At 42.6% G+C, this 62,529-nt stretch overlaps 1 protein-coding gene across 2 annotated transcripts; it reads right to left on the bottom strand.

The window, feature by feature from the left end:
- Nucleotides 1-3,352: 3,352 nt before the first annotated feature.
- On the bottom strand, nucleotides 3,353-60,559 carry lrrtm4l1 (leucine rich repeat transmembrane neuronal 4 like 1). Of its 2 annotated transcripts, none has more exons than XR_012927096.1 (3): nucleotides 60,328-60,559; nucleotides 36,871-38,569; nucleotides 3,353-4,862 (listed from the first exon to the last, which is right to left on the bottom strand). XR_012927096.1 is itself a non-coding variant. In XM_076029854.1 (3 exons), exons 1-3 carry the CDS (start codon nucleotides 60,329-60,331, stop codon nucleotides 4,797-4,799), a joined length of 1,701 nt encoding a protein of 566 aa, XP_075885969.1. In that variant the 5' UTR covers nucleotides 60,332-60,559; the 3' UTR covers nucleotides 3,353-4,796. The 2 variants fall into 2 exon arrangements, 1 of the variants encoding a protein (XP_075885969.1); XM_076029854.1 differs by having other exon boundaries at nucleotides 36,939-38,569.
- Between the last annotated feature and the right edge of the window lie 1,970 nt (nucleotides 60,560-62,529).

The following is a 62,529-nucleotide window of genomic DNA, read 5'->3' on the forward strand; positions in this document are numbered from 1 at the left end:
TATGAGATAATTCTCTTATCAAATGAATTTTGCTTGAATTGTAACTTTCCCTTCTAATCCATTGTCTTTGCTCGGCTTTGCATTCGCTTCAAAGGTTTTCACACGCATTAAGATAGGCCTACGCTATCCTATCACTTCATCTGGGATGGTAGATAAAGCCGACGTCTGAAAGTGAGGTTTACATGGTCATGCGAGTGGTTTGGCAACAAGGTTGTTCGAAAATGTACACGCTGGCTTCTTGGGGCTTTTTTTTTTTTTTTTTTCTCTCTTTTGCGTGGGAGTGCTGTGGACCGCCAACTGTTTGGTTTCAGGTCAACAGGGACAGTCAGCGCCATTAATTATTCATGGCGGCTGGCTGCCTGCATGCATACAGGTCTGACCCTCTGCCACTGCAAGTGCAACGCCACACACACATTATGGAGTTATGTAAATCAGATAAAAAAAAGAAAAAAGAGGAACATTTTCGAGCTAAAATACTTAATAAAAATAAATAAACACACTGAATATTGATAAAAATAATGTTTTCAATGACATAGTGTAACGGGGTAAGTAGTTTGTCAACCAAACTGTATTTATTTAAACATACTTAGTTTTCCTTTTCAATATAATGCTTTTTATATCATTTAAATTCCGCACTATTAGCAATGCAAAAGATGGAAAATATAAAATCTCATCAGGACAAATACAATAGCATTTATACATCAGTGCCTTTTCTTTGCCACTGACGGCTGCAGCTTTGTGTCCTTTCTGTCAATTGTCAGGTTGTCATAGAGTACAAATGATAAAAAAAAAAATGAATAGCAATAAACTATTTGGGGAGCGTAATTCTTCAGCGTCTTCTTCCAGTAAACACTGGCTCTGCACTGTCAGCACTGGTTCGGGGAACTACTTGTTTCCCGGCGCTTTCACCAACACAAACAGAATTTTATACACCCTCAGGGCAGGAGCTGAGATCATAACACATCGTTCGATGCCTTCTGCCAAAATCACCACAAACCAAAAAAAATGCAGCTGGCCCTGTTTATGCTGCCAGCCTCCGACGCGTCGTCCACCATATTTTCCATCAGCTGAGAGTTGACCTGAAATTTTCAGCATGGTTAGACCGCTGCAAGGGGAGTTGGACAAGAAATCTCTATGCTGCTCTTTAAAGGTCCATTGTGTAATATTTGCACGGAAGAGGATTAGAGCCATAAGAAGAGAAGAAAAAAAAGTTTCCATAATAAAGTTGAAATTTTGAGATTTAAGTCGAAAGGTTCTGCTCGACTACTTTAACTTCCATTTTCGCCAGTTTCCTGATTACTGTGGGTGAACCTTGTGGGATACACCTGTTTTCTACAGTTTACTTTAAACTGTGGGTAACTGGGTTAGTCCACGTTCTCATCCAATTCTCGAAATTTACACTTAATTCACAAAATTTACACTTTATTTGCGTCAACTTTATTCATGAAATTTCTACTTTATTTGCAAAATTTCGTCCTTTTTAATGCTGACATTATTCATGAAATTTGGACTTTATTCACAAAATGTCATCTTCTTTATGTTGACCTATTTCACGAAATTTCATGTTTTTCCACGAAATTGCTACTTTATTCACGAAATTTCAACTTATCACGAAATGAAAACTGAATAAAAATGTCCTTTTTATAATCTTTTTTTTTTTGTTCTTGTGTCCCTCTTTCATATATATTAGATTTATGAATTTTTGTGTTGGTAAATTCTTAATATTCTGGCATTAAATATATCAAAGGAAGTGTATGATTGCAGTACAATTATCGCAGTTATTTGGTTTCCCTACCCTTAGAATGGTATATGTGTGTATATATAAATATGTATACATATATATATATATATATATATATATATACATATATATATATACATATATATATATATATATATATATATACATATATAAATATATACATATATATATATATATATATATATATACATACATATATATATATATATATATGTGTGTGTGTGTGTGTGTGTGTGTGTGTACATTGTGTACATGCATACATATATACATATATGTGTGTGTGCAAAAATGAGTGCCGTTAAAAGGAGTTTGAGTTACTTCGACAGCCTTAATACACTGTATATATGCTCCCTCTGTTAGCTGCCAATCCTGCACTGCCATATATATTTTTAAAGGAAGCTGGTGTGGACAATCCAGGCCACCTGACAGCGCGTTTGGTAAATAGAACGACTGCTCGCGTCTTCAAATAAACCACTGAAGAAGAAGCTGGTGGACGAGGTATCCAGGATTGGGTGCGCAGCTCACCGTAGCTCACTGGTAACTCAGGAGGGGGAGGGAGAGTGAAAGATACTGCAATGTAACCACTTGATGTCGCTGTTTCATCTTCAAAATCTCCAGATATTACACACTTAACCTTAAAGCAAACTGGCTCTTTCAAAACTGCGAACGGGAAGCAGGGGCTGCTCTTCGTGGGAAGGGAGGGCAGCGAACAGCGAGATTAGTAGTGCACGGGGGTGGGGGGCGGGGGGTAGCTGTCACTCGCCGCGGGGAGCAACTAGGCAGATTGGCCATCTGGATGTGCGAGCTGACAGTTTGACGCGTTCGCAAAACCAGCGGACACGGCGCAAATTCCCTCTCGAGACACGCGGCACACAACCCAGGCGTGAGGAGAGGGCTCGCACCGGGCGGCCGGTGGACGGCGAGCGGTCGAACGGAGATCAATGTTCTCGCACTCCACATTAATGAGGCTAATGCGGGAGTGACAGCCTCGGTCGCCGCTGTGGGGACCGTGGGGACCGAGGCTCGTTCAAAACATCCGTCGAAGGGGTGAGAAAGGCGGGGAAAAGACGCAAACTCGTTACAGGATTATTTGCGCAGTCTCACACAGGGAGCCGGAACACAGGGAGCGATAGAGGAATATTTTAATTGGAACAAATGTGTGTCATGTTTTTTTTTTTCACTGTTAAAGTCATTGGGATTTTTTTTTTTTTTTTTTTTTGTCTGTTTGTTACTTCATTTTTAATTATAAAACATACCATTCAAAGTGAACAAAGAATACAGCTGCTTACTAAATATAAACAAATTCAAAGGGAAGGGAGGTGGTGGGGGGGGGGGGACAGGGGGGGATGAGGGAGAGGAGCAGAAATGTACAATAGAAAAAAATGAAATTGCCATTTTCCAGTGTAGAAAGATCAGGTTAGAGGGGTCGGAAATGTAGGCTTTACAACTTCAGCGTGTCTCAAACGGCGGGGAAACACAAGCACACGTGGAGCCACGAGCGGGCCAGTCGGTTGGTTTCAGGAAGGTAGAGTGCGTGTTGAAAAAGAAGCCATAAAAAGGTTTTTGTTTTTTTTTAAAAAAAAAAAAAAAAAAAAAGAAGAAGTAAAGAACGAAAAGAAAAGAAATAAGCCAGTGCTTGACTCGTCTCTCCAATGGCATCTTCCTATTAGGACAGTGGCCGCAACACTTGCTTGTTCACAAAGACGTGCACGTTACACATATTAAAAAAAAAAACTAAAGAAAACATAAACGTTAAGAGACAATGCACTTCTTGGACAACGTGGATTCGAGTTAAGATCATTTTTAAGTTTCACCTTTTTTTTATATATATGTATATATATAAATGATTTCATTTTCATTTCGAGGGACAAATCCTGGGTGTGTCCATCGTTGGGAGAGCCTGAAGCCAAGAAAAAAATGCTCTGTTTGGCTCTTTGGTATTTGGTGTTTAAAATAGCAGAAACACAGAGTCATTCAATACAACATTAACAACATTATAATTTCAGAAAATTACATTTTAACGTTGATAGGAGCCCCCGTCGTCCCCCACGTTTTCTGTCACTGCGATTAGCCTCGCTGTCCTCCAAATCAAAGCAGTTAGTTGAAGTTTGATTGCAATTAGACACAACTGGGGGATGGGGAAAGCCAACAAACAAACAAAAAAAAAACTTCATCGACAGAATCATCAGCTTTTTTTTCCATTTCTTCCATTTTTTTTTCTTTTTTTTTTTCTCTCTTTTTTTTGAAAGATCTCAAACAATTTTTCAGGTGCAGATTGGAGAAAAAAAAGAAAAAGAGTCAGACGAAAATCCCACAAAACTCTTCTTTGCTTGACAGGCACAGAAACTTAGTGACTCCTCCCACAATTTTCTGCTCCAGTGAGGCACATTTACAGCATCCTCGCCATTTAGATTAGTCTTTACAAATAAAAAAAAAAGAGAAACGGACAAACGAAACAGTCGTGAAAGTTGATGACGTGAGTAGAAACCTGGAAACCAACTTTACAATATACACAGCTGTGCGAGCTGAGTTTCAGGGCGTCTGTTCGTCTCGTGACTCGTCGCTCAGTGTTTAAAGCCGGTTTCTAACGTTGTGCGGAAGGGTCGCTCGCGTTTTCACCGCCGTCCTCGTGGAGACGGCAAACTATTATGGACTGTACAGTAAGCTTCTGTTGGTGGCAATGGCCGTCCGTTGGCGCTGATGAGCGTTTCTTCTATTTGCCATTGCATCATTGTCTCGTTGGCGGCGAAATCTGATGGAATGCAGCAAAGCAGAGGACCAGAGACGACAGGCCCCAGAAAAAAGACATTATAACACCCGGTGGAGGAAAAGAAAAAGATGTCATCCTGTCTTCTTCTTTCCCCGGTCGGCGGTGGCTGTCGTCGGCGTGGAGAATCCTTTATCCTTGACCGTAAACAAGAGACGCGAGATCCCGTCCGCAAACGTCCTTCTTCCTGGAGTGTCGCCGTCTCACGGCATCCGAGAGCAGTTCCTGATTGGGGGCGAGGAGTGGGGAGGGGGTTGTTGTTTTACTTTAGTGGATGGTGGGCAAATCTCCCAGCCAGGCACCAGGTAGGGGCCGCGGACACGTGTACTCGTTCTGCAAGGACAGGAGAAAAAAAATAAATAACAATAGAGTTTAGAGCCATTAAACAGCTGGCCGTGGCCATTAACAGGGGCAGCGCATACAATGTGAAGTTAATTACCAGTGGCCGGTGATTCGAGCAGTACAATGGGGGCTGTGACGGTGCCAGCAAAGCAAATTAGAGCTAGGCAATTAAGCAAATGATGAAATCTCCTGAGATTAGATAGCTTAAAAGGGCTGGAGTAACTTCCTCAGCACTGCAGAGATATTAAAATGAAGAGGTGAGCTATGATTTGCTATAATTACGCCCTTTAAAAAGACCAAGATTTGGCTGAATTTGTGTTTTTTTTCTCTCATTTGTCCCAATTGTCAAGGGTTGAGAGACAGCAAAAAAAACAAAAAACGTGTTAACTCTAACATTGCCACAGCGATGTGAGTTAATTGTGAGCCTGTTTTCATTAAATCTTTTAGTGCACATTAACAGTATGGTTTGATGCGACTTTCTTTCATTTGCAGTAAAGTTTGTTCTCTCACTTGAAGTGTTATTGTTGTTGTTGTTTTCGTTTTTTTTTTTATCACGCCAAAGCTAAAGCCCAAATTCCTGGGTGTCTCCATGACGAGGGTGGAAAACTTGTCATTTAGTAATTCCAGAAATCCCCTCTCCGTTCCACTGCTGGTTCTGTTCACCCCCACCTAGCTTGTTAACTCACATTCAGTCATTGACTGGAAAAGCAGCACTAACAATTTTTTCTTTGTCTTTTTTTTTTTTTTTTTTTTTAATATAATTAAAATATTCGTTTTTATTTATGGAAACACATTAAATGTGAAATATCGGCAAGAGAGAGATTGTTTGGAACAATTTCTTGCCAGGTATTGTGTGTTTGCACGTTTCTATTGTCCTCCAAAAGACAATTTGAGCAACATGGAGGCCCTGTCCACACGAGAACGTTGACGTTTTTTTTCTTTCCCGGGGTCGAAAAAAGTCGCGTCCACGCGCTGGCAGATGGAAACGGAACGGTGGGTGAAAACGACGTAATGCGTATGCCACACCCAAACGTGGCGCTGTTAACAACTCCGCTGGCCGCCGTCGTCGTTGTTTGTGCCGCTGCATGCCGTGTTTTTTCCGGTCACATGGGTCACACGGGACCGGAGTCTTTAGGTATAGTTAGGGTCACAACAGACATTGGCCCTCCACTTATTATTAAAGGGATGGTTCACCTTAAAGTGACAAGTGTTCCGCACATTCACCAAGCTTTGAAGCAATAATGTAAAAGTATGTAATGTTACAACTTAGGGCTGTCCCGATACTATGTTTTCACTTCCGACATGATACCGATATTTCAACCTTGGATATCGGCCGATACCGATATCAATCCGATATCAGTTTGTAAGTATGTTACAAATGAAACATACTTTCATTGTTCATTCTGCAGTGTGGAGTGTTAAAAAAGGCAGCATCAAGTGATATTACTCAAACAGAGAATAAGAGTTAAAAAAAACCAAAACTGCGGAATAGAAAAAATACATTAAAAAATAAATCAGGAGGCCGTGAACAATGACCCAAATAACTTATAGTGCAAACAATTCAAAACAAATTAACACGTTTACTGCTCGTACATTCTGAAAACAACTGAGAGCAGGAACAAAAAAAACAACAAAACAATATTGTCAGTTAACTAAACCCGTGATGACCCTGACTCCTCCATCTCCACTTTCTGCAATCCGAGCATGATGTGGAGATTTTTTTTTTCGCCGGAGAAGAATGGACTGCTTTCTATCGCAGTGTTAATATCGGAGACTTAAGATGACGTCCGATATTCCTTTTTTGGCTGACATTGGACTGATTTCCGATATCAATATCGGATCGGGACAGCCCCAGTTACGACACATGAAGCAAGGTCCACTGAGTACAATCTCATTCCTCAACGCTCATCAAAATCATGTAATGCTTCATCATCATATCAAAGGCCCAGTTTGCAAAATTTTGAATCATCCAATGCTCAGACAGCAGATTACAAACAATCTTAATATCAATCACTGTTTCCTCAAGTCCCACCTGATTCCAAATATTACTTCCAGCAGCTGTTTCACCAGCTGTCACGGTGAAAATAACAAAATCCCTTGAAACAATTGGGCCACCTTTTATGTAAATACAATTTTTCCTTTTTTTTTTTTTTTATAGCAAATTAAAGCACAGCTGGTAATTAGTTTTACACAGCTTATACTGACCACAGCCATAAATTTGCATTTTTTTCCATTCCGTCTCTTGCCAGTAGATCCACTTAAATACTACAGACTGGGGGCGGCGCAGTCGATCGTAAATGTAAATGTGTTGCACAAGTAAACACATTCATTCCTACGAATGTCGAAGTCGCGGCTGTGCGCTCGTTCACACTGCAGTTCGCTGTTTTTTCGTCTGTGCCCTGACACACTCCTCCTTCCCCTTTCCATAATTACAACCCAAGTTGTACTATTTAAAGTCGTGACGGGTGACATATTTTGGAACCTTTAAATGTCAGTCGGGCACTTCCCCACCGGTCAACTCAGGCTTGTTGAGACGTTGCAAATGAACACGAGACTTTGACATTTGCCTCTTGTTTCGCGCAATGGAATTGATCTCGCGGTGGAGAGAGCAGGCAGCATATCCAGGTTGTTTAGCTCCGGGAGCATTTGCGTGTGTGTGTGTGTGTGTGTGTGTGTGTGTTCGTGCGTGCGTGTGCGTGCGCGCGGAGAATAAATCCTACATCCCTTAACCTTTCAAAAGTGTCTATTTGTCAATTGCCTTCAGGTAAATCCACATCCACTTTATAAAGTAAATGCGAATTTTCGCCGGTGTAAGCACAATTTCCGTGGCGTTTCGATTCTGCTGCGGGGTGAGGGGAGGCGGGGGGTGGGAGTTAGGGGCGGGGGGGGCCGTATAAAATACATTGAATAATCCCGGCTCAACTTTTTGACGCTCAGGTCGAGGCTGTAGCTTGGCGCCAAGCGGATCTCCTTTAACGACGCGTGGCGCCCGGACTCAGACGACCTCCCTCCCTCGCGAGCTGCGAGCGCGGTTTAAGCTCAATCAAACGGAAGTGATAAGACACCGCTCGGTCCTTTTTCCCTCTCAGGTCGGGCGCGAGGGACGAGGAGGCAGCTGCGCAAATTGTGGCAACCTGAGACAATATCCGACAGTGGCGGCGGGGAAAGAAACAACGGGTAACGAATGCTCAGCGAGTGTTGTGAACATTGCGGCGGTGACGCGAAGCGAGGCAGGCATGCGGCACAAACACAGAAAAAAAGCTTGGGGAGCGCGCGCACACAGACAAACGTTTGCAAGCCTCAAAAAAAGAACCACTAAGCTGCGATACTGAAAAAAAAAAAAAATCTGTTGTTTTTTTTTGTCACTCTGGCTAAAAAACAATCAATAATTTTATGGCAACAAGAACCGTGTTTATCTGGAAGGACTTGTGTATTTTGATATCCATACCTTTTTGGAATATATGATGATATGTAGGATGAAAATATATCATTACACTGGCTTCCTGTGAGTCAAAGAATGGACTTTCTAAAATCTCCCTGCTGCTTGCTTTATAAAGCGCCGAATGGTCTTGGACCAAAATATATGCTTGATGCTATTGGTTCCTTAGGAAGCATCCAGACCCCTTAGACCATCTGGAACAGGTTTGTTGTGTTTACCAAGAACAAGCAGCGTACTTGTATTGTATTTTATTAGTGCTTTGCTGGTTTTAATGTCTTTTTAAAGCACTCTGAATTACCTCGTGTAAACTTGACCTGACTTGACTATGTTTGTTTGTCTATCTATCTATCTATCTATCTATCTATCTATCTATCCATCCATCCATCCATCTAAATAGGCCATGAAGAAATTCCACAGCATGTGAAACAGCCCACAGATGTGTTGACGTTTCGGGGACCTGTTAGACACACACACACACACACAAACATATAAATATGTCTGTGTGTGTGTGTATGTCTTTAATCTTTCATTTTCAGGAGGCTCTCCCTGCAGTGGCACGTCAGGAGTCGGGGGTAATTTGCAGTGACATCTCTCTGGGCTGCTCTTCACGTGTCTGACTGGGCGCTACGGGAGAGCACTGTCTGCTGCGATCGGGGGACAAGTGTTGATTGGCTCCATGTGTCTTACCTGATGCCAAAAACAGCGGCCCCAACAAACCAAAAGGAAGGCGTGCTGTTTTCAAAGGTCCTAAATGATGAATTGATTTCCTTTAATGCAGCGTCTCATTTATACAGGTCCTCGTTCAGTAGCTTTATCAACGTGCTCATCCCCTCGCCCCTCCTTTCTCGTTATTGTTTCGCATCATATCAATACTGGGGCTACTGCAGACTGCAATGAACCCGGATGTAGGCACTTTGTTTGTTCTCTGCTTTAAACAACCTCTTTGTTGCTGTTTGGGCAAAAAAAAAAAAAAAAAAAAACTGAAACGATGACTTGATCAAGCACAATCATCATGAAGACACAGGCAGCAAGATCCAAAGGGGCTATTCAATAGACAGTCAGTAGTCAGTACAAACAACAACAAAATAACACAAGACCCGAGTAAGACGCTGATCATACCGGGTGCCCTGATTTCTACTAGGTGTGGTTTTGCTTTAGAATTCAATTTGCCAACCAGATATTCATGTATATATATACTTCAGTCTCAAGATTTTAGACAATTGGTCGGAAGAAAATGTAAAAGTCGGGTCTGAAACGCATCATTGACGAATTTTGTTATTTTTGATAGTCAATGTTTATTTGTAAGGTGTTGTTCATTTTACAACCAAAAGCTTAATATCTAATTGGATAATTTCTCTATCCAAACTATTCAGGCCATGTCACCACACGGAAAAAGGTTCCTTTGGATCCTATTTGTTTAAAAAAAAAAGAAAGAGAAAATCTGAAAGCAGAAAGAATCGACTGAGGTTCCCCTTCATGTGAGAACATGGTTTCGCCCAGTGAAATCGTTGCTTCTGTCACACAAGGACACTAGTACAGGAATTTGATTGGCTCCACTTTTGTCCCTAAAATGCATGGTTTTGTCTTCTAAGAGAGACTGCAGAAACCCCCCCCCCCAAAAAAAAAAACAAAAACTTATGAATATACTTGCTTAGCTGAGTTTAAACTGACTCATCAGGTCATGAGAAGGAACTAAGCTGACCACTACACGGTTTTATCCCGAAATATCAGCGAATGAGTAATGAATAATCTACGTATGAGTAACAAGAAGACACCAAACTGGGACAGCTCGTGTTTGGAAATAATCATGAGTGGAAAAACTGTTGACAACAGGTGTCACCTGATGCTTTCACTCTCTTTATGGGAGGGTTTTGGTATACTGTCGCTGCTCCATGTTCATTTGGCAAAGAGGCAACAACCATTTGGTAGATCTGGGGAAATTTGAAGGACCCCGTGTTTTAGCTCTAGCAGCATCTAATGGCGCGACGCAAACAATCCAAATAGCTGTGCAACTTGGACTCACATCTTATGTGTATGTATGTACGTATGTTCTTTGAAAATCCAAAAACGTTTAGAAACTGCAGCCTTTTTTTTCAGTTTATGTTTCCTTAAACAGCGTCCTTGGAATCCTTATTTCTCCCTTTGCCAGAATGCACAGCTCACTTCAAAAACTATGACAGGAGCAAGGTGGACGAGTTGCCGCTGTCGCTGCTGTTTCTGAGCAGGAGAGGGAGGATTCCTCTCTCGCGTCGCCGCTGACATGCGTGCTTTCTGTCCGAACTCTCAGGGGAAGAGGAAGCTGCAGGTCGGGGAAGTCCTCTCCGTGTCCTCTCTGTGGCTATTGTTTTCCACGACCGTCTGGGCCCAAGCGGCGCCTTTGCGCTCCAAAGGTAGCGCTGGTCTGAAGGGGCACTTGTCCTCCACCACCTGCATGTGGCAACCTCGATCACAAAGGCGAACGTTGTTGCTCGTGGAGGGACGAGGGGGCGGGGGATTACAAAAATAAGAACATGACCTCTGGCTGTAGGCATCGCGAGACGACAATAGACGTGACTCACGCTTGGATATTCTCAGAGTCTGACGTATAAATACAGAGGAAATGAGATGTTTTGACCCCATGTCCTCCCTATTCATGGGTGTGTGTGTGTGTGTGTGTGTGTGCGTGCGGTGGAGGGATGGGGGGGGCCTGGCTCTGGCATGGGTGCATGGAGGTGTCACCATGGGCAACCTTTGTTCCTTGCTAACGCAGTCTCAAACTTGGCAAACGCTGCATCCAAAACGAGCCTGGAGACTGCGCTGTTTGCCGGGGTGACAAATCGCTGCTGCTTTGCGAACGACAGTCAGGATTGTACGTGTGTATACGTCATAAAAAAAATACATATGTTTGTACATAAACACACACACAATGCACCGTGTCTTGTCACATACTCTTCAGACGTTTCACCGCCCCGCCTAGAAATTCGTGTTTATAATCATGATGTTGATTGCAAGTGTCTTGTCCCTTAATTGCGGCTCATGGCGAGAAATAAATAAAAAAAATTTTTTTGTCACATTTGTCATAGTTTCTTTAATATCATCAACAAACTATTCTGCCATACCCATCACTTCAGGGGACATTTTCAATGGCTGCATATAAAAAAAAAAATCTTGCTGTTTCTCCACACCCGAAGCATCCCTTTATTTGTTTCAGATAATCATATTTACAGCGGCTGGCTTAACAGCACTTGATTTATTGTGCCCGCAATCTTTAAAAGAAATTCAGGAGGCTTGCTTTTAAGTTTTAATCACCGCCTGACTGCAATAATCTTGCAAACGTGCTCCGATTAATTTTCCTGATTTTATAGTTTTAATTTTTTTAATTTTTTTTTTTTTTGCAACACTTTGCCTGCACTCTTTAAAAGTGCCACTTTCTTTCCTCTTTAAAGCATAATGCAAAACATCGTGCCTTATGTAAGTTCCAAGGGGGGCTTCTGCTTAAGAGCAGGTTGCATTTAAGGCATAAGAACGGCAAAGTCGGCAGCGTCTGATTTGCATTTTGGTGCTGTGTGTTTGATACCGCCTTTGAGCCGGCAATCTCGGCTGGTTCATTCTCTAATTGAGCATGATTGGGGACAAGAAAAGAGAACGGGATGGAATTGTTTGTTCGTTTTGCATTGACAGGAAGAGCTGAAATAAATGGAAAGTTTCCCTTTTGTAGTGTAATTAATCACAAACTGGAGGAAAGTTGTTTTGTTTTTTGTTTTTTTCTGGAGAAGTCTGTGCACCCTGTATTCAATCAACTGGTGACTTTCGCTGCTTGATCACTCTGACTGCAAACTCCAAAGTACCCGTAGTTGGAAAATCCCGAGCTTCCTAATTACGAGCCTTGTAGGGACCCTGGCTGGTGGAAGTGGCCTTGACTCTTCTACATCACACGTTTACACGTCCAAAGCGATCCCAGCTCCCATCCGACCCCCTCCGACGCCCTTATGCGTTTTTAATTAGCCTACTAATTAGCGGGATGCAAACATAATGTAATTACTTTCTCACCCAGCCAGACAGCTGGGAGTCACATAGACATATGCCAGCCGCGCTCAACAGGAGATTCAAGATGCTTCCTCCACTCAGGGCTCCAATTACCTGCTTCCTTGTCCCCCTATCGTCCGTGCGAACGTGTTTTCCCCGCAGACCCACTAGAAAGAGCCACGCAAGAGGGTTGAATGCACTATCTGCATTCATCTATGCTATATGGACAACACAGGCTGCCTGGAATGCGGTTGGCTAGCCACAGGAAGGCCGACGAATCGAGCCCAGCTGCTTTTTTTTTTTTTTGTTGTTGTTCGCTCTCTGCAGATACTTGGACGGCGGGCGGATCGTTTGGATCATCACCTGGTCCGGTGGTCGGACGGAAAATCGACACTTTAAAGATTCAAACTTTGATTTGAAATGAGGTCAGAGCTGCCGCGCCTGGCAAATAATGATGCTCTGTGGGATCATTTAATCATTTCTTCTGATTGGGCTTCTTTCTTTTGGATAATCTGTCTCATGGCATCCATTCGTTACTCCTCAAAACATCTGGAGGGAAATCTCATTTGTTTTCACAAAAATCACCAAATTATTTATATATATATATATAAAAAAAAAAACCTTTGCCCTCAGCCAGAATCAGAGAGCATATTTTTGCCTTCCTTTTGGCTGATATTTCTGTCATTAATTGCCATTCTGACTGTGACTGAAAACAAAGTCAGCGTGCTCCGGATACAATATTTAACTGTATTTTTTATGTGTATTACAAATCTGTATATAACCTCAAATGAATGAAACAAGACTTCACCTCAAGCGTGGTACTCTCCCTCTGCACCAGCACATTTAAAGTGCCGCTTCAATGTTTAAATGCTGCACACACACACACACAAAAAAAAAAATCCTCAAAACGACACAGGCGTGACCTCCAGGCCATTGACACTGTTTCTCTCTGCCTCCATGCAACACCGACGGCGACAATCTATCAACAGAAAAAAAGCAACAAAGGGGAAAAGAGACCGAGGCACCTCTGTGTGTTGTTATGCGTTGGGCTGCCACAGGGCATAAACTATCCGGCCATTCATTTTCTGTTGCCGCTTCCTCCTGCACTTAGGGCCGCTGCAGGGGTGCTGGAACCTGTCCCAGCCTTCTCTGGGGCGAACGCAGGGTTACACCCCTGACAAGTTGGCAGTTTATCTCAGGGCCCCATGGAGAGACAAACAACCATTCCCACTCACACCTCTGGACAATTAAGCATTTCTCTGAGCGACTAGCTCAGCAGCTAGCTCGCGCTAACTTCCTCGGCTCCAGCTAGCCAATGCGTCAGCTCAGTTTTTACCAATATAGAACATCACTAACAGGGCTGTTACCATGGACGGCATGGATTCAGTTGTAAGTGAAGATGATGGAGGACTCCCTGTGGTGAAGACTGTTTAAAACATGATTCATGATGCGGGGAGGTTCATTATTTCAGACCCGATTATTTTTCCAGGAATTTCACTGGCAATCATGCATATATGATCATTACCTGATTACTTGTTACCTGCTTACTTACTTTTTATATATTATTAGACTTGACTGTATTTGTTCGTGTTTGTGTCGTTTAAATTGTAACCGTGTTCTGTATTTTGCTTCTGCCTATCTGGGTCAGGTCTCCCTTGAACAAGAGGTTATTAATCATAGTGGGATAAATGAAAAAAATGATCATAATTATGTTATTTTATACCTGGTTGTCATCAACATATACAGAATAGGGACTGGGGAGGCGGTTCATTTTGTACAGAACGCAGCAAGCGTGACGTATTCGCAATCGCAAGTGAAACACCCACAAGTTCAGTTTGTTTCAGCCTCGGGTGATGGTGCAATGAAGTGACAAAGGTCATGCCATTGCGAGAAACGCATCACCTGAGGTGACATCATGTTACACAGCAAGTAATTGCGCCTGTCCATTGACCACACTGTACACCGCAGCAGCAGTTTGGCAGCAAAACTAACTAAACTAAACTAAAACTGAATCTTTGCCAGGGGGTCTTTGACGAAGAAATGCGAAACAAAGTGATGCTATTTTCACGTCTGGAGACAGCGACCGAGCTGATGGAACTCATCGGTTTCTGGTGCTGTAACGGCTGGCGGCAAGGTGACAGCAGCTCCTGTCACCACGATTGCCCGCCACCAGATTTCCTTCATGGCCACCACTTGTTATCATGGGAAGCACACAGGGGAGGCGGCGTCCTGGTGCTCTTCACGGTGCCCCTTCCAGCCCGGCCTGACATGAAGTGATTTAATTATTTCTTGCTCCCGACGCTGCCTCCTCACGCCGGCGCCTGCTTTGTGAGCAAAGGGGTCCGCACGCTCGTTTCAGGGGTGATTACCTCCCTTGTTAACCTTACATCTGAACGGGCGGAGATGGACAAAGGGTCCGGGTGCACCACTCCCCCTCCAACTGCCCCCCACTTCTGATGCCTGTGCCTCCGGGGAGAAAGCCATTCTAAAGCACCATCATTTGAAGTTAAACAGAAAAGGATATTACGTGGGTGTGAGTGCATTTGGAGAGGGAGAGAGCGAGAGAGAGGGAGAGATAAAGAGAGAGAGAGGAGAGAGGAGAGAGACAGAGAGAGAGAGAGCGAGAGAGAGAGAGAGAGAAAAGCAAACCCCGGTCTAAAGGTAGAGCTCAGACTTCTCTCTGAGGAAATACGATCCACTCAATTGCAGCTCAAAGAGAGGTGAGCATCGGTGGCCCTGATGAAAAGTGTATACGTGCGTGAAAAATATATGTGTGTGTGTGTGCGTGCACATATGTCTGTGTATTATTTATGTATATGTATACATAAGATCATACACATAAATGCATGTTTGTCCAAGCTGGATGTAATGATTTATTGTGATTGTGATTCATGCGCATGATGGATGACCGCATTAGGAACAGTGTGTTCCCTCCCAAGGACTCCCTTTGTATATTTATGAATTGTATATAGAATATGATGCAACATTAATTCATGTTTTACATGTCTGGGGAAAGAAAAAAACAAAAAAAAACAATAAATGATGAATCATCCTCATTAAAGCACCTGTCCGTTAGTCATGTTATCGCTCTAATGTCTTGCAAAAATACCACGAATGGCTTGTCATTGTCATGAAACTTTCCTTTGTCAGGGTTTGTATTAGCTCAAAGGCCAAGCAGCACATATTTGAGTTTGTTCTTTTGTTGTGAGGATTTGAAAAAAAAAGAAGAAGAAAAAGAATCCTTTGCCTTTAGTATCCCTGCAGCTTGCGTTGCTAGGCAACATGTAGCCTAGCATTAAAAGGCTTGTTCCGGCATGACAAGTACAAGTCCGCAGATTTTTTTTCTCCGCCTCCTTTTTCTGTCAGTAATTGCATCTCTCACTGTGGTTTAATTGGACACAAATTCACTCACCTTCAGAAAAGTACGTTTGAACTTTGTAGATGGCGAAAGGCGATGTGTCTCAAACGCAAGTATCGAAGGCGAGCCTTTTTTTTCTGGTAAAATGCTCGTCTTCCCCCTCCTAACAAACATCTTAACCTCTTTTTTTTTTTATTGCCACGCCAACACCATCACAAGCTTGAGCTCCCGTTTCTGTTTTGAACAAATTAGCTTGTAGGTAACTCGCGCAGAAAAAAAAAAAAAAAAAAGTTTAAATCATTTTTAAGCTTCTATACTTTGTGACATGTTCCCGCATCCACCTGCAACGTTTTTTTTTTTTTTTTTAACAATTGCAGCATTATTTGTGTCATGCCGTTTATACAAAAGCAGACATTTATAGAATGTTTAACAGCACCTTAAAATCTATTAGAATCGTGTTTTTAGAAGAACGAAATATATGGAATTATCTACATGTAGCTACATTTTAATTGGTGCGGTTTGTGGGAAAACATGCCGTGGCAGAATTGCTGTGGTGGCTGTAGTATCAAGCTAGATCGCTGGTAATGGTGGCGGGGTTAAAGGTCAGAGACCTCGGACAGAGTGAAATTTGCCCTATTCACCCGTGGAAGCTCCTGCTGACTCTTCTCACTGTTTAATTACACATCCTGTCCGGAGTATAGTGCTTGCCTGTGTATTGCAGCGAATACATGCTGTATATTTAAGTTCAAGGTTAGCTGCAAGGCTGTTTACATTACTAAGTTACTACATTATTAAGTTTAATAAAGAGACTTTTACTACTGCTGAATTTTACTACTAGACAACCCCGAATCAATCTGTTTGTATTGAAAACCAGATTAGAGCACTTTCAAAATGAAATTACTTTTTTATTTTATCCTGTTGAATTGTATTTTTGGTTTTTAAGTTTCCTAAATAGGTCGGTGAGCATATGAGCTATTTTAACGCTGCACTCCCATCACCCAGACAGAGACCTTCACAATACCACATTCTGTTCAACCATGATCCTTTTGCAACTCCCACCAATGGTTACCGCGAAAAATAAAAAAATAGGATTTGTGTCCTAGGTGTAGATGGGATCTTCAGCCCCGTAGTGGACCACCTCATCTGCAGTCCTCATCAACAACTCACTGGCCACCGCAGGCACATTGCCACCACCTCAGAAACAAGAATATTCCTGCCTCCTTCCCGCATCGCAGAGGCAGCCTGTTAACCAGAGGAAAGAGGCTTTCAGAGCCGAGCCCAGAAGCTTCTATTCTCAGCGTGCACCAACTTAGCGCCGTGCCTCTTCGTTAGACGGCCTCTCGCACTGTCATTCCACGGACAACACGATCTCTACTCGTTTAAGACTTGTTTTCTTAGTCTCTCCCCACCGCCTCGAGTCCAGACACTGGATCACAGTGCACAGACGCAGGAAGTAACACTGAATCTTTGACAAAAGTAGAAACCCAAATATTATGCAAACGGTTTTATTTCTGATGGATAACAATGGGGCTGAAAAGCGGGATCCACTAAATAGGGTTGAAAGGGTTTTACCTTTTTTTTAAAAAAAGAAAAAGAAAGACAAAAAAACGCATATCCAATAAAACCTTCCAACCTATTAATGTTTTAAACCCTGCCTATAAAAGTTTAATAAAACCGTGCACAGCTGGAGTATCTGGCTTCATTAATGGGAAGGCTGCGGGAGAAACCCCCTGACTGTGTCTCATCGCCTTGCCTTCAATGCACTGCACAATAGGGCCACGTCTATATTCAAATCTAAACGTCTCTTCCCATCCCCTGCCACCTTCTGGGGTGGACCAGTTGGAAACATACTGACGCACCATTTCTACTATTTGACGCAACAGCTCCCGCTGGAAAAAGATCCTCATTGCACTGCGGGGCTTCCGCGGCGACTCTTCCCTGGAACCGACACTTTCGATTTTGATTGGACTGAAAATATATAGTGCACCATAAATAAATCAGTTGCGCAACCTTCAGGGTATCTCGGCTGAGATGATCAATCGACAATATTCTGTGATTAATGACTTCAATGGCTTCAAAGGTGGCACTGTTCTGAATGAACTTGAATTTTCTATGATGGACCTTTACGTTTGCGTGGAAAATTGAACTTCTGAAGAAGCCGACAGGCCCTGACGACTCGCTGTGCAGGAGAGCCTTAATGACTCATGGAGGAAAAGGAAAAAAGTGGCCTTGAATTAGGGTGCACGTGGCCCCTGCCATTAATCATCATTTCATAAGCATGAATTACTCATTAGCAAAGCTACCAACTAAAAATGACAGTCCAGTTTGTGCTGTTCTGTCCTCTTGATTTAAGGCCAGTCTTACACAATATTTTGAATGTCAGACGCCTTGCGTTTGGGTTTGTATTTTGCCTTTTGGAGAACTCTATTTGCATGGGTCTTTGCAAAGTCAGGAATGTAAAAAAAAAAAAAAAAAAAAAAAGCAGATTTGTTCACCACTTTTTCAGTGTCAGAAAATCTGATTAACAAGAAATAGTGCTTTGCACGAGTGAAAATGCCCGCTAAAGTACATGCGTTTTAAAAATTGAAAAAGAGTAAATGTTTTAAGTGTAGAGGGAGCGAGTTTGAGAGGTGTGAACCAGAGCAGCTGAGGGGTGGTCCATCGCGCACTAGCAAGATTGAGCTGATGGAAGAAGAAGAAGACCTAAGAGCGCGTGTAGGAATGAGGGCATGGCTGAGTTAGAGAGAGAGAGTGAGAGAGAGAGGTTGCCGAGGGTGTGGAGTTCCATTGATGACACAAAGCAGCACATTTCTGAACTACTTGCCGTTCATTGAGGATGGTTCATGCTCTACGGTTAATCTGAGCTTGGAATGGTTTGAACAAACCTCTCTGTGGACGTCAAACTGCTTGTTGACACTAGAAGTCATTATTAGTCAAAATGTAACGCAATGTAATTTAACATAGTTACCTATGACTTTTATTGTCAATAAGTGAGAATGGCTTTGATGAACGTGGACTAAATGTAGTGGTTGCAGAACAGAATACTTATTTACTGATATTTTAATTGTTGTGTTCAGAAATGTGTTTAATTGGATTGTTTGATACTGTTTGATTCTATTAAGCGATAACTCAAAATCAGTCAATTAAATTCCATGTTGGACAGTTATTTATCATTATGATTATGTATAATCTATCGCTGCAAGTTTCCTACTTACTTTGTTCGCAGTGTTCCCCCGAGAGTTGATTCCCATCATGCAAAGTGTTGGAATAACTTTTTGTATACGGCTTGTTGACAGCCGGGCAACATTTGGCCTTAGATAAATTGGCCAGATGCAGTGGAGGCTGCGTGGAATAATGGAATGATCAATAAAGGTAACAGTCGGCAGCCTTGAGTGAACTAATTATCATCCACCCTTCCGTCTGTAAGTGCCAGCTGTGGCATTATGGAGGACTGGTGGAAAACATTGTCAACAGAGAACAATACGACGCATCAGCGTCCAAAAGATGATTGGAACGGAACCGCAGTACATCAGTCAAGCCATTTCCCAGCTATGCATATTTCCGCTTGCTGTGGCTATTGGAAGTGTTTTCGCTGGCAAGTGTTTATTTATTTATCTTTTCATATTTTTTTTGGCAACGCTGTAGGTTAATTAAATAAATAAATTAGGAAAGAGATCAAATTTACTGACAGAGAGGGGAAGCAATACGCCATGGTAAAAATCAGAATCCATATCCAGGATTTTGTACCATTTTTTTTTTATTCATTTATCACAGGGGCACTTTTCAGTCCTCCGCCCCCGCCCCACCACTCATTTCATTCAAATGGATCTGTTTCAAAGTGACTTAGGATGTGTTACTGATTAGATGATTTGAATAACAAATATGTCAAGTTGTTTCCCGAAAACGAGTGCTGTGAAATGGGATGCAGGCTGCGGCCAAAGCTCTGATGACTCACTGAGCTGTGATTGAGACGATGCGTCTTACAGAAAAGCTTGCCGGGACATGACTTAATGTTAGTTACACCTTTTAAGATATTGCGTGTAGATACGCTGGGGGCTTATAATCAAAATGTTTTGGGTGAAGTTACACTACAGCATCGCAGAGCCTTTTCAGTGAGCAACATCTGGGCTCTTTTCAATTTAAAAATGGAGTTACCAGTGTTTTGAAAAATGTGTGCAATGATATCGATGTGTTCTTCTGTTCAGCTTTGAAATGGCCGAGGAATCACTGCGAGAGAGGCACATTTGTATTTGGCCGTGCTGCCTAAAAAAAGGCTTGGACGTCATTTGCAATAGAATATCACACAAAACTCACTGTAATGTGCATAACAAAATTGTGTCGCCAAATTTGAAAGAGCAACACAATAACAATAAACTGTAAAATAAACTGAGGCACAGTCTCAATTTGCAATTGACAAAGGGGGGCAGGGAAGTGTAGCACCCCTTCAAACGGGCTGAATGATGTTAATTGAGGCAAGAGGCTGAACTAAATTTCACTCAGTGCGGAAATTGGCATTCTCGCCGGGTGGGTTTCGACGATACAGAGGTTGTCGTTTGATGACAACAGCCGGCATAACAAACCCTAGAAATGACCGAACTGGCAGCGTGCGACAAACAAACGCCTCGAGGGCTCTGAAAACTCAAACTGATGCTCGACACATAGGTCACAGCCAAAACGGGAGGGTTTTGGAGCCGTGGACATTTTTATGAGCAAGAGTTATTATGGGACCGGAATAATGAAGGCTGGGAGGACACATATGTGCGATATGTACCAAATGACCCAGACTGTGTCCCCTTCCCCCTCCTCTTTTTTTTTGAAGAGAGCATTAAAGTTGTGTTTAAACATTTAACCCAGCCGGGTGCAAGCAAATGCAACATTATCTCATGTCTCTCATGTCTCTCTGGGTCAGCAGACTTCCAGCTGAGCACAGAAACACTGCCTGAATCACTGCACATTTGGTTACCACTGAGATGTTTTTTGTTTTTTTTCTTCTTCTTCTTTTTCACCAATGCAGATGAAAGGGAAATCAAATTTTCAGTCACAGAATAAAGTTGCGCACTGAGGGATCAACTTAACTGAGTTATCCGGAGTGTAATTGGCAGTGACAGTGCCATTATCTCATTGACAGTCTGTCTTAACAAACACATCAAAACATTAGCCTCTGTGAACGGTGCCTGGCATCCCACCAGGAGGCGTCTGCAGTGACGTGATCTGCGCCAACGTTGAGCTCATTCTTGAATTTTTCAGATTGAACGGCACAACAAAAATGTTCTGGTCATTACGAGACAGTTTAATAGCGATGTTGAGTCAACCGTACGACTGGTTTCGCCATTCCCCTCGGCCAGTTAGTCTGAATCTGTTCAGCTGAACCGACCAGTGTTCGCCCTGAGTGGAGTTCTCTGAGAACTGAGTAACACTCCCTGGCAATAACAAGAGCACAGCTTGCCAGTGTAGGTGATGCTTTTATCATGAAGTTCATCAGTAACATAGCTTTGATGATGCATTTCCTGGCACGCCCCAGGACAAAATGCTGTCCAGGCCCTCAGTGGGACTCATTTTCAGTTGGAAAAACAACAGAACATCAGCCCTCGTGTCAGCAAACATCAGACGGTCATCACAGCAGTAGCGGCATACGTGATCATCCAAGTGCCATGAATGGCCCGGCACTGTCCCACGCATTGTCCCATGCGATTCCTAACCTATAGCTATGCAAACCAAAGCATGGAAGTATGAAGGACGTTGAAAAGGACACAGATGGTTTGTCTTGGTTGTTGAACAAGGTGTCAGAGAGTGAGAGGCCATCTGAGGAATAGAGTAGGGAGGCATGCAGAGCTGTGGCAAATACAGCGGAATAATGAATATACAATGAAGCTATTGGAAAGAGTAGTGGAAGGTGAAAGAGCGGCAGAAATAAGCATTTGTGAGCAACACTGTTGGTCCATGTCAAGTAAGAACACTGGAGATGCAGCATTTGGTTTGGGGATGTTGAGAGAGAAGTACAGAGAAGGTGAGGGGGAGCTGTGTCCTTGTAGATCTGAAGAAAGCAAATGACAGGGCGCCGAGGGAGGAGGACAGATTCAGATGAGAGCGGCCGGAGGGAAAAGAAACACCACTGATTCAGTGAACAGTCGAACGAGCATAAAGGCTTCAAAATGATATCAAATATCAATTGAAATGTTTAAAGATGACCACGTGAATAATGACTGCAACTATGAATGTACAGATGTGTAGATTCAAATCAAGAGCAACTGTGTTGTGAGTGTCGCTATGTTAGTTTTAGGGGGGAAACGCTGGCACGTATGGCAAACAACTGTGGCTGATAGAAGCACGCTGAGTGTTTTGTATGACATGCAAATTGGCAAAACATCAGCAGACATTTAAAACTAAATATCTGCAAATTGGCATTCCACATGTAGAAACACGACGGGGTTCAAGCAGACAAAAATACACTTAGTAGACGCAAATTAGCAAAGGACAATCCAGCACCAACAAGACAGAAGAGAAACTGTTCACGTCCACTCCACTGGAACTCCAAGCTGCGTCAACACGACTGAGTGATATAATAGAGTCAAATTTATATGTCAGAACCAAAAACCCAAAAGAGTGATATTGCACTAGAAGATTGACGGGCAGGTTTGTCTTTCTCTTCTTTTTTTGTGGAGACATCTTTGTTCTTCTCACATCCCTTTGTAAGTACGAATGAAGTTGCCAAAGCCAAGGATGGCGCCAAGCGGTGATGGGCAAGCTACTTGGAAAATGTAAGTAAGTTAATCTACAAGTTAACTCTCGATTAAATATAGCTTAGCTACAGCTGAAGCAAGCTACACTACAAGCTACATGGCAAAAGTAGCTAGCTACATCGACACTACTTTCTTTGTATCAACTTCATGATCAAGAACGACAACAAATAGGCAGGCAAAACACTCAGTTTGATTGTTTATAAAATAAATTGGAACAATTCAAACAAGCCCTGTCTGGCTTTTTGTATCTTCCGTCTTTTAACATTTCCTTGTCGTACCAAGTGCTATTATTGTTGACCTCCTAGACGGGGTCTTCTTCAACACTGCTGGTGCTGGAAATATCTGAGACAGCCGCTGCCATTTTTCTCCCCTTGTTTGGCATGTGGTTTCACAGTCACTTCACGTGTGTGGTGTTTCCGGGTTGGTTGGAGTGGCATGACCCACCCTATCTTGCCTCTGATTGGGTAACCTCACCCAATCGTGAGTCGACATAGTCGTCATATCCAAACCAACCAATCATCACAGACTATCCCGCCACCCCCCCACATATCTTTCTTCACATGGACACAAATAATCGGAATAAAGGCCCAATCAGATTATAAATGCTTCATGTAAACACGCTAATCGGAAGATTCTGATCCGATCCAGTCCGTTCAGAACTAAGTTTTATTCCGAACGAGAGAGGTGGTTTATGCCGATCATTATTCCGAATGGCGTCTATGTACACACCCATTCGGATCCTGTCTCGGACTATCTCCACTGCGAATGTGTGCTGCGTCTGCGTGACGCGTTTCCGCCTAAGCGGCAGCCGGTTAATTTTTTTTCGTGAAACATAAACGAAACGATAGACCGAATAAAAACGCGCTGGAAAAGTTTGCAGGCTTGTGAATGAGCAGAGGACGTGCGGAGTGCGGACAACGCAGCATTTATTTAGAACACAGACGGAAGCACAGCGTCTTCTTCTACTGCTATTTCCGGAAAATTAGACAACTCCGCGCATGCCCAAATGATTCATTCTGATTAAACGCTTGGTGCATGTATACGCACGTCACGTTCGGATCATTTCACTTAGTGTCCATCGGATTGGAGAAATGTGCGCATGTAAACATAGCTAATGGCAGTAACATGTAGCGTCTGAGTGACGCTACGTCACTACTGGAGTCTAAAAATAGCTACGCTACAGAAAAAGCTATTTGGTTCAAAGGGAGCGGTGCTACCGTGATGCTACTGAAAAATGTAGTTAACGCTAGTAGCGTCGCTGCTTGTGGCGTGCTACAGATGCCAAGGAGGGTGCCAACAAACCCAATACGCAGTGCAATACAATGTAGTGCAGCATTCTGTAAAGTACCACAACACAACATAATGTATGGTATGGTGACATGGCCAAATTCATTAGAGCATAGTGCAAAACAACATAACATATGTTTCTATAAGATAGTGTAACACACTGTAATGTCACATTACTAGGTGTGTTACTCAGTGTAACGCTGCATAGCATGTCATATGACATAGCATAGAGAATTGTAACATAGCGTTATGTGACGTAGCGTAACCCAGTGTCATGTATCCCATTGTAATATTGTGATATAATATTGTGCTACTTGTATTATTACAACATAGTGATAGAGATACGTAATACTGCAAAACAGAACATGATGTCTCTTATTGTGCCATGGTAACGTAGTGCTGTCATAGCGTGTTACATATTTGCTGTGTTTTGCTCCTGATCACTACAAGCAACGTGAGTGGAGTTTAGGGGTCACACAGGACCAGCCGTGGACAGACGCCCACATATCAGTTTTGTATTTGTGTTTGCCTTGTACAATGTGCTTCAGTTTAATTAGACCGCTGTGTGCTTTACAATGTTTGTTTGCCTCTAATGTCAAAGGAGATGCCCACTCTGGCTAATCTCTGATGAGGGCACTTTCATAAGATAACAACATCCTCAGAGCTAATTGAATATACAGGCAATAAAGACAGTGTGCACTTTCTTTTCTCAAAAAAAAAAAAAAAAAGGAAAACTTGTGTTTGACAACAAGTCACCGCTCAAGAGTCGTTCACTGTTGCTGCGTAGAAGCAATTTCCTTGTTTTCTGTCTCCTTTCGGAGCCTTTCTGTTTTGTTCAGTTAAGTCGGCCACATTTTGTATTCAGTGATTTGTGTCTGACGCGCTTGTCTTGTCTTTGTGATTAAGACGTTTCTTGTCACCTTTGTGTTTGTTTCAGTGTATAAACTTTGGCAAGACACGGTGCATTTAGCTCTTCCAAGAAAAAAAGAAAAGCATAGAAAATTTATGAATATGCTTCTTGGGCGTGAGGGTGTCTGATCTCGGAGGAACGGCACTCAAGTGCGCACAGTGCCTCTGCGATGCTTCAACTCTCTGAGTTTGAATTGGAAGCGTCGCTTCTTTACTGCTCTGTGTGGAAAGAGCCACCAACACGGTTTCCCCTGTGGTAAAAGCCGGATGAAGAATGCCAGCAATCCACACGGGCAAGTGACAGAACAAAACAAGAACGGACAGCGATAAGAGTCAAATAGGTTTTTTGGAAATGTTTTGAACCACCCACATGTCGGCTTGGCTGTCACTGTTGTAAATCAACTTTTTTAAATGACTGACTAACACGTGAACATCCTGAATAACTCTGCAAATCGCAGATGGCGTTAATCATAATCACCATCTGACTAACATTGACAATTATCTGGTCCAATTCAATCTAAATTTGTGAACGTTGAAATGACAGAACTGGATGTGGACGTGACAACGATTGGCTTTTTCATCCTGCAATTTCAGCTCCTGAAAATCAAATTGTGGTATGATTATGCACATTTATGCACATTTAGTTTTTTCTCCCACAGGGCATTTGCAATAGGAGACAATGGGGCAGGTTGTGGCAAATCAAATTGAGAAATCACTGTGGCACCACCCCAGAAGAATAGTATGGTATTTATTTGCGAGTTTGGTAATTGCAGAAAGAAGTGGAAGGCATTAGGAATCTGCTTTCACACCCCGATAAGAGGTGTGACCTTTGAATCAAAGGGCGCCTTGTTAGAGACTTTCCAAGGATCAGATGATGACAGGGTTCTGATTGATGAAAATGTCAATCTTTTTGTTGATGCTATATAATTTTCATCCTATTCAAGAAGACATGTGCAAGGCAAGGGTGCAGTGGAAATATTGAGCTGGCTTTGACACCAACAACAAATCCACATATAGACTGAAACAGGCCGGTGGAGAAATATAAATGCATTTAAATATAAGCACCCCTCCACCACCAGGCCCCCCCGCCCCCGGTAATCCGATATTGAGGATTCTAGGCCTCTGGTTTTTAGTTGTCTGGCCAAAAGGAAAATTTAATTAAATCAGGCTTTACTTATTTGATTTTTTTTAAGCTTAATTAATTCATTTGCTTGATTCCAGATGGAATCCTGCCATTGAGAAACAACGCCAGGAACAAAGATGTATTTTGTTGTTTTAATGTCATGGCAAACTGTAATGTCCATTCCAGACATTGTTAAATCGAGGAAAAAAAAAATATCTTTAAGCAATTTCCATTCTCATGTCCCAAATGAGTTGTGACTCTCTGAGATAATAGGACATGATCCTGCAGAACTGCCAAAGCTGCAGGACACCCCACCTCCCCGCCCCCGCCCAGACCGCACACACTTTCTGTTGGATGGGATCTCGACACTTGCCGAAGGGAAAATGTCATGCAATTAGCGCTTTACCCTGACTACGAGTGACAGTGTCATAAGGCACACAGCACAGCCCTTAAACTCCTGCGGAGCTGAATGTGAGAACGCAAATGTCCAAAATAGTCAGGCCACGGGCACGAAACAGATCCTTTTCGTGCCAAACTACCCTGAGGACTGAGCTCTGACTACTTTAAAGCAAGCTTTTTTCCTTTTTTTTTTTTTTTTGTAGGGGAGGTGGGAGAGAGGGTATGGCGAAAACCTCGATGATGTTTGTGTCGCATAACCAGCAAAAAAAAAAAAAAAAAAAAAAAAATCACAACCCTCCCAGGAGTCAGAATATTTAGCAGAGAGCGTCCGTCGCACACAATATACGGTCGTGTGCAAACGAGCGGCGCGCATCTGAATCAGCCCGGAAGTTCCTGGAGTTTATAGGAACGCTGCGATGCACAGATATAAATAGCGCAAATGCAGTGTTGATTAGCCGAGGGTAGAGCGCGTTCGGAAGCGTGACCGCGAACGCAATAGGTTGGGCTTTTCTTAAAAAGCATCAGCTTGAAGCTGCGGCAGTCGCTCTCGCAGCGAGCGAGCAAGGCACCGCCTCGCGGTGATTATGACGAGTACAAACGCAACGCCTTCACCAAAGTGTGAACAAATCAAAGTTATTCACAATGAGCTCCGCATGTCTCCATGCGTGAGGATTAGATACGAATGGTCTGTCCCTCAATTTATTAACATCTGTACAGGCATGAGATGACACCCATCTTGCGAACTAATCCCATTTTATCACAGCTCCTGCCTGGAAGCATAATGGTGTGACTAATCCCACACCTGCTCACTCCTGAATATAATGTCACATCGCCTAACAAGATCGCTAAGATTTCAAGGCCTGAAACATCACGCCATACGTCTCGAAAACATCGCGTCTGATTGATTTCCAGCTCCTCGGAATGTGGCCGAACCACTTAGCGCCCTTGAGGGACTGCATTCAGTAGAAATGGTTGGCGAGTTTAGCTGTGAGACAATAGGAAAATCAGCCACAGAGATTAGCACTGACGCTGCAATAGCGAGAGATTTGTGAGGACAGGACATTGTTTTTTTTCATTAAAAGATGAGAGTGGGAAAAAAAACCAAAACAAAAAAAAAACGTTCTAGTCCTGAATGGCCTTGACATGAGTTTAGTTCAAATCACACAGGAGCTTCCACACAGTAGCAGAGGGCTATTTCTAGCTTTAGTGCAAAACACTGCGAGCAACAGACTTTTCCGGGATGGCCTCCCCTTTCGAAACTTTGTTTCTCCATTTGTGTTGTCTGGTTACCGGTCACAGTGATTTCTCAAACTCTTCCTCAAGCTTTCCTTCCTTTCCACTGCTGATCAGCCCCTCGGCATGACAAGCTCAATCCCCACATTTGCCTCTTAGCAGCCCGGACGCCCGTGTGGCTTTCAGTTTGTGCCTCACAAGGCGCGACAGGCTGTTAAATTTCCTAATGGGTGACCTACTAAAGTCTCTGCTAACAACATTAGTCGTTTACAAGGGCTGATTAAAGGAGATTGTGCATTTATTTTCAGCAGCTTCTATAAAAGAGATACAAAAAAAATAAAAAATGACTTCAAACATACAAATCACCGGGGTTGCACTGTAATCCAGGTTGCACATGGGAACACGGCGCCCTTTGATTGGAGGAACTAGAAAAGTAATCACTTGCTTGCGGGGGTAGGTTTGCCTTATTCATATTTGGTAGGTGACATTTGTGTTGAATAGGATCTGTCATTATCAGTCCACAGATCATAATAATCAGTTTCTCATATGCTCAGCCAGAATACATGAGACGCAGTTAAAAGTCAGAGGAACCAAGTTTTTTTTTTCCATAGCATCCCCCCCCCCCCCCCACCTTTGACGCAATGCTATTGGATGTAAACTTTTGAACTAAGAACTCTAAGTAGACAAGAAACTTTAAGCAGCATTAATAATGAAGAGAAGAAAGAAGTCATAGTTGTGGGTGGTGGTTGTAGCCGCCTGATTCCAGCAAATGAACAATATGCCTATAGGGCACCATTCAAAACTTTGCGATCTCTCACAAATGTCTGCGCTCCCTACAGGGTAACACAATTTAATAATTCAAACATGTGTGGAGAACGAACCACAGCCTTGTAGGAATAAAATGAATGATGCGGTTGGGAGTGGGCGGGTGTACTGCTAGTACAGTTGGATAAAAAAAAAAAAGAAAAAAGAATTAGCAATGCGCAGCAAAAAAAACAAAACAAAAACAAAACATAGATGCGAGACTGTGTTATCAAATATTTATCATTATGCAAAAATTGACGTTCTGATTATCACAGTGATGAGTGGCCCTGGCTGAGTTTATAAAAGAAGAAAGTTTTAGGACTTTTAAGCGAACCCTCTTGAAGCTCTGAGGGCGACGTGAGAGATGAATTGCCAGCGTACGTCATCTCTCTGAGTGGCCAGAGTGGCCACACTCTACCGCAGCACTAGTGAGTTGCAAGGTCCTGCTCAATTGCTCCAACCTTGTCACGACGTCAATGGCCCTGTTGAGTGACGCGGCGTCACCTTCCCATCCCCGTCCCTCGCACTGCTTCCATCCTGCAGGCTCTCGTTTCTGCGTGTGTGTCAGCATGTAAACGCTGCGGTGGGAATTGTAAAGTAATATGATGCAAGTTATCGGACATAATAATTATGTTAATTGCTTTCCGAACTCCCCCTTGGGCTCCCAACTAAAACGTGCAATAAGATCATTGCTGGGCTGGACATAGACATTTAATATACGTTAATATACATCAATCGACTCACACGGGTGTGCCGTACACTCCAAACCAATCCATCCTTTCGAGGAGCCTTGATTCACTGTTGTGTACTGGGCGCGTGATGAAGTAGTGTCTATGTGTGCTTCAACGTGTTGTGTGTCCACGGATTGTGCAGGCTTTGACTACGGTTATGTGAGTCACAATGGCCTTTTGGATAGTCTCCAACCAATCTGGCCACTCCGACCTCAGACCCCTGACATCAACAAGACATTGCCCCTTCACACAAGTGCAGTTTGCCGACCCTGAATCGTTCCCTGCAAGCTCCAGAGATGGTTGTGATGTCCGGAAATTCGAGCGGATCAGCAGCAGTTAGTTGAAAGACTGAGGCCAACAAGTGCGGCACCAACAGCCGTATTTGCCATGTGCGATCCCCTTTCTTCCCCATTCTGATGCCAGGCTTTGAACTTCAACAACTTATTCCCACCGCGTCCACATGCCTAGTTTTCTCGCATCTGATTGGCTAATTAGCTTTCAGAGTTACCAAGTAATTGAAAACCGGGTTATTGTAGATCAGTAGACCGGAGATCATTGTGGTTAAAAAAGAAAGCGTCACACACCCTCGCTGTCTGTTCGTTTTGAATCCTTTTTAGCCTTTTGCCTGGAACGCCAGACTGGCTTTGCGTGCACGTTAGTGCACGTGAATCTCCGCCTCCACCGCCGCCCATCGGAGCAGCTGCCCTCCCGCCGTTATAAATAGCAAGAAGCAACCGCTTCTACTGCTGGCGAACGCGTCACAACTTCAGAAAACATGTACAAATGCCATGAAACACGGCTCAAACGAATGCAAATGTTTTTTCTTACTTTTATTTGATATTCAACAATTGGTCCATTGTTCATAACAAGTACGCTATCAACTAACATGTTGCTAATCAGTGCCATTTTTCAGTATGGCTGTGGAGTTATACTTGACGCATGCTGCCTCATAATTTTTTCCTTTAGTTGACCAATTTGTAGGTTTTTTGCAGCAGCGTCTTCCACAGCTGAGCTGTTTGTTCCTTCGGTCTCGTTGTCACAAACCCGTCCATTTTGCACTAGCTAGACTAGCTTGACGAGCAAATCACTGTGATAAATTTGCACAAACTGGCACGTCACACTATGTAGTAACGATGTTTTAGACCGGCAGACAATCGTATGAAATGTTATAATAGATTATATTTGATAATGATTATCAAACAAATATTAGACAACATTTGATTTTTACAATAATTAAAGATCATTTGATTCGACACGGTGGCGCAGTGGTTAGCGCTGCCGCCTCACAGCAAGAAGGTCGTGGGTTCGATTCCGGGACCTGGGACCTTTCTGTGTGGAGTTTGCATGTTCTCCCTGTGTCTGCGTGGGTTCTCTCCGGGTACTCCGGCTTCCTCCCAGAGTACAAAAACATGCATGTGAGGTCAATTGAAGACTCTAAATTGCCCGTAGGTGTGCATGTGAGTGTGAATGGTTGTTTGTTTCTATGTGGCCCTGCGATGATCTGGCGACTCGTCCAGGGTATCACCCTGCCTTCGCCCTATGACAGCTGGGAGAGGCTCCAGCAGACCCCCCGTGACCCTGAGCTCAGGACTAAGCGGGTATGGAAAATGAATGAATGAATGAATGATTCGAATTATTATTATACAATATAATAATATTTTTTTCTTATCTTCTTTCCAATATTCTGCCCCCCACCCCTCCGACCTGTTTTCAGAGATCGCCTTCAAATGTCATAGAAACATTTCCCGTGTCTAAGCGGGATCCTGCTACTCGCAGGCACGCTCGCCGTGCTCTCCAACGCTATCAACCTCCAGTTGTCTCCTATGTGTGAAAAAGTGCACAAAGACACTCGCTGGAAAGTTGCGAGCGAGCAAGTGCGTGCGGGGGCTGACGTGTTGGTCCATTTTATCACACTTCCATGGCGAAACATTCAAATGTCACGGCGCCGCTAATTACACTTCCATTCATTCAGCATGTGCTCGGCCTGGTGCGCCCCAACGTATCTGTGCCAGCTTTCGGACGCGCAAATGCAGAGTGGGATCTTTGTTTGCTTTTCGCCTCGATGGAGAATGATGCGAGTCGATGCGAACGTTGCTCAATTCCACCGTCATCGAAGGATCAGCGCAAGGCAGCGGCTGCCAAAGCCTGAGGCAATGACCAATGAGAAGAGCAGGGGCCAGGTAGGGATAACACAATTCAATTTGGGGCAAGAGTGGGGGTGGACCTTTTTATATAAGGTTGCACCGAGGTGCTCCCCTACGCCCCCTTCTGACATAAATACACAATCAAACAGACACTTTACGTCTACTGTAGAATCTCCCCTCGTCATAAGCGGGAAAAACAGAAAATCCCTATTTGTCTACGCTCCAGGGCCGAACCGAGCTCCAGATGCTGCTAATAATATACCTCTCGTCGGGGGCGGCGGCAGTGGTGGGAAGGGGCGGGGGAGGTTACGCCGAGTGTGCCTGACAGCGGCGGGGAGGCGAGCAATCCAGCGTCTGCACCACCTCAGTGCAGGCGGCGTCCTCCGAGCGAGCCTCTGCAGGGAGAGCTTCTCCGGAGGATGACCCGACAATCGACTGAAGGGGGCATGAAATTGCCCCTCCGGGACGTTAAAGAGCTTGTTGTGTTGAACGAGTGGAAACATTCCCTCTTGGCTCTGCCGGCGTTGCCGCTCGGTGTTTTTAACGGTCGGCAAATGAGGTCAACCGCGCGAGCGCGCAAACAAGCGAAAAAAACAAACAAACTTAAGTCACGCACACACGCGTGCGCGCACAGCAGAGACCAAGTGGTGATAAGTGCACCCCTTCTATACTTTCCTCATTAACGCTCAGTTTGCCGCCAGTGGGTATTTGCCTGATGGGCATGACAGGAGAGCAGTGTGGTCTTGCCACAACTTGAGTGGAACACGCTGGGAATTTATCAACCGCACTTGTGCAGCAATAATAAGCTCTCTGTAAACTACAAGAGTAATTTTTTTCTCTTTCTTTTTTTTTTTGAATAATGCAACATTTCAAAACTCTTGCACAATCACGGGGTGGATGGATTTAATAATTTAAAGATCAGAGCGGATTATGTGATGCACTTGAAGCTGCTCTTTCAGTGCCTGGGAGGGAAAATAGGCAGGAACAAATGACTTAAAACATGGAAACAGGGATACGAGACCCTGCTGTATATTCATTGAGATTTCTCTGCGTGGCGCTCGCTCCTAAGCACTTAACAACTCTCCAGAACCTATGAGGTAAATTGAACGCTGGCACAAAATGTAGGGATTCTTTGAAAAATGTATTTTTCATGTATTTATTTATTTTATTGCTGTAGAAAATGTTAGGAACTTAAGAGGAAAATTAGCCAAGGGACATGCAAAGTGCCATCCCTCTCGCTTCAAAGCGGCAAAGGGGGGTGCGAAAGCGCCATGCCTGCGCAGGTCTTTAAAGAGACTAGACTTAAGGGGGTTGGTGAAATCTATGTTTTCAGTCGTCCAAGTAGGGCAAATCACAATTTGATCGCCTTGATGATATGTATCTTTTTTTGTCAGAGTGTTTCATAGGTCTATAATAGATGTAGAAATGGCTGTTTTGCAGCTATCATCCACATCCGATCTGTCCAGGTGTGTCTGTTTTTGTGTAGATCATGTTCATAGTGTGCTTGAATTAACATTAGCATGATATGGGGCGTTGGATAACTGCTAATAATGACACTAATGCCACCCCTGTTACGAGTACCACGACTATTATTACTCGTTCTGCCACTAATGCTAGTCGGAGAAAAGATTTTGGACATCCCATCCATCCATTTGACATGTCAAATGAAGAATCAGTCATAACCCACAACTCACATGCTTTCTTCTGCATGCACACCGTTCAGTTGAGGATGGGTGTTAAAACACACACAACTGTATAACAGTTATTGGGTATATTGTCCAAACCAGGGATATGTTGTCACACACAGTGATGCTTTGACCCCCATCTCCCCTGAACACTGACAGTGGGGACGTCAAGATCAACATAAATTCAAACATGTATCCCAGTTAAAGACGTTCTCAGCGTCCCAATAGCGTGTGATGATAAAGTCACTAATTTGGTCATTGTGTGTTTCACTGTAAATCGATGCCTCAATAATAAATACGGTGTTGGCACATTGTGATTGATAAGCTTTGGAAGAGGTTCAATCGCACCTCGCTAATTTACCCTATTAGCACCGATAATTACAAAGTGATTCAAAAATGCGTCCACTGAAAGACGCTTTCTGGTAACACCTCTCAGAATATATTCAAATAATATCCCATGAGGACTGTCATCACACGTCACACCAAACGCACGCAGTCACGGGCAAGAGGCCGTGACTGCTGACTTGTTCGTCGTTTCGTCTCTCCTCTCAACACCACGTTTGTCTGGCTGCCAGTCATGTCTCCCGGTGATGAGGGAGTCACTGTGCGAAAAAACACAGTGAACTGCAGCGCTTGGTGTCAAATACGGTGATTGCAGACTTACAGTAGGAACACAGGGAAAACAGCGCAAGCCATCGTCAGACAGTGAGTCCGCGATGTTAATTAGGTTTGCATTATGATGCAGTATGGCATTGGTGCGAATAAGTAATTTAGAACACCTGTGATGCAGACTAATGCATAAATCCCCAGTAGTCTTACATTGTGCATCAGCATTCACAGACCCACTCTTTCCCACTTAAGTAGTTTGCAATGTCCCAACGCCATAGGAATATTTCCACTGATTAAAGTGTAAATAGCATATCTTGTGTTTTTGATTACATACAAATTTGGTATGAGTCTTCCATTTATTGGCAAGTCAATCGAAAAATAATGAACCCACTTTGTGTACTTTGGCGAAGGTTCACAAACATCGAGTTTTTAAAGAAAAAAATCTGGATTTTATTTCTGTCCAAAATTGCCCAGCCGTACCTGACATGTACGAATGAAAATTAGAAAATGTAAACAAAGCCCTAAATCGATTTGGTAGCGGGTTTGAAATTTTTGAGTGAACTACCCCTTTGATTTCACCTCATGATTAGCCCCCTTCCCGCCCCCGGCAACGTCATGATAAACTGTCGTTGCAGAGAAGGTGACGTGGAAATAACACTGTTTACAGATGTTAGCAGGGACATATGGCAAAAATAGCAACATTCATTATCGTTTTCACTCTAAGGTCTGCAAAACGCCCACGCTCCAGTTTCCAGCAAGGCAAGGTCATTCTTTCCCTGTTCCTCTAAATTCTAATAAGATCTGGGAACATGCCTCGCAGTGAAAGAGACAATTCCGCGTACCCTGCTGTGCTTCGACTGCATCCTGTGCCAGTCTTCACAATGCCTCGCTGCGTTCCAGCCGCAGCAGGGTAAATGTGTTGTATTGCCGTTTGTTTTTGTCCGCCCCCCCCCCCAATCCCCTGGTATCGCAATCCACTGGGACTGCTGGCGCTGCACAGAGCCATAATGAAAGGCGCAGCCAGCTGCGCGGGCCAGCGAGATGGCACTTTCATCAAACTAAATGAGGCTTATGCCAGCTCCTCAATTATTAAACACCTGAAATAAGCAACAGTGTAGTCCCACCTCCCCTCTCCTTCCACTACACAGCTGTAGACACCCGTCAGTGGTGTCGACAGGCAGAGATTGTTTGTGAGATGATGAGATTTGGATTACGGATGTGTGAGAGTGAGAGACAATATACTGACGTTGATTGCTCCAGAAATAGCCGCCGCGGAGCGAAGAGGGGCTCGGGGTGGGGTGGTGGTGGTGGTGGTAACGCAGAGAGGGAATCCGAACGCTTCCTTTTGTTTTTGTGGCAAACCGCAGTCATGCCGTGAGCCGGCGCCAGAAGTGTGACTGATGCAGCGAGCACAAGGCTACACTGTATCGCCTGAGGCCGAACCCCAGTTTGAGGCCTCTTTTGAGTTAAATAAACCCGTGTCTCAGAACCAGTTTTGTTCTCGATGTGAAGCGTCAGATCTTTGTGTATGGCATGGCAGCAGCTTCCGACTCATTACACAAAGAGCCTTTTAGTTGCATGTCCTACCTGGTCACGTCCCCATTATTATTTAACTCCAACGTGGCACTTTGAAATGCTCAGCTTCAACTAGGATTTCCCACTGAAAGGCATGAAATTCGACCTCATGTAATAATCTAATTCTAACCCATCTAACCTGCGGGGTGAAAAGAGGTTTCCTCTAAAGGCGAAGTTTGAGTTATGTCTGGAAATGCATTAGTTCCAGCAGCAATCCAGGGGCCACCATATCTTTAATGCGGCCTGAACCGGTTCCCATCCTACTGCTCACATTTAGTTAATAGATTTTGCTAATCTCAGCAAATTCCCCTCATATCTACAGTACAGCGGACATAGACCATACTCTCGCTAATGTCGGCCTATAGTGCTTCTTACTCAAAGAAAGCACCTCGGTGACAGTCCCAGCCGCGGTTGCCTGCTCGCCTGCCACCTCGCTGAACAATATGGACGCAGAACATAAGCACAGTTTGCGCTTATGTGTTTGCGGGGGCGTCCAGGGAGGCAGAATGAAACCGACATTTCTGGTACGCCATAGACTTCTGAAATAATGCAAATTGCTCCACTTTCTCTTTGCTCATTCAGAGGATTTACCCTCATAATAAAAAGGTTTGTGTCGGCACAGGCGCATTTGCACAATAAGTCTCTGGTGTGAACCAACTTGACTTTATTGCGATTTATTGCAAATCAAGGGGTTGGATTTGTTATCATACCCTTTGAAAAAATAAAGCCAGATAATAATCTCTTCTTTTCCCGGTACTTTCAGGATGCTTTAATCATTTTACTGCTCTGCACGCTCCCACTGTGAGGTCCCCTATAGATGTGCACTTGAAATTCAAAAATATCAAATGCTTTTGTACATCAAAGAAAGTCATCCAATGGTAACCTTTTAGGTGGTTGATTTCTAATTACTCTACATGGGGATTATTTCCAGTGAAACTCGCATTTAAAAACCAAAGCAAATTCTGTAGAATTGCAGTACTGTCTTGTTTCTGCATTGATTTCAATACATCTTCCCACATATGAATCACACACTGCTTTGCACTGCTTTAGAGAAGATGCACCAATTGTACATGAAGGATGTTTCTACAGTATCTAATTAAAGACAATGAACTCAGACTTGGCAATACCTTAGGCCCAATTTGTGAGATGTAACAACATCTAATAGGGAGAAACCACTGTTGTTAATGTTAAATCCTGGTTTATGATGTCCCCTTTGATCTCAAATATTTCTCATTCCATGGTGGTGCTGTGAAATGGTCCTTGTGGGCTACCTGGACACCCTCATACAAGTGGTCTTTCTCTTCATTTAAATATACTTATTAGAGACTTTTCTAGTGACCTTATTTTACCACATACATCATATATTTAAATGTGGTCAAATTAGTCATTCGATAATTCTGAAATGTTGCACACTGAGCATTTAAATAATACAACAAAAAAAAAAATATCAGATGGTTCATTGAGGAAAAATGCAGCATATGTACACAAACGCCCCCACACACATATACACACAGGGTGGGGAGGGGAGATAAAATGTTAGTAAGGTATATAACCCCCTCCCTTCAAACATTTATAAGCCATGCCATGCAGGTTGGAGTGGTGTTTGAAAAACACTTCCAATTATTCATGGTCCCTTAAGTTTGACAGAATGTGTTATTTGCTCATGAAAATTTGAATATAAAAATGTTTTTTTTTGTGACCAACATTTGAGGCCACATTAACCCCAGACAACAACACTCGACCATTGCATTAATGCTCGTAAATTATCCTTTCAAAGCCAGATTGCTCTCCGTGTAATAGATTAGCGTTGTTCTATCTTCAACACAAAGGATAAATGGGGTAAAACATGAATAATTGGATACGTTTGCCTTAAAGTGTGTTATGGGTTAAGAATTAGGAGTGCTTAACTGTGGTTTAACTGTGTATTTTTATAGGGCATACTCAGTAAGGGGATTTACCTCTCCGTTGAGTCTTTGTATACAGAGTTTTTGAGTTTTTATTTTTAGGCTGATTCGATGGATCATACCTCACACTCCCGGGAGCCAGATAATGTGCAAGTGCAGGAACCAGTGCCATTGCCAAGCACCTCCAATGCTTCTGGTGTGGCAGCAGGGTTGTAGCTCATGTAATACTCTTGCAGCTGCGTGCTTAGGTTCTGCTCTGGCTCTGGACTCTTTTTGCGACGCTTCCGCCCTACCACAGATCGCTGCTGGAGCAACCTGGTTGCGCCTGGATAGCGCCGCCACAGCACATAGATAATTGTCATGAGTAGGGACATGCTGAAGAAGAGCGCCACACTGCCCACCACTACTTTGTGCAGAGTCATGTGCTCGATGTCTGGAGGTGACAAAAGAGTGGGTCGGGTGCGAGCCACTGAGTCTCTTGGGTCTTTGCTCATATGCCCTGGGAAGGTTGGATGAGGAATTGGCCTAGGTCTGAATGGCGGAGGGGGACCGAAAGTGTTGGCAGGTTCCGAAGCTGGAGAACCACTTGTAGGGGCATAGGTTGGTTCAGTGGTGCCTTCAGAAATGAGCTCAGATGTTGGTGAGGGTGTTTCAGTCAGAATGTAATCATTTTCTTCACAAATGCCATGATTCCTTGTGGCTTCCATGATTTTTTCTCCCTGGAGATACTTGGGGCTGCTGCATATCATTGTGGTGTCTTTTGTGCCACGGAAATTCCTCAACCATGCCACAAGTGGACATATGCCTGTTCCACAATCCCACATGTTCCCAGCGAGGCTAATCGAGGTCAGCGAGATCCACGCGGAGACCGCCTCCTGAGACACGTTGGATAGTTTATTAGATTCCAGGTTCAGGACTTGAAGGTTCGGCAAGCAGTGAAACACAGCTGGGTCCAACGTCTGGATTTCGTTTCCAGACAAATCAAGCTTCTGCAGCGTGTACCAAGTCCATGGGAGGCCCTGGTTGACCACTCGGATGCGGTTCCACTGGAGATAGAGCGATCTCAGGTTGGCTAAGCGTGGGAACAGAAAAAAGTTGATCCTTGAGAACTGGTTGTGTTCCAGATGCAACTCCATCAGCCTCTGTAGCCCCAAGAAGGTAGTGCGAGTAAGAGCTTTAATTCTGTTGTACCCTAAATCCAGAAACTCCAAACTTCTGCATTCGAGGAATGCTCGAATTGGAATGTTAGAGAGGCCGTTTGAGCGCAGGTGTAAGTTTTGTAGTTTACGTAAGCCATGGAATTGGCCTGGTTGTAGGATTTCCAATTTATTATACGACAAGTCCAGACTGCGAAGATTGGGAATTCCGTGGAATGTTGAATTGTGCAAAGACGCGATCCTGTTGGAGCTCAGTATTAGTTCTTTGAGCCTGCGCACACCTTGAAAAGCACGACTGTCTACAGTTGAAATCTGATTATGGTCCAAATATATCCACAGAAGTTGGCTCAGGTGAGCAAACTGATATGGCAGTAGGGTGTGCAGCTCATTGTAGCGCAGGGAGATGCCTTGACAGCCTGTTGAGATGTTTTCTGGGACATCTAAGAAACTCGCTGAATCACAATGAACAGTTTTTCCCTCACATCTGCAGCTATTTGGGCAGGTGCGCTCGCCGAAGCTAAGCAACAGTGGAGCCCGTAAGAGGAGCAGGAGAGGAAACAGGAGGTGTGTCAGTCGTCCATCACATAGCATTGAACCTATAAGGGGATATTTGGGAAAAAAGCAGAAAGAAGAGAGAAATGTAAGTTTTTTTTTTCATAGACTGAAAGGATGTTTTAGACTCTTCAATAGATCTCTCACACATGATAAATACAAAAATAGTGTATAATACAGTACTGATTCTGATGAAAGAAAAATGATATCAACTGGCATGGAGTTCTCTTACAATATTGTGTTAGAAGCTGAGATTCCTAGAATGTTTTAAATAACAAATTGGTAATATTTTAAATAACAAATGCGTAACAACTATGACAATAAGCAGATCAATGAGATAAAGTCAGCAAAACAGTTGTTCCTTAATAGCTTCATGATGTGATTTTGAAATGGTTATGCAATAGATGTAGCAGATAGACTATATTGACAAGCTCCTGGTACGGGATCAAAGGCAGGCTGTCTTAAAGCCAAACATCCATTAAGAATTCAGACTCCACCTTGAGCATCTTTCTTTTCTCCCTATTTCAGGAACTGGATGAAATGATCCAACCCTCCTCTTTCACTGACCCTGAAACTTTTAGCGTTTGAGCAACTGAGCCGTTGCCTCATCAATATTGGATTTCATGACCTATAAACACAGATTTAGCCGTACGAGACAACACCCTGTGCCCAGAAAGGACCGCAGGCATCATCTTGTATTTCCTGTTTGGATACGAGTGCTGCACTCACACAGCAGCCACACAGGCCATTTCTTGGTTAGGGCTTTTCTGCTCATGAAACTACACCAAATACTGAAACACACAAAAGGCAATTGTTGATTCTTTTAATTTTTTTTTTTTTTTTTAATTTTTGAAAAGACACAAATGCAGATCATTAATCAGATGGCATTGTGAAAAGGATGCATCAAAGCACTGAACAAAATATCCTGTCCAGTGGACACTTCCAGCCGTTGATGCTGTGGCTACTCTGCTTCCCGATCTTGTCCCAGAGTACAATTCTAGAATGGCAACACGGCGAGACTGGCAAACCAATTTTGCAGATGACGTGCAGAGCACCTACAGTGAGATATCCACAGGAGGGTGGCCCCAAAATCCTGTTAACCCCTCCAGCTTCAATGGATTTAAGGCTCTCTCTCTATAATAATAATAATAATAATAATAATAATAATAATAATAATAATAATAATAATAATAATAATAATTTAAAAAAAATAAAACACCTTAAAGGATATTTCTAATTAAAACGGATCAACTATTGGAATGAATTAATGAAGGTTCTGGTCTAGTCCATGGATCACCTTGCTGACTTGCTGGAGAGCCTCTCTCAAAACTAATTAAAATCAACCTTGACACATTTATGTGTCAGGGTACACATGTCTATCTAATGTCAGTATGAAAAAGGCCTGTTTTATAAAATAGGTCTTCCTTCAACTGGTATGTGAAACCTATTCAGTTAAAAATGCCAAATTATAATGTTGAGTTAAAGCCCTTCGTCTATAGCTGCAGTGAAAGAGTGCACACAGTGCAGGAGGTGGAGAACTGACAAAAAATGGACATCTTTATTTAGGGAGTGATTATACCCGCCTCAGTGTCTTGTTCATCTATTCATCCATCTAATACCTTGAAAATTATGAGGTAAGCACTGAGACATTAAGCATCCATGACATCCCTTCTCAGCCCTCTCTAATGCTATTTCCACTGTTAGCCAGCATCTAATTGCATGGTGTCAAGTCCACCTTTCATCATTGTCCCAACTGTGTCTAATGAGAAAAAGGCAAATTATGTCACCAACACCTCACTTAATCTAAGCAGGGGAGCAAGTATTTTGTCTGGAAGAGATACAACCAACGACAGCTCCTCTGTGTGTGTGTGAGTGAGAGAGCTTACAAATGCAGAAAGCTATCGTGAGTTCACGTGACAATTGCTTCAATTCATTGGGGCCTCATGGTGTAAAAATAACCAATCGTTGAAATTGTTATGGCAGCTAATTAGCTGTTTAGAAGTGTCATTGTACTAAATGCTGTAACCTTTTCATCAACAGTGGCTCACCTGGATGTTGGTTAGTGCTGAGAATAAGGACAGTCTGCCTCTGGCAGGCGTTACTTCACATTGTCATAACCAGGAGAATCAGACACCGTATTTTGGTACATGCAGAATTGTTAAAATATTTTGTTAAACATTTGACTGGTAATTTGCTTTTTAATGGTAATGAAGTAACCAGGCACACTAAGCCCGTCTGGTGAGGCTTTTTGACCAAACAAACGTCGTTGGAAGTAGGCTGTCAGGATGACTGGAAATGGCCATAAAAGGGTCCATTCATCTTAACTGGAAAATGCCTTCTGTTTCTGATAAAAATCTGCGCCATTCCCTTTAACAGGGGCCAGTGTAGGCTGACGACTTGTTACGGCCTTCACCAAAACTTAACAGCGGAAGAAATATTCAGCTGCCGTACAAGGTTAGAATAGAGGGTTCTGTAGTTCAAATCAATTAATGCTTGCTCGTCAGATCACAGTTTAACCTGGTAAGTGATCTGGGTTGGAAGTTTAAAGTCCCTCCAGAAAACATACATTGACAGCAGAAGTACAGACCCCTGACGGTTAAATTAGCGTGAACGTGTGCTCACTTAATTAAGTCATATTATACAGCTGCATTAATATTATTCAAGCAATTATTTGCACTGAGAGGGCTGACTCTCTGCACAGCATCAGCTCATGGAAGGACTGCTCCCCATGTGAAAGCTGTTGACTCAAAGCAAAGCAAACACTTAAACTAGCATTCAGCAAACAGACCTCTTTACAGAAGTCGTGACTTGGCAAAGTGTTCTTTGTTTTCCATAAATATCCTCACTGTCTCTATGTATGGCTTTAATCGATCTTCATAGAAATACACAAACACACGTGCAGACGCACGCCTGGCCAGTGTTGTGGTCTTTGTGAAGACATTACATTTACTTGCATTCCTGTTTATTATTTTGTTTAGCCTCTCTAACCTTGACACTATCTGCTACATCTGACGACGGCATTTGTGTGAGAAAATCCAAAAGTCTGCACAATGAAACGTATTCTCACGGCAAGCTAAGAGTGGTCTGTCCAGGATTGGCTCATCCAAAAACAGGAGGACGAGCACACACACACACACACACACACACACAGGCACGCACATGCTCACACACGGGCCCGCGCACACAGAGACACTTTCACACGAGTCGTGATTTGCCTTGTACATGCACGCGATGTCACAGTTTGACATTGTGCAAGGTTCACACGATGACTCAGGTGAGCGACTTGAATACGAAAACATTATTTCAGCACATCACAGTGCCACGACCCTGTTGAAATACTGGAGGTGACAGAACTGTGTGTACCCTCCAGATGAAATATTCAACAGGGGACAGACCAAAGAGGACTTATGATGGGAAATTTGGCGTGTTAATGAAAAACAAAAAAGACGAGCTGCCATGACTCAAGGATAAGAATCCTTTGAGCAGGAAATCTCTTGTCATTTTTGTGTGTCCACTGTGCGCGCGCGTGTGCATGTGTGCACTCAATACATAGCATTTCAGACAGTCGTATCAATGTCATCGGAAAAACTCGCAACACACAATCCACTATAAGCCTGTGCAGCTGGAAATTCACATATGCCATGTAAAGATATTTTTTTACAACTTTGCTTCACACTTGCATTCACCATCTATCCAGACACACAAAACTACAAGATACTTGCTGATATGGATCTCGCAATTGAGCCAGTCTCACTAATATGTCTTATTTAATAGTTGAGTTTAATTTCGTATAACCTATTTTTATGAAAATTATTTCCAAGCAATTCCCAATTTGCTTCAGAACCACCTGGGTTCCGAGTGTTGTTGTTGTTGTTGTTGTTTTTGTGTTTGTTAATTCAGATATAAGCAATAAAAGATAACAATAAGGAGGACTGTAGGACTTTCTATACCAATGCCAAAAATCAATATCGCATAGAAATATTCACAGAAGGCTGGCTTAATTATTGTGAGATGAGTTGAAGTGAAGGCCATTTGAAATGTGTGCTACTAATAAGAGTTATCAGGCCAATAGATGCACCACCACTTCCATTACTTCCATTAGGCACTCTGTGAAAAAGATGAAGCATCCCCTCTCTCAAAATGATAAATCTGTTAGAGGACTGAAAGTACTCTGTTTCAAATCCCTGGGAGAAATGTCCCAGGGCTGTATAACAGGCATTGGGTGACTGGACAGTAGCAGGGCAGTTTGACGTTTCGACATTCATCACTTCGTTTTTCAAAGTACCGGCCCATTACTTAGAGAGTGTTTGATTCTGTGTTTGATTCTATCTTCTCTGACTTTTGTTGAAATAAACTAAAATGCTTATTTGTTTAAGTGACTTATTTCTATCCAGAAGGGCATGGACAGTGCACACACAAAAGTGGCCAATTTGACAATGGGACATTACTAGCATAGCAGAAAAGCATTGGTGATGACCTGTAATCAGTCCCTCCAGAAAAACGCGATTATGCGATCGCGTAATTCAATGTATAATCAGTCAAAGTCCGCGTAATCATACGGAGGTCGCGTTTTTCCAAAGACGCCGCACTTTCGCCGCATAAATCTCCGATTTCCGCGCAAAAAATGCGAGGTTTGTGTAATTTTATAATCCCCGCATTTTTTGTTTTTACTTCACTCAAGCGCAACCATTTTCCTCCCGTTCCTTTGAGAACGTTATTTAAAAAAAAAAGCGAAGAAGAAAAACAACAACCAATCAAAACCTCAAAGCCTCGGTCTTCCTTTACCACAACCAACGAGTACACAGAGGAGCATTTGAGAGGGAGGAGATGGCAGGGCTGGGGGAGGAAGAGGTGGTGGTGGAAGAGGAGATCGACGAGGTGGGGGAGGAGGAGGAGGAGGAGGAGGATGGGTGTTGAGGGAGAGGGGAAGGAGGACAGGGTGGTGAAGAATTGGCTAGTGTTAGAGGTTAAGAGGCTAACATTGTCATTTTGTTGGAAGATTGCACTTTTGGTACAGTCGTAAGTACTGTATATCAGTTCCACTTTGCAATAAGAGTTTACACTTTGTTCAGGTATGCACTTATTTCAGCAGAGGTTTTCTGTTTTGCTACCTCTTTGAAAGACAAAGTCCATTTTATTGTATTGTTTCAATTCATTGTTTGCCCCATTGTTTTGTAAGTATGAGACATCTCTAAGGTCTGAAATAAAAGATGAGAACTTGATTATTCCCAACACTTTCTTTTATTTAGTATTCTTTATAATCATAGGAGGTCATTAGATATGACTCTTTACATTAAGGTAGTAGTAGCTAGTAAGAATGGTGTAGGGGAGCCACTTTTTTTAAATTGGTTTTCATCAAACCACACTTCTTGACGTTCTCCGCAATTTTTGCAAGTTCCCGCAATTTTTGTAAATTTCCGCAATTTCATCGCATAAAATTGCAGAAATATCCTGCATATTTTATTGCATTTTTTTTTTTAGAAAACGTGCTCCATAATCAAGGATATTTGCCGGAACAATCACAAAAGATCCCCGAATTTTTCTGGAAGGACTGTATAATGTTGAATTGAGGTGATTTTGAGCATTTTAACTGAGACTGATTTTATTTCAGTAATGCAATCTTTGGACACAATGGCCTTTTCAGCACTTTATCAAAGGCGGCCAGCTTTTCTGTGGGAAATGCTTTTTCTACAGAAGAAGCTCAATTGCAGAAGACGTTAGTTTCTATTTATTTCTCTATTCATCATTTAAAAAATTTATTGACAAATTATTTTCCTCCAACATTATTTCAGATGAACAAAATTCCTTCCTGCCAAAAGAATAAGGCATTTGGAGTCCAGCTGGATGCTTCAGGTTCTTCATGTCAGCTATGTTGTGTGATAGCTGACAATGTATTATTTTGTCAATAAGATGAAACAGCAGCACAGTGCAACAATGCCGGTGCTTTGGTAAGCAAAGCAAATTCTCTGATGAGAGCAACATCTTTTTGATTTGACGAGGCAGTCCTCCAACACCCAATCCCTGCGTTGTGTCCTTCCCTGTACTTTTTTATCTTCCACCCTCGGGCCAAAGACATGCAGGTTAGGTCAACTGCTTACTTTGAATTGTCCTTGTACGGACGTGTGTTTCTATACTTGAGCCCCGAGATGAAGGAGGTTCTTATCAGAGGTTTAACTGGCTGTTGCCTGAGGACGTCTTGGATAGAAACAGGACCTTTCTGCAATCCGGAGAGCAAGACCAACGGCGGACGGTGTTCCGTCTGTATTTAGTTCGTATTTGTGCTCACAGGATTACTAGATCTTGAGTTTTAATGGGCATCAAAAATCTGGGTGATGTCTGTCTGTACAGCTATTGCTGCATTTCTCTGTCCGCCCATCAACCTTTTCCCATTGCACCTTTTAGAATGCATTCACAGCAGCTCAGTTTAGTTAAACTTTAGTTTATTTTCTTGGAAAGTCGATCGGCAAAACATTGACCGTGTAGTCAAGTCCTACAGTTGTACCATGACTACCAGACTTGTAGATGTGAAAACATCAATCCTCTATTGCACAATACTGATTGACAGTGGCATGCAATAGACCAAAAGTGACTGGATGTATGTTAATGGTCAAGTACGTTGACTGTTTAATGCATCACTATATAAAAACAGAAGCAGGTATATTAATATTACAGACACGCAATAATGCAGGAGGCATCATTCAAACGGGGTTTAGCTTTAGGCTGGCAGCCACACTTGAGCCAAGTCATTTCTTTCGGCCATCATGGACTCAGATGTTTCCGACTACCTGGATGAATAGAGGTCTCACTAAATGATCAGCAGTTTTTCAGGGGCAACTTTTTGAACCACGCCAAGATACAGCGTTTTTTTTTTTTTTTTCTCGAACAGACCCTGAGTTGAAAGACTTTATTGTCATCATGTGTTTCTGATTGGAGTGTGTAGAAAGACATTTGTTTAAGGCACCGTGAAATCATTAACGATGCTTACAGGACTTGAGTAATGGCCATCCTTCTAAACCGATCATTTCAGAGCTGGCATGATCAACAGGAACAAACACTTCCGATCTCCCGAGGCATCACTGAGCTCACTAACGGGTTCCCTACACCCTCTTGTTCTTTATCCTAACACATTTTGTTCCACTCACCATCTGTGTATTGTTAATAAACATGGTCGACAATCACCATGAAGGTTGCCCTTGCATTTCAGATGTGCAGCGTGCGGAGATGAGCACAACGTGCCAATTATGGAGCGCAAGTATAACATTTCAGGAGGCGACATTCATAGTCTTTCTCTGGGAACATTTTTGGCACTGAGGAAAGGAAACGCATTAAGCTTTGGCTATGAAAAATAAATAAAACAGACAGGTGTTTCTATCTACTAGCCCGGAGCAGATTTGATCAAACGCGGTAAGCTGCATACATCCTGTTTACCTGGCGCTCACTTCTTAGTAAGGCATGACCAATTGGCGCCTGAGGCCTTGAGAGATTTAGTGTCAGAAAGAAGTGATTCCGTGGAGATTTGAACAAGCTGTACTACAGGGAAAACAGTGGATTTTTTATTTTTTTTATTTTTTTTAGTGGGGCACGCTCGTGTGTTGTGTGTTTTTTTTTTTTTTTGTTGTGTGTCACACAGTTTGTTTGTCCAGCCAGTGCTCACAGACTGCAGAGTAGTTCATGGCCCTCAAAAGGCTACACAGGACGTAGTTCAAACAAGGTCAGAGAATATTTATCTATATTTTCAGCCAAAGCTGGCAGATTTTTTTTTTTTTTTTAAGAAGTCAGACATAACTCTAAATGTTTGTTATGCCCGTTGGGTACCAGGAGGTGCTGTCTGGGTGTCCAACCTCTCAGAAGAAAGGATGGACACTAACTTTCCATATAGACACACTGTGCGCTGCACTAAATTTGACACTAGCCTATTTATCTCTTGTAGGAACTTAACAAAACGGTAATTAAAGCTGATGAATCTGTGTTCTTCCGACACACAGTAACAGTGTAGCCAACGTGCCTCCGAATAAAGACTGGACTATTAAGCTACATGCTGCAACTGCTCTCTAGCTCCGTAGGCAATGGCTAATTAAGGTTTTCCTTCTGGCTGCCACCGGCTCATTCCGCAACTCTTTTCTACATCAGTCCCTCTTTTATACCTCATTGTGTCAACACCATTGCAATTACTGGGCTTTGTAAAGAAACTTCAGCCTCCCAGTTGCCAAGGCGAGAGTCAAAGATGGCACCGACCTAAACACAAGTCAATGACAAATTAATCTGCGCACATTGCCTCCAAACGGACAGAGGTGTGAAATACAATCTGTCAAAATAAGACACTATTCCGTTGTCCAGTTCGTGCTGCAGCTGTCATTATTTGCCAGCTTGCAGTCCTTTTTTCCCCCTCACACATCAACCGTGCTCATAGCTACGTATTTCGCCTCCAAGGATGCAGTCTGGTCTCGTCATTCTGTCAACTGCCAAAAAAAATGAAGGTTATAGCTTCACGAGGTGAATCTGCAACTCCATATTCATACTTAGAAAAAAATGTAGCTGTCTGCTGCCTTGAAAGTCTTCCATTGCCAGCTAACCAGCAAAGACTGAAAGTTTTGTAAGGCAAAGTGGGGCATATTGGTTTTCCCTTTTTGCTGCTGAATGACGAATGTCTCGGCACATTAGAAGCGTGAAAAAGACAACATGTGCGGCCCACAAATACCAATTAGGGAACAGCCTCTGTCCCCATGGGCACATCTATTGACTGACTAGTTGCTGGTTGGCTCATTACTAAATGCCAACTCAAATGTGTTCACTGAATGAAGAAGGCTGCAAGTTATGAGACAATTTTTTTTAATATATATATATATATATATATATATATATATATATATATATATATATATACACATATACATATATATATATATAATGTTAATATGTAAATTATGTTATTTTTAAAATCCTATTTAAAAAAAAAATGAAAAAAAACTACCTAAAAACTCTTGCCTCTTCCCATGGAAACAGCAAGCACTTGCTGTCGTCGTTCTTGGCGATGCGACAAGTTGATATTTCATTTGAATGCACATTGCACGGAGCACTGATGCAAAGGCTATTACCCAGAGTGCCCAAGTGGGTTGGCCAACAATGCTAAGGGTGCATACTGGGGCAATTCAAAGAAATGAAGTGCAGGCGGAAAACAAAATATATCTACTGCTCTATATTTAATATTGTACTGTTGCACATGTTATCCCCCATTGTATGAGAGGACTGCTTTATTGCAGCATTTTATGGTTGCAGATGGCAATGTACTGTATAATGAACTTTTTAGTTATACATATCAAATATGCTACATGTCTCCTATTTCCCTTCTTGGATATTACTCAATAGTTTATTATTTAGATGTCATCTGCAATCTCCTGCAACCTCTCTTTCTTTCTCTTACTTTTTCTTTCGCTTAATATTCATTAATAATTCACAAACATGCATCTATGGTGAATCCTTTGGGGAAAAAAAAAACATAGGGCTACATCTAATACTTTGCTTCTTTTTTTCATTTCAGAACTTAAAGCTTCATATAGGTAGCTTTTTTTCTTACTTTCATTTATCACGCCATTCCTGCCTTACTCTCTGAAATGGGAGCCAAAGGGTTGTTTTTTTCTTTTTTTTTAATGTGTTTTGTGCAGCTGAGGCAGGCAAAATTTTTGAGAGCCCCGTGGCTCGTGTGATTTATTAGATCATTGAGCGTGTTCGCTAAGATTTAAGGCACGTAAAATTTAAAATAGTCTGTGGGCAAAGGCAAACGTGACATATTACCAGTCTTGGGCCACATCATGCCAGGGGATTAATCGGGCATGGCAGCATTACAATATTGAAATGAAGTACCTTTTTACACACTTTAAACCTATCATTTCATGCCCATTAATTTGAAAACTGTGGTCAACTGTAATTCCGATTCACAGCAAAAACACGTTGCTCTATAAAATGGCTGATTTATGCTAAAAGCTTATTTTACTACCCGTGAAGCTGTGCATACATGCTAAGAAAAGAAGGACAACCAGTCAAGTGCACCACACAGTGCGACAGGATTAGGCTGTACAGAGAAGTGGAGCACAGTGAGATACCATAGCAGCAGTAATGGTGAAATACAGCTTAAATGGGGCAATATCCATCCCAAAATTAATTGAATTGACTGGTTAATTTTGTTACCTCGGTTTCTCTGTCTGGAACTTTTTTTGTGAGGGATTTGGTGGCTGAGACCAAGTGAGCTTGTGACCTACTCAAGCATAAAAGTAAAACAGGCAAATAAAGACAGACAGATTGCTATTGCTTCTCCTGTTGGCCACTTTAAATTATTACCACTTAAAGAACCTAAGCCATGATTAGGAGTATTGATTTGAAAAGCCCAAGCCTTAACATTCCAGATCAATAGGATTAGTAACATACAAAACATGGGATTCCTATTTGTCTGCAAGAGGAATTGCCTGTAAAGTACATCAACCTCTCACTGTTAGTGCAGCAAGGCTTTGCTCGTGGCAATGTCCATCGACAACCAAGTTCATCATTCTTATTTATAAGTGGCTGCAGTGAGGGCTTACTTCTGATTGGCTATCAAGTGAAGACTTGCTTTTAGTAAAAGACAGTGTGGCCATGCATCCAAGATGACTACAGCAAAAATAGCAATGATGGTATTCATCATTCAGTCACAATGCAAATCTTTATATTTTGATATATTTAGTCTTTCCCACCACTCTTGATGTCAGCTCAAAATCAAATACCTGTGAGTTAAAAAAAAAAAAAAAGAAAAAAAAGAAAATGGAAAAAGAGATAATGTGTAAGCCAGAGAGCCGTAACCTTTCCACTGCTGAAAGTGTTTTGGTTGATATGATGTGATTCGACTTGACTTGAAACATAATTTAAGTCAGAATTCACTTGAGACCATGTTTGACATTGATTTGGTTTCATGGACTCCAGGCGGAAGACAGATGTCTGACAGAATGATGCTAAATTTTGTTCTGGAAAACACAATTGATTTGTTGAAGGCTCCTGTCTTCCACAGCCTCCCTCTGTCTGACCTGACTTATGGCTCGCTTGACTTCAGAATATCACAGGAATGACTGATTTCTATCAGACTCCGATGGGGATTTATCTGTTCTTATGAGCATGTACAGTACAAGGTTTCCAGGGGGGGGAGGTTTGTGTTTCTATTACGACTGACAAGCTGCACAACCCCCTGTGGTGTTGTATGATAGAGCACTCTAAGACATCAGAAAAAAGCTGAGCATTTATTTTAGAATTGTACATGCATGAGTAACGTCTGTCTTCGCACCGGCACACAAGCACTCTCTGCAATCACTTAAAGACTTTGGAAAAAAGAGTTAGACGCCCCACAACAAACTGCACAGGGATTCCTGGGTATTCACAGGGATTAGCACCTGTGAACTGTGAAAAACGGTGAATAATGAGCACAGTTCATAAAAAAAAAAAAAAAACGCCAGTGGGAGAGCATTAGCAGTACAGTGTTGTACGCAAGTAACTCCTCTCCCGGTCCAAACGCATTATGGTGAGTGAAAACGTGTCCGACTTTTCAATAGATGACTTAGATTCATCGCCAGAAGAGGGTGCAGGACGTTTGGGTGACATCTACGAATCATGTTCGCAGTGTAATATCTACAAGAAGTTCACAGGCAAAGCTAGGCTTCATCTGCCTGAGGCAAAACCTCATTTATTGTTATATACAGTATTTCTGGGTATTCCAGCATCCCGAGCCACATTTCCTCTACGGGATAGGCCACGGTTTCCGCAGATTATTAGTTCTTTTCCGGAAAAGAAAATCTGCGAATAAGTAAGACCACGCATCAATACATGGGGACTCATTGGCCCTCTTGATGCGGCGTATTGTGGTAAGCACAGCACAAGACGCACAGGAATTCTCAGTACAGGTTCACAATTTGAACAGAATTTTCACCTTCATACGAGGAAAACATGAGATTGCAATCAACAACATTGAGGAGTTTCTCGATTTCTGCAAATGGTATTAAAATGACTTTCAGGCGATGTTGCATCCGAATACTCGACCAAGGTACGAAATATAATTTGCTGAAAGGAAACCATTAAAAGGGCTAATTGGTTATTCTGAATGTCAACATTTTTACACCAGAAAGTTTAGTGGGGCCATGAAATCTGCCCACTGCAGGGAACACAACTCTAATGAGACAAGTTGGATGGAAGTCCACTTGGAAAAGTGACGCGATAGAAGAAGCACAGCCAAACCTTTCTGGTCTGGTGCCCACAGCGCCTCTCAGCCATGGCACAACATTATATTTTACTCACTTGGAGCCTCTGGAATGTCTTGTAATTACATCTGCTTTTAGCATGTCAGGTCTCCTGTTTGAAGTGTCTGAAGATTCCTAAAAACAACGCAAGTCACTGATTTTAAAATTACCAATGAAAAACATGGAAAACTCTGGTCGCGTGTGTCAAAGCAAAAAAGAGAAATCTGCAAACCAAGCCGCAGAACCAAAGTGGAGCCCATACTCAATTAAAACTTTAATTATCTGTTGTCATAATGTTTTGATCTGTTAGGACGTTCTCGCCTGATAAAGATCCCAAGAAGATGGGGAAACTGCAACGACTCATGATTAAAAGGATGGGACACTATAGTGCAGTGAAGGGTTTCTTTTTGATCTTAGTACTTTTTTTTTATCTTTCTTAGACATTGACTGATGCCTGATTTTTCATCTTAAAGATATGAGTTCCTACAGATCAGAAGCATTCAGCCCTTAATAATAATAATAATAATAATAATAATAATAATAATAATAATAATAATAATAATAATAATGATAATAATAATAATGATTAGCATAATACTAATCATAATAAAACACAATAAGCATCGCAGTATGCTAATATTAGAAATGTGGGCGTTAAAGATGTCTCGGCCTGTCAGTTACAGGGTTGCGACTTGACTTTTACTTTTTTGACCTTTTTCTCTTGAATAATCAAAACTTTATTTGCACGCAGCACTGAGATGATAAATAATTATACTACGGTTTGATAAACGTGAGTTTTTTTGGGGGGTGGAACCTGGATAGATTGAATCAGAATTGAGTGCATCAAAGGGACAGACATGTACACAGGCGGTACATGTGGACGAATACCCTCGGAGAATGGAAATAAAAGGGAACATTGAACGGTGTTCCTGGAAAAGCCTAGAAACGCCTGTTTTGAATGTGATTGATGCAACCGAGAATGCAGACATCGGTAGAAGGGTGCTGAGGTTGGAACTGTCAGGCAGGTGGAGATTTATGGATGTTATGAAGAAAAAGTTAGATGGAACCACTGTATCGTAAGATGGGATACGTAACTGCTTCTTTCACCATGAGCTGAACTCCGCATTGGTTTGGAGACATTGTCGAGGTTGGAGGTTGCCAACTCTTTGAGGAGGCAACGGCTCTATATTTGTTTGAAAATCAAGAGGCGAGGAAAACATAGACAGAGTCAAACAGAAGCGTGACGGAATTCCACTTCATTTTGCCGTATTTTTAAGACATCTTGAAGATTTTAGCAAGAGAATGTCGCTCATCCATCTCGGCACTTTCAAAGCAGTCGGCTGTCTTTACAGCGGTGGATAAGAATAGCATGCCGTGGATAGTATAAACTAAAATTCGCCTGCATTCAGTTTTGTTTTTTGTTTTTTTTTTCTTCTGTTTTTTAAGTAACCTGACATGCCTAATACTACATTCACCTATCCATCTGGAAAAGAGCCAATAGGAAACAAGGGGGAGGCAAAACTTGGAAGGAGATCAAACCTTGTGTCTTTTAAACAAAAGTGGACCAAAAGGATTTTCTTCTGCCAGTTAAGCTGCTTCAAGGCTTCCAGTTGGCACAACTTCAGCATTAACCAAACATCACTACCTTGAGTCTAGCCAGAATGTACTTCATTATTTAACTTAACTCCCGCCAAAGCCACACAGAAGTAAGGTTCCAGTTATTTTTTATTATTATTTTACTTAGTTTACTTTTATTACCTTTCAATTACTAATACTAATACTTTGCTTGATACTGTGCAAAACAAACTATGTAAAACTCATACCACCCTCTTCTCCTTGGTTTCCTTCTGTGGTGGTTCAGGACATTTTGGAGAAGTCACTCCTCATTTTGAAACATAATTTCTCGTATCCTCAAATATTTTTAGATACGACAGAAAGCAGAAACTCTGGACGATATCGAAGCTATCAAATCTATTGGGTTGTTCCAAATTAAATTTTTAGAAAAAAACATTTCTAATGCATGGCATTCACCGAACGCTGCTTTTTTGCCAGGCGTATTATTTTCCAGAGTGTGTCAGAGATCACAGTTTGTGTATGTAGTGAATCTCATTTGAAAGAATAAACATCAACAAAACTGACTGAAATAAATTACTTTCTTTGAAAAAGTTTTGCTCTGTGGAAATGTGTTTACTTGGGTTTTTCCAAGATGTTTCCACGCACCCCGTGAGTATATTTGACATGCGTTGCAGCATGCGGATTAGTCGTACAGCAAGGAAATATTTTGCAACTTTAATGAAAAGCAGATTAAATGTTCTTTTTCCATGTCTGGGTGTGTGTTTGTCTCACAGCTGATTAAAGCAGCAAAGAGTCATCCTTAATTTATCCAGCTGCTGTGTTTTACTCCAGACAGTTATCTGATATATTCATGCTGGCTGGCTTCAAGTGAGGACTACTTAGCTGTCAGATTATTTTCTGGGCAAAATGTGCAAACAAACAAAAACATGACGCTATTAGGGTTCACACATACGGCCAATTCTGGCGTTAGTATAGAGTAAATGACAATGGGTAGTCCTAACAATTAAGGTAATATTTTGGGGCTATTTAACTGCAATGGATAAATAAAATGAAAATTATATGGTATTTAGTCTGTAAAAGAAAAAATAAATAAACCAGAACAAAGAATCATTTACTGTAGACCATAGGATATAACTTAGAATTTGTCAATGAGTGGCACAATGAGTCAATATTAATTTTAACCAAAAAGTGCCACCTATTATTCATAGTCATTCAGCCAAATTAGTCATGCAGGGCTACCCTGCGGTGCTAAATATACTCTTTATTGGCTTAAAGTAGTTAATAATGATTCATTGTACAGCTCACATTCCATACACTGAATCAAAAATAAAAAAATTAAAAAAATTAAATTCCAGTCTGCTACAGACTGGGGATCGACTGGGTTTTCCACATGAAAATGACTTGGAATGCATGTGCAGTGTTACTATTAATACCCTCCTCTTTTTAAAACGAACATCACTATTTCACAATGTCTTATAGCGAGAACCTAGAAAAAAGCTGAGAAACTGCCATAGTGCCATTGTTGCTTACTGCCTCGTGCTTAGTATTTACAGGCAACAGACACAAACTTTTCTGATAATCAATAGTTGCTGACATTCGTGCAAGTGAGTGAGATATGTTCTCGGATTTACATGATTTGCATCAATTGCGTCTCTTGAATAGAATAGAACAGAACAGAATAGACAAGAAGAAAGTAAAGAAAACTTGTAACCTTTGGACAACTATTTCAGCACCATAGACAGCGCCAAACAATGCCGCGTCTGTCTCTCTGCAGTCATGCTGTCTCATATAGACATCATCTATTATATCTATCTATTGCTCCATACTGACAAATATGTTCTGGAAAAGGCCCTATTTTTTATCCAGCAACTGGAGGACTGCCTATAAAACAGTGATATCATAGCGCCATCAAGAGTTTATGCCGGAGAGGGAAAATGGTTATCATTTCCACAGGGTAGAAGTTCTAAAGTCCTGCAGCCCTTGCAGCACGAGTCACCATGCAGCTTCCTTTGTAGAGACCCCTGATATGTTCACAGTCATATCAGATGTGTGAAGAAGAGGCTTACATGTCAAATTGAAAGGGGTTCTGTAGCATGGTAGCTCACGGCGAGCAGCGTGTGTGCAATCACGGACCATTCTGACATCCTGTTGTTCCTTCGGACTGCATGTTGGTTTTTCCAATTCCTTTCAGCTGTGTCATCCATCTGCGATTTGGCTTCTGTCAGAATCCATGTGAATGCAGCACTGTGTTGGTATTGCATATTTTTGTTTTTATTTTTTTTTGCAAGCCCCCAGATGTCACGTAACCACTGGTTAATTAAAGACTGTGGAGTTTACCTCTGGAACGGATGGTCCCCTAGGTGCTTTATCCAGAAAACCAGGCTATGTCAATATACAGCGAGTCCCTCAACTTTTCCTTCCGCAAGGCTTCACATGCAGACTGAGATTGTCAAGGATTGACAGCTGAGACTCCTTACGGAGCCACAGTTTCACGCAGATGGGGGAGTCAGCGTTTCTGCACACCGTCGCTACACACACGCACACACACACGCACGCACACACACACACACACACGTACACAAGTGTATTGGCTTAAATATTTGTGCAGTGAGGCAGATGGTGGTGATGATCGATATGATTACTCGTGTCAAATGACCAGCACACACCAAGGCCTACTGGTGGGTCACGCCAGGGAGCTCTTCCACTAAAGCCGAAGGTTTGTGTGTGCGTGTGTGTGTGTGTGTGTGTGTGTGAAAAGAGAAGGTCAGAGCTGTAAAAAGAATGATTGTTCTTTTATTCAAACTTTCAGAATTTCATCACTGAAGTCAACGGTTCACTTGATCTTGCTGCGCTTCATATTCTGTAAACTTCACATTTGGCCCCTCCGGTGACCAAGCTCCAATTTTTTTTTTTATTATTATTTGAACTTTGGGTTCTTATCTTTATCATCTCAGCAGACCTTTGCAAGCCATGTGGCGGAAATTATATTAAAGGAAATGCATCTTTCAGCAAACCAGAAATGAGCCCTTCCGAACAAGAGCATCGGCCGCATTGAAACGCAATAAAATATTTCGCAAGACGAGCAAAACAGTTTGCAGAATCTTTTTTTTTTTTTGTTCAAATATTCCCGGAGGATATGAACTTTGTTTATTTGTCATAAGTTCTCATCAACATATTTCTGATATGAGAACAGCTTCTACCCGTTTTCCAAACGTCTGACTTTAATGTAAATCTCTGTTTGTAGGTGCATGTACGCACTTATTTTTTTTCATGAATAAATTAATAATAATAAATTCATACCCTATAGGTCAATGAAAGCACTGTCCATTTGTTTAGAGCAAAAAGCCAATGATCCACCTTTTTTCTTTTTTCTTTTAGGTGGAGCATATTATAATAGACTTTGCCTTGCAGCTTTATCACCATCATTATTCTCTGGATCACTGTGTTCTGTGCAAACTGTTTGAGGTGGAAGATGGTGATGGCAAGCTTTTCACAAAGGATTTAGTAATGACAGTCATCGGGTTCTTTGCCTTCTTTCCAGACCACCACTGAAATCCAATCGCACAATCAAACAATGAATGGCCAAAGATGTCTGTGCTTTATCTGTGCCTTTATTTATCAACTAAAAAACACTGAATGTTGTAAATATTAATATAACAACATACTGGGACACACAAACGCATCCCAGCTGCCTTCCCTGGTCAACAGTTAAGTGCGTCACTCATTGATCTTCACGCTACAGAACGGAGACAGTAAAACACAAAGGAAAATGTCCAGTGTGCTGATCTAGTTGCAACATCTCCGTCCATCGCACCATATCACAAGTGATCAAAGCCACATGCTATGCTGGGAAAACACCCGTTTTACTGCATTTGGAGCAGATGAGACGCGTTGATTCAATCAGAGTGCAACAGTTTCTGTGTCGGTCTGCTGCAAGCGTGGAACTGAGTGGCGGACACGGTGCTGCCTTGGGGGTTCATGACTCGCAGGGGCTCATATTTCTGCCCCGAGTCGCATGCTGCTAATGTGTCATACCCTTGACACTTCCTTTATGGCAATTGTAAGTTGAGCTCGCCAGAGATAAACAACTGCAGTTATCAATTTGCATCCAGTTTACTAAGAATACCGCACTTCGGAGGTCTCTTCAGACAGCGTCCTTCAAGACAACATCAACACAATAGCGGAACTCGCGCAAAGACTTATAGAACATGTCTCTTCCCTTCGCCATAGCTTATCACTCAGAGAACTGGTTGAAATGTTTTTTTCCTTTCCCATTCACCTCTAAAATACTTTGCTCATGTCTTTAAAGCATCGACTGTCGATGCAACGTGGCAATCACTTCCTCTACTGCATCGTTGTTTTTCTGATAGGAAAATAAATCCAACTGTTCTCCTATGAATATTTTCCATTCCTAACCCCAAAAGAACAATGAAAAACCCGCCCTTATTTAAAAATTGTTAAAAACATTATAATGCAACATTATCATGTATCACTTATCTAAGCCCTATTTATATTTATTAACTGAAGCACACTCAGTTCGACGAACTTACTGCCTAACTTTGTTCCCACTAATGCGTTTTCGACCTGTATTTCACAGTACGAGTGTCAATGTTCGGAGCTATTTTCGTTAATAATAAATAAAAAGAAGAAAAAAAAAAGGATCAGAAAGCCAGGATATTAACCACAACCACAAATATTGACCATAGCATCCACAATCTCATTTCACTGCACCGGATCGGGCTTCAAGAGTCTGCTTTTAACTTAATTAAGAACTGAAGTATTTAATTACATGGACTTGCATCATTCTATTTATCATCTCTACTTACTCCACGTCTATCGATCAGGCCTCCACGATCCCACATGTCGGTCTCTTATCCATTCCCATCTTATTAGCAGGCGGTTGAGTCTTTTCATACTGAGCCCCCCCTCCGGTGGAACCGTCTTCCCTTCAAATCTGTGAAGCTAGCAAACTGGCTGACACGCCTATTTGCATTTTCCTTTAATATTACACAGTTTCTTTTTATCCGCAAGTGGATTTTTTTTTAGATATATACAATATCCCACTATATGCGTAAAAAATCTCTTTATATTTTGCTCTACATGAAGTTATTTCACTTGTTGGTAACCATCTTGACATTCTGTAGTATGATTTGTAGTTTGATGATATGTTTTAGCTACAGCCCACTGAGGCTTTTTTTTTTTTTGTTGAGATTTTGATATGGTTAACTTTGACTTGACTTGACTTGAAAGGAAGCTACATGCAAAGAAACTGAGGAGGCGTCACATGATTAACCCAGAAAGAGTGACCTAAAGATGCGGCGAAAGAGTTCCAAGGGATGTGCTCTGTTGTGATGCTTCGATGTCTCTGTGTGGATGTTCATGGAGTGAGTACTGAAAAAAATAATAACACAAGTGTTTCTGCAAAAAAAGCTGCCCAGTGGGGACATTGAGTCAAACCCAAATGCAGACATATCGCTCCAATTGACAGAAAATAATCTTTGCTGACGGCTTCAGCCCCTTTTTAAAAGGCACAGCCGTTTGAAAGCAAAGTTTTTGCCCCTTGTCCTTCTTTTGCAAGATGGGTTTTCCAACCTGTTTGTGGCTCTGGATGAAATGTGGCAATAGCAAGCTATTAACGGCACCATACCAATGCGTTAACATGCAGGGGCTGCAGGATGCCGTTGATACTTATTTTTGTCTGATTAAAACACTTGACTGTGATACTTTTATGAATCTAGACGGGTGTCTGAGAATAATGGCCTCGCAGCAGCCAGAAATAAATGGTATTGTTCCGACAGCAAAGGTGAGAAATTTCTTAGTTGTGTTAAAACATTTCTTTGCCTGTGCAAAGGAAACACGGAGGTATGTATGTAGAAAGCTCATTTGAGCTCTCCGGCCATGCTGCTCTCACAGTGGTATGATTTGTGCAGCAATCAAGTTTTATTTCACACCTGGACCAGCCGGGCTCCCGTGGTCCTCCTCAAGGCTCGCTCAATAACCCCCTCAACCACCCACTCCCTCCCCCCGACTCCACACGTGGCAGCCCTTTGTGTCATCGGCATGGGTGAGTTCCTGCGGGAAGCCGGGTTCAAATTTAAATTACACAGCTTGCTCCTTTGTTTCCCGCCGACTGAAAATTCCGGCCCATTTTGTTGTCCGTTAGGCAGAAATGCGACGCACGCGTCAATGCCCCCCCCCACCGAGAGATCCCCAGACTTGTGTGTTTCAGTTAAATAAAAACAACTTCAGCCCTGCCAAGCGCTGGGTTTGAAAAGTTCCAAATGTTAGACTAGAGTTAGAGTGGACGAGACGTGGTTGACGAGACGTGTCACCTTGCATGCAGCAAAAAAAACAAATGATGGAGGACAATTAGACGGCAGGGAAGCTTCCCCCATCTCAACAAATGCAGCCGCTGATTTTGGCCCCGGTGGTAATTGTGATGACTTAATTGAAACTGTTAGAGCATGTGCTCATTAGTTGGACTAAGCAGCTTATTACTTGGGAAAATGCCACAAATGTGCACAGATGTGTGGGCAGCAGTGCGCACCGGGCACCGAGCACGATCAGCCCCACATCACTCTGGGCACAGACAGTCACCGCTGACACAAAACAGTGGCATGAACCCAGCAACTGAGGAGTCAGAACAATAAGAATAAAGAAAAGAGATGCACACCAGGATTCACAATGCTGGGCTCGTTAAGAAAAAATATATAGAGAGAGAGAGCGAGAGAGAGAGAGAGAGAGATAGCTATATAGAGATATAGATAGATAGGTATAGATCTATGTGTATATATGAAAAGAGCTCCTCCTCTGCAACAGTCAAACTCCCTTTGCTGCCAAGGTACGTGCCTTCACTTTTGAATTATACAGTCTTTCACCGGGGATTTCTCCTCGAACACACATTATAGAATTTAAAATGCTGTGAAATCCACAAACCAACTGTGCATCAATAACATATACATGCACATTTCTTTGATTTTTTTTTTTTTTTTTTTTTTTTCTCTCTGTGGCAACTTAGAGGAAAAAGCCCCAGGGAGGAGGAAGTGTGGGTTTCTGAGGCAGTGCTGTGAATTTATCCATGGAGCTGCCACAGTAGGTGAAAAAAAAATATGAAGGACGGCTGATAGGCAGCGTGAGAGGGAGACGGTGTCTGTCTCTGGAGCTGCCGAGGCAGGCCGAATAGCAGAGTGACATCCGTGTCCTGGATCTTTTAAAGGCCGTGAACGACAGACTGTCCTCGGCAGATTTTTTTTCTTCTTCTTCTTCTTTACGTGCGCGCGCGCGCGCGTGTGTGTGTGTGTGTTTGTGTGCGCGTGTGTGTGTGTGTGCGCGCGCTCGCGCGCTCCAATTTGAAGGTCTGACGGGGGAATAATTGAATTAACTTGACGCTGCGGCTGCAACAGGGACGCTGCTCCTCAACTGAATGCGCGCGCGGATAAGTCACTTTTATTGCCATTGTATGTAGGTGAGCGCCATCAACGCGTCTGGCTTCGCGTTGGGAGCGCAAGATAAATAAATAAATGGATTTAAAAAAAATATATATATATATATATATATATATATATATATATATATATATATATATATATATATATCGGCATGGAGAATGGCGAAAAGAAAAGCGGGCGGTGAGGGTGAGGGTGAGGCGTCAAGAAAGTCCCGCTGTGAAACACGGGAGATGTTGGCGCGACGGGGGGAGCAAGCACGCGCGCACGCACGCACGCACACACACACACACACACACGCACACACACACACACACACACACACACACACACACACACACACACAGAGAGGCTCGAACAATGTCTTTCTCAGCGTCAGATGCGTCAGATGAGCCCCATCAACAATGCGCTTATTGGGGAAGTGGGGGTGGGGTGATGTGGGGGGTGGGGGGGGTGGCGCACGTCCTAAAATTCAATGCCAAACAAATAACGGGCTCTCCAATAAAGGCAGCAGCCCCCAGTTTGACTTACCCATGTTGTCTCATCGGTCCGTTTTCCACTCCGTCCTCCGTGGCGCAATCCACCGCGCAGCTCACGACTTCCTCCCTGCCTCTTCTTTTCTCTCTGTCTCTCACTCTCTCTCTCTCTCCCACTCTCTCTCTCTCTCTCCTCTCTCCCCCCTTTTTTCAGCACCCCGGAGAAGCTCCGCGCCCTTCTCACACCGCTAGTGGTGACTCACCTGCCTTCATTCTAAAGAAGGGGGGGGAAAAAAAGAAGAAAAAAGTACATATAGAAATATATATTATTTAATTCAAATGCCAATAATTATTTGAATAGCGGCAGTTTTAGAAAATGCTCTTGAAGTTTGTGCTCCGCAGCGCCAGCGTAACTTTCAAGGACCCGCCGCGAACGACTACCGCGCCATCAAGCCTCAAGTTGAAAGTCAAGACGCCAGGCACCGGTAGCGGGATTCTGTCTCTTTCTTTCCCCCTTTCCCTCCTTTACATCCTCAGCTCCCGAGGAACATTCTGTCGGACCGCCCGGGTGTCTTGCGGCAAGGAATTAGGCACGTCCCCCCCCAAAAAAAAAGTTGCGAGGTGGCTGACGGAGCAGCGGTAGTAGGTGGTGGTGGTGGTGGAGGCAGTCGTCTTCTCCTGCGCAAACATCCAGCAGCGGAGCGGAGAGAAGGACGAGGAGGACTGATGGTGAAGAGGAGGAGGAGGAGGAGGAGGAGGAGGAGGAGAGCAGGCAGCAGCGGATCGCGGGTACTGTCACGGGCTCCTGTGCGGAGAGAACTGCGTGCAGGTTGGCGTGTGCGCGCCCGGCTGCGTGGGGGACGTGCGCGCGCGCGCATGTGGGAGAAAGGAAAAACGAAGAGAGGAAGAGGGAGCGCGAGCGAGCGCATTAGATGCAGTGTTTAACAGCTGCGGGCGGAGCTGGTCAAGTGTGAGATTTGCTTCGGAATTTTATTTTTTATTTTTTTCCCCCATCTTCTTCTTTTTTTTTTTTTTTTGCTGACCTGCTTCTACCACCACCATCATCATCATGAGCAGCAGCAGCAGCAGCAGCAGCAGCATCCCACTCAACTCATCAAGAGGCTTTGCCATTGTTTGTCGTGGTTTATCTACAGGTCAACACGTTGATGAGCAGCGTACACCAAGGGCTGCTGAATGTGGTCATGCTTATAGCATGAGTGGGCAGCTTGCCTGAACCCACCGCCTGTTGCGCAATTACCGCGATGAGAAAGTTAGTCGTGAGGAATTTTTTTATTCTTAACATTGTTTTTTTTTTTTTTTTGTTGAGCTATGCAGCAGCGAAGGGTTGTGAGATATTTAAGGAGTCGGTCCATTGCTTTCCAAAGACATGGATTATTTTTGGATTGTTTTGGAGCAAGAAACGCAAACATCAAACCTTTTTGGTCCGACTTCACTTTTCGTCAAATCATGTTGAAGGGATATTTTACTTTCACACTATTTTTTGCTGTGTTTAGCCTCTCCTCATGTTAACACCGCAGAGTTTTGAAATCGATTGCTTTATCATTTCGACATTAGGTATAAAAGTGAAAAGGTGAGCTAAAAATAAAGTGCCCCCAATTCCCATAAACACGCGTTCAACTTCAAACGTCAAGAGGTGCTTCTTACAGCTCAAATCAATGTATAGTTTCCGGTTTCAACAATGCTAAAGTTGTTAACCAACGTGATTGGTTTTGCTAACCAGCGCTGAAGACTCCCAGTGATGTGGATCACGGATACGCATAACTGCCTGGCAGTGAATTGCAACGTGAGCCCTCAGGCATTAGGACGTTATCTATCAAGTCATGAATAGAATTGTTTTAAAGGTGACTTTAATGTGAAGTCTGATGCTCAACAGGTCTGTATGGGGATGGGATGGGCAGTTTATTTTTGAAACGCTAATATCTAAATAATAAAGCAAACATTTGAAAACTGTCTGTTGTGTTCACCTGAGCCTACATACACATGAAAAATAGCAACAAAAAAAATATTGGTAAACTTATTGCTTACCATAGGTAAACTATCCCTTTAATTTTACACTCAGGTCCTCTAATGGCAAAATAAAAAAAAGATTTAGATAAAAATATCTTAGACACTTGGTGATTAGCTATGAAAGCCTTCAAAATTACTTTAAAGAAAACAAAAACAAATGACACAACGATGTTGAACTGAATCCAATGTGTGAACTGAATGTTTTGTGACACCACTGTCAAATCTGAAG

The sequence above is a fragment of the Nelusetta ayraudi genome, unplaced genomic scaffold (assembly GCF_046127955.1).
Source record: "Nelusetta ayraudi isolate G7.1 ecotype Tasmania unplaced genomic scaffold, CSIRO-AGI_Nayr_v1 ptg000026l, whole genome shotgun sequence".
NCBI lineage: Eukaryota > Metazoa > Chordata > Actinopteri > Tetraodontiformes > Monacanthidae > Nelusetta > Nelusetta ayraudi.

Bases quoted from the DNA above. Each gene is read 5' to 3' on its own strand.
- lrrtm4l1 (XM_076029854.1), bottom strand. The intron at 4,863-36,938 runs GTATGATCCATC...CTGTCCTTGCAG, and splicing joins CTGGCTCCCGGGAGTGTGAG to AACGAGTACACGTGTCCGCG.